The following is a 72,089-nucleotide window of genomic DNA, read 5'->3' as shown; positions in this document are numbered from 1 at the left end:
AGTTCGAAAAATATTCATTCACAGTTCTCATGCCAATGCCAATGACACGATCAATTCTCAAATTCAAAGCATATACAGCATGGAAATCATGATCAAGTGTTTATGCAATTTAAACATTAAATTATATACAATATAAGAGGACTAAGGGACCATATTAGAGCCCTGTTCTGATACCATTTGTTGTTGGTATAAAACCAATGGGCTAGAAATGCAGTGATTTAAAAATTTTCATTGTATAAAAACTCAACGGTTTAAATGCAGGAATATCTCAATACAAAACTATAATACATATATTTCAGCCTACAAACATGGTTTATACACATTTGAATAATAAAATTCAGCCCTATTATGTCCCTTACAAATTCCTCTCAAAAATTCAATTAAACTAAATACAATAGTCAAATATTCACATTGTACATCTCTACAACATATTGCATGAATTGCACTCGCAATTCCTCATTATATCAAAATTATATGATAATTTCATCTTCATTCTTCATCCTCATCATATATCATAATATCTCATACACATCATACACTTGATCATAATAATTCAATAAGATTTCAATTCGTATAAACAATAAATGCATAACATTAAACCTCATACCGCAAAATTAAAAAACAATCTCAATATTCACACAACATACTCAATTTAACCAATCATGAATCCATTTAATAACTATAAATACATCAAATTAACATGCAAACATACATAGAAAAATAATAGCTCGAACCCTTTGTGGCTAGGCCACGAAAGAGCCTTTGGAGGACTTAATTTTGTTTCATTGTCTAATGCACGGGTGATAATAATAACTCAAGGAGATCAATCCAATGGGAAGAAAATGATTACATTTATTTCACTTAATGGGGATCAAATCATGAGAGAGACATGCATCAAAATAGCCCTTCAAATTTTGAGAGAGATACTACACAAAATAAAGAAGTTAGGGTGAAACTACACCATGTGGTCCATAAGGGACACCACGAACTTTTCAACATTAAAAAGGGAACTCAATTGACTATTTCTTATGCTCAAATATGATGAAATAAACCTCTCATCAGTTGCATATTCTCAGTAAAAATTCAAGAAAAATAATATCAAGAAATCAAGTTGAAACTACTCAAGATCATGGAGTAAGCAAGCTAGTATACACATACTATGTGTATGGACTACACTATTGCTTTGAGACTCTTCAAATATCAAGTTTTCATGACCAAAAATGAAGAAAGCTACTGTAAATTAATAATTACAGCATGCTTTGATAATGGAAATGAGGTACGAATTAAAAATATGAGAAGAAAAATCAATACCTTAATGAAGCAACAGTATCGGCTTGATCACATAAATGATGAACTACTTCATAGATCAAATAAAAACTCAAGGAAGAAGATAGTCTCATGGTTTTGTTAAGGGCTCCCTCTCTTTGAAGTGAATACTCAAGTTAGGATTATAATTGATCTCATAAGTTACTTTTATACTTAGATCATAAAGATGTGATCCTTGGTGCCTTAAATCAAAGGCACATGAGAGGCTTTTATCCAAGTCATTCAGCCACATCTTATCACCAAGATCAATGGATGAGCTTTTGACACATTTCACTCCTTAAAACTTAAGTTTATAGTCATTTTACCTTGAAGCCCTTAGCTCCATGTTTTATTTCACATTAAGTCCAAATTCATGTTAACATTTGTGCCCATGGTTTTTGAATAATTTGTGAGAGTCAATAAAATACAAGGACATGGACATAAAGGTAATATGGGACATCCACACATGGGAATAAAATATCTTATGACACCACCAATAGGATTTTAACAACACTAAAATTTCATATGGGTCAAGCTCATAAGGTAGTGCCACATAAGATATACTCACATGCTACAAAATCATATATGGATAATAATATGAATTAAATTAATTATCAAAATTACATGACTTCACATATGCCAAAAATGGCACATATGAGCAAAAAAAAATATGTGACTTAAATCAAACTTAAGTCATAGCAATATATAACACTTTAAATAACAAGATAATATGTTATAACATAATACCAACAAAAGAATTAATGACAAATAGGTCCCCACATAGATATGACATCAGCATGATGTCATCCACGAGTAGGGAGGTGGGGGTGCTATGTAGCATCCCTATGACCACTTGGGATCCATGTGGCATCCCCATGAAATGTCCTTGTTTGGTATTTATGTAAAAGAAATTTTGAGAATCATATTTTATTATTTAAAGAAAAACTTAAAAAATCTCCAAAAATCTCAAAAATTCTCTAAATAATTTTTCAATATTATTATACAATTTTTCATTAATATAAAATATTTTCTCATCAATTTTAGATTAATATGGGGTCAAAGGTAAATGAGATCTCTAAACTTATAACACTAGTCGGAGTCTTCCATTGGGCTAACGTGAACGACGTTCCACCGGTATTTCAAGCCTACCCAATGGACCTATGCTCCACAGTTTATGGCAGGGGTATACTATTGGTAACATCAAAGTCGTTGAGCCAGAGCTTCCTCTCACCAGGGGTTCAATGGATTATTGGTGCAACCCTATGGGACATGTTCCTACGCAAATACATGAGTCATCTCAAAGCACATGCACACTAGCTCTTCTAAGTCAGATAATACTATAGAAGAGTAGCTTCCCCATATGAATGTGGGTGCACATGCCATGGAACGGTGTCGTGTCAGGATACGAGCTCATGTCCCATGAACCGACTATTCCATACAGGGCAAATACTCTTTTAAATACTCGGGTTCTATTATTCTCGATTGAATTCTCCAAGCCTTGGCTTATCACATCAACTATGAGGCATGCTAATCAATATAGTCCTAACTAAGAGGTGACCCTTACACCTCCCTGAGAGTTCACACTCTCAAAATGTATACTCTCATTGCCTCAAATACTCGGGATATATGAATCTGGGCCCCAGTGCGCTAAGCACCTAGATTCAGTCACCCTCTAACTCCTGTTGAACGTAAGACTATTGACTTTAAGGACTTGAAAGACCACATAGTGAACAGGTTATCCTTAGGTGTTTCTTACCCCTAATTGGTATCTGATATTTCCCTGACAACGGTTGTTGAATTTTTATAGTCTTTCCTCCTTGGATTGCTTCACTCGAGCATTGATCTTTATATTCAAAGTCACTCTGAGCTTCCTAATCCTTCAATCTCTTCTTGAGTTGGCTAAGCACATTTTTTTCCTCTTTTTTTTATTTTTCACTTTTCAACTCCTTAAGTTGTCAATACCACAGAGTAAGATGCCTAAGCAGAGCATGGATGCCCCACTTGGCTTATTTGAAAGGGAAGAGTAAGTGATCTCCCATGCCTTTTCGGTAATCTTTTTCATTTGCAACTTCATATTGCTCTTGGGAAGTACATTGCCTCATGGCATATTGGGAGTCGTCAGATAAGGGCATCAGCCTCACCGATTGACCCTACTTTTTTTTTTTCATCAAGTGAGGGTACTCTTATCAAGTGGTTTGACACGGCTGCCCCTGTAGGGTATTTTTCTTGAGATCCTTTCCCTTGAGGGAATAACATGATTTGATCTTTCATGTTTGGTTCTTCATCCTATATAAGCGGGTTATTAAGAAAATCCTATGAAAGTGGTCTAGGTGGTCCCCTTAGAAATAGGGGTTTGATTTCTTTTCTCTCCCGCAGAAGTATTGGATCTTCAGGAATGATAAAATTTGGATCCCTCACTTCTTCTGTGTTATTTGTTATATCAATCTTAGAGATTGACATAATTGAATACTCTAAGATCAGCTCTTTATCCCAAATAGGTGGGTCTACTAAGAATTCCAGTGAAGGTGGCCCAGGTGGGCCTCTTAGGATCTCCAGTTCAAGTTCTTTCATCCATTCTTCAGGGAATGTATCGTCTTTTGCTTTCTCCTTAGGGGATAGTTCAGTAGAATCCTCTAAGCTTTACTCTTTTGTTTCTTCGTGGACTGCATTGTCGAGATTAAGGAATTCCTTACAAATATAATCTTGGGAGTCCCCAGCTTCAGGATCTCGATTGAGCTCATTGATGACGTGGGCATCCTGTGGGCAATCTAGTTGAAAGATGATATCATTTTCTTTTGTGGTGACGTGTATCACAGGGATGTCCTGAAGTTTTTGTGCATTCATTTCTTCAACCGAAATAGAGTTTTTGTTGTACGTTCTTCATTTTCTTGAGTTTCAAAATTCTGGCTACAGATACTTTACTAAATTTGAATTGGATAATTTATCGCCTCAAGATTTGGATTATCTACCCCTACCCTGCTACCTAGGATAGGGGTGTCCTGAACCTTCTGCAAGTTTGTTCATTCCATTGCAATTGGAACTTCTTGTGGGGAAGTTTGCTCTTTCATTCTCTCTTGGATCATGGTCCTTGTGCTAAGGCAACCCTTGGCATTTTATTTATGAAATTCCCTAGCTACAGGGGTTTGAGTGTGCTCATGCTCATCTGGTATGTTTTTTATAGTGTGGATAATTTGGTCCCTTTGTGTCGTTATATTCTCAAATATTATTGAGGCAGCTGGAATTGCTCCCTCCTTTTGTAGGTTGGATTTCTCTAATTCTATAAAGCTCCCCATAGAATAGGCCCAAAGTTAAGACCATTCTCATCATTTGGTTCATGAAATTCCTTAGTAATATACGTCACTTTACCATTTTGGCCCACATTTTTAAGGCAGTTTCTTCCTATGACCCAAGGCTATATTGGATGATTTTTTGGCTTCAGCAATTATTTGACTCGTCCATTTTTATCAAGTTTATACGATCTTCATTTTTAGGGCAATTTCTTCCTGTGCCCCAATGCCATATTGGATGATTTGCAGGCTTGAGCAGGATTTCGACTCGTCGATCTTTATCAAGTTGATATCAGCTAGGACTTCTTCATCTTCATTAGTCCTATCATCTGATATTACTCGTTTTTGTTTTGAGTAAGCTCCATCTATGACCTTAAATGATTATGGTGATGGTTCTGATTTGGGATCGGCTTCAGATTCTTCAATTGTCATCTCTTCATAGCCATATTCAAATGAATCTTCACTATCATGGGATTTTTATTCCATCATGACTTCATTTGGCTCTTGCCTCAGCATCACTGGTGACCGATCTCGGGCCTTTCCTTTGCTCTCTCATAACATGAAACCATTTATAACATTGAGTCAAAAGAGAAAGGTTGAATGCTTTTATTGTAGTATATACTCCAGGGACGCGTTCTCTATGGCCATACTAATATTAGAGGCTTTAGAAAGCATGCAATTAATAACTTTAATGTAGCCTCTCTAACTCTTTGGAAAAAATTTGTGAACAACTTGTCATGATTTTGTCGGGTGGAAATCAGTTCTCCGAGGGTCATTGGTCATTCTTTGGACCCGCAATATTTCTCAACAAAACGTTGAAACAAGTCATAGAGAGTTCGATTCGCGTATTTTGAGACCACCTCTCAGAACCATAAGAAAGCTTGTCCAGAGAGTGTATTGAAACATGGCCTTGAGACAACGATATTTCTCTTCAAATGCAGGAACAATCAATGGGTAATGTAGACACCCCCCTCAAAATTCTGGCTAAGGGAACTCCTAAAACACCTCGATTCCGGTCCTAAAGGACCACACAAACCTCACCAGACCATAGGCAACTTAGACACAATTTAATTGTACCAAAACTACCCAAATCTTGTCTCAAATTGAAGTAGAGCTCAAGATCTTTCCAACGGTCTAACAAGCGTTTGAATCATACCTACATATAAAAAGATATAACAAATAACATTTTAGTCCCTGTGAGACCCAAGGCCTAGAATGGCCTAATGATGCAGTCAAACTCGTCTTGATGACACAGTTAATAACTTCTTTAATTGGATAATGATAAAAGCTTCAAGATAAATCCAAACAAATTAAGAAAAATAAAAAATTGAATCTTATAAATACCTCCTCTCCCTAACCCAAATGGAGACAGAAAAAGAGACCAAAAAACCTTAAAATTTCTCGAAATTAGGAAAATTACCCAAAAATAGGGAAAACCCCTTAGAAAATTCTTAAAGAATTAGGAAAATTCCCCATAAATCACATAAAATCCTAGAATACATATTCAACCCTAGGAGATCCCAAAACCGTTAGAAAACTAAGGAAATTATCCATCAATCCCAAAACAAACTAGGTAGACCCAACCAAAAATTCACAGCTTTTCCTTATACTTTAGGGACCCTTGATCTAGGTCAAAGAACTTGAGATCTACAAATCCAGCAAGCAAAAGACATCGAAAAAAAGGAGATGGTGGCGCACATCGGAAGAACGGCCAGATCCAAGCCCGGGTTTTGGGTCCCTAGAGGTAAGTATATTTTTTTTTGCTTGATTTATTTTGTTTTCTTTATTTAATTATCTGATTTATTTTATTTTTTCTGAAAATTAACTCATCATTATATTTAATTTTTGGTCAAAATACGGATTTGGAGCTGGCGTTGCCAGTGGACTCATAAAAAGACTGGATTTGTATAGATCTGGAATTTTTCTGAGCTCATAATTCAAACAACCCCACTCTCTTTACCTTTTTAAAAGTAACCAGGTTTTGTTAAGATTTGAGCAAATCTCATCCTAGAGATTGGTGCAGATCGGAGCATAAACAGTTTGGCGACCACCATGGGGCACCTTGAGCTTCAAATTCGTATTTTAAACTTAAAAAGACTTCTTCTTTTTTCTCATATTTATTTTTCCAGCAAATATATATATATATATAAAGAAGAAAAATGAGGTACATTAAAAAAAAAAAAAACTATTAGATTCGGTCTTTTCTTTCTAGATCTTATTTTTCTCTCTCCATACAAAATTTAGGATCGTTTTTCTCTTAATCTTTAAGATCTTTTGGATCTTTTAGATCATATTCTTCTAGATTCGTCTTTTAGATCAATCATTATTATTATTATTTAGATCTTCTTTTATATCCATCTTGATCATCTGTAGCTTAAGATCATCTTATCTTTTGATCATCTTTTAGGTCAATTTTTTAGATCATCTTTAGATCTATCTTTTAGATCATCTTCATCATCTAGAACATCTTTAGATTCATCTTGATATCATTTATATTATCATTATTATCTTTTTCATTCATGCTTATCTTCTTTGGATCACAATTATCTTATTTAAATACATCTTTATCTTTTTATAATACATCTTTTAGAAATAATATTGTTTTTTCTTTCCTAATGAAAATAATAATAATAATTTTTACCACTTTTGAAAAGTTACTTTTTAAAAGAAAAAGATAAAAAGAAAGAAAAAGAAGATAGATCTAGGCTTTCTCTACTTTATCTGTTAGATTAGAAATATATCTTTTTTTTTTATTATTGTATCTTTTGTTTTTAAGCCTTATCTGCATAACTTAGAATTTTTTTGACTTTATCTTCTTTAGAAACATCCTTTACTCTCTCTAAAAAAAATATATATATATTTTTTTTAGTCTCATCTGTATCTTGTTTTTTTTAGATAGCTAAAAAAAAAAGATTAAAAAAAAAAAGATGATTTTTGTTGCATAATTTTCTAATCATGTCTATAGTTCGTGATAACTTAGATACTAAGTCTACTTCCCAATTGGTCAAGGTGCTGCCAATTGTAACACAATGCTTGGAGTTTATATCCTACAACTTAACTTACCCAAAAAGAATGGCAACACAATGTCCTGAGTTTGAATTGTACGCCAAAAGGAAATGTGCACGCATTCATATGCATGTAAGCATATTTGTATAAGACTTTGCATGTGTGCATCATGCATGAAAACAAGTGAATGAAAGAACATAGCTACATATATATGCAAACTATATGTGAATGAAGAATATATTTAGGTGCATATATATAGCAAGTATCTATATTTGAAATATACATCGATATGTGCAAGTTTGAGAGTGAGTGCATGCACATACAGGTGTAGTAGGAATCAACAAATATATTGCAGCTGAGCCTACAATTAACGGACTACTTTTCAATGTTATGTGTCTTCCAGGGTGTGTGCAGGTTAGTAATGCTATATGTATATATGTATGTATACTAAGATAATTAAGTGCGTGAATGTGCCTTTTTTTGGTATTTTGTGCTGGTTACCTCTTTGATCCTTCGTGTCAAATTAGAAAGTCTTTTAGATGTCATACTCCTGAGTGTCCCTCCAAATGTCACTTTGTCAAGGATGATCGCAAGAGTATGGGCAGCAGTAATGAAGATAACAGACACCACCTTCAATTGGAAAACCATATTAGTCAGTTGAAAAGCATAGTTCGACCGAGTAGAAGATTGCCTTCTCATATTGTAGCTTCACTTCTCAAAACTGCATTAAAAAACCACTGGTTTTCTACCATAAGATAAACCTTGTAGCAGAACATGGGAGTATATAGGAATAAAGATTTTTATGTAAAACAAGATTCCTTTGGGATAAGGCACATCTATTACAGAGAAAACTCTTCTTATCTTGGATAAAAAAAAGTTCTTAGATAAATTTGTTTTTAAAGTTTAAAGAAGAAAATATATGAAAATTTCAATAAAAAATAATTGAATTTTTCAATAGAGATAGGCAAAGGTAGTTAAGGTGCAAAGTGTCACAAGATGATATCTAGAGTTCCATTTACGCTGTGTTCCAGGTTACCATTCAAAAAAAATGAAAGGATCCTACCATAGTTGTTAGAGGGGAGAGCGGGCTTGATAGCGGTATTAGTTTGGGGAACGCTGAACCACTATAGGTTGAAAGTGTGCTAGGGTTAGGATTAACATCCATACATCAACAAGTTAAGGAGCTAGATCCTAGAATGTCTGAGAGTGAGATCCCATGTCATTGAGATCAATGTTTAGACTTGGAGGGAGCAAAGCTCCACTATACATAAAACGACATCAATTATTAGCATATGATAAAATTAGGATCAAGCCAATGCCCGCTTAGTCCATTATCATACACCTTAGCTTAGTTTATCGAATACGTTAATGTTTGTATTCAGTGAAAATATGTACACGTCAACAAGGTCACAACCACCCAGCCATTAGATTTCAAGTTATCTGATTTGTCGTTTAATAGCTAAAGATGTCTATGAGTTCTTATTATATACGATCCTTAATACACCAAAACAAATAAGAATTGAAGTATTTTATGTCTAGCAGTTTATAAGTATGGGTTGGGTCCAACTGGATCCGGACCAGGACTCGAATAGTGTTTGGGTCAAGGTTTTGGACCGGGTCCAAATGTTGGACCCATATCTAGACCCGTATTGGGAATACCCGGCTGGTCTTGGGTCGGGTCCGGGTCCATTGCCACCCCTATTGAAAACTCACTCGTCCCTCAACTAGTTATTCGTATAGTAGTTAACGCTTTGTTGTACATATTTCTCATTAAGTTGAGATAGTATTTGGAGACTCCTTTCTTTTCCAACAACTACCAAATCAAATCTTGAGGTTCTCCATCCTAAACTTTCTCTAGATCAATAAAGACTATGTGAATGTCTTTTCCCTTTGCCCTAAACTTCTCAATCAGTTGCTTAAGTAGGAAAATAACATCAGTTGTTGACCGCCCTGGCATCAAACCAAATTGGTTTTATGATATACTCGTTTCATACCTTAGTCATTATTCAATCACTCTCCCCAAGGCTTCATAGTGTGGCTCATAAGTTTGATCACTCGATAGTTTGCACAATTATGTATTTCTCATTTGTTCTTGTAAATAGTACTACAATACTTTTCCTCCAATCATCTAATATTTTCTTTGTTCTCAAACCTTGTTGAACAATTTGGTCAGTCAGTCAATGCCAATCTCCCTCATGCACTTCCAAACAACTATCAGGATACCATCTGATTCTAAAACCTTTTCTATCTTCATCATATCTAAGCCTCTATTAGGATACCGTCTGGTACTAAAGCCTTCCATATCTTCATCATTTTCAAAGCGTCTTTCACTTCCAATTTTCTAATCCTACGATTCTATCTATGACTTTCTCCCTCACTTATGCTAATAGTTCCTTTTACCACTGTGTTCTTATAGTTTTTAACTTCTAATCATTTTTTAAAATAAGCTCTCCACCTTTTGTTGACTTCTTCATCTTTTACCAAGACTCTTTGATCATCACTCTTAATATATTTAATATGGTATAGAGCCCTACACTTTTTGTCTCTCATTTTTGCTAATTTGAATATATCTTTGTTACATTTTCTTATTCCTAGTTTACTGTGTAGATTATTTTATGCCTTAAATTTAGTTTTACTTACTATTTGTTTAACATTTTTATATTCTTCAAAGTTATGATTATTTTTATTTAATTGCCAATTTTTTTAACATGATCATTTTTTCGCTAATGGCCTTTTGAACCTCATCACTCCACCACCAGGTTTCCTTAGCTGAATTTATTTTCCCTTTAGATTCTCCTAAAACTTCTTTTGCCACTTTCTTAATACAATCAACCATCTCATTCTACATAATATTGACCTCATGTTTGGAGTTTTATTTTTCTTCTTCAACTAATTCATCCCTAAATATGTCTACTTTCTCATTTTTAAATTCCACTACCTTGTTCTTGAACACCTATTAATTTCACCCATTCTCTTTCATGTTTTTATATAGACGTCCTTAACCACGAGCCTATGTTGGGTAGTGAAACTCTCTCTTGGGATAATCTTGCAAACTTTAAATGATGTAGTTCACCTCGCTTTTTAAAGTTTTGTTTGCTATTACTAGGTCGTAGGCTATAACAAAAACTAGAATAGCCTCACTCATCTCATTTCTGTCCCCAATCCCATATCCTTCATGTATCCCTTCATATTGTCTATTATCCTTCCCTACATGACCATTTAAGTCCCCTTTTAAGAATGTCCTTTTTCCATTTGGTATGTTTTGAACCATTCCATCTATGCTCTCCTAAAATGTCTTAATTCTATCATTTAATCCTACCTATAGTACATGATCACTAATTATATTAACTATCTATTTCCCTAATACAAGTTTAATAAGAGGAGTCTTATCACTTATTAACTTAACATTAACTATTTTATCTTTTGAATATTTGTCTACGTCATTTATATTATTATCTTTTTCTATATGCCAAAATTTATACCCATCTATTTCTTTAGCGTTTTCTGTTTTCTATTTAGTTTCCATACAGGTAATATCTCTAATTTTTTATTAATTTTCTTTTAGCATGTAAAAACCATTAAATTTCACTCATTTTTATACAGTAAAATCTAGGTTTTACTACCTGAATCTCAACAAAATCTCTGGTGTTACTATCTCCATAAGTCTTTGATTTCACCAGCAAAATTTTAGATACTTTACATAGTAAACTCTTCGGATAACCTCTTTGAATTGTTTGTTTGTTTCCTTTTAATCTATAAAAACCATTAGGTTTTACTCATTTTTGCATGGTAAAATCCTTAAGTCGTAGTCTATAAATCTCAGTAAAATATTCAACTTCACTAAGTAAAATAAGATATTCTATAGAGTAAAATATCTAATTATATGGTAAAATCTCTCATGTTTCTTCCTTTTTTTGAATATGTAGAAGTTGGTAGTTTTGCTCATTTTTACATAGTAAAACCTTTAGATTCTCTTATGTAAAATCTTTTAATGTGCATAGTTGGTATAATAGATTGTGTATATAGTTGGTAAAATAGATTAAATGAGATCAAATTACTCTTACAATAGAATGCATGTATAGTTGGTAAAATATTTGATTGGGTAGTTTCCATGATTGATGGGATCACAAAGTTACTACTGAGGGAACCATATAATGGCATTTATATACGGACATGGTTTCTAGGTACGAGATGAGGGGGGTACTGTGAAATTTTTAGGGATTTCCTTATGTCGTTTGAAAGAAAAATGGAAAGAGAGTCTACCATGAAATAATATGAGAAATTAGAGTTCTATACGAAATCCCCACTCTTCTTGTTATTGGTTCTTTTTCTCCGCCCTCTACTGATATCTGGGATCTTAGCGATTGGGCTAAGAGAGCTTGGAATCTACCCTACTCTCCTGTGGTCCATTGTTTCGGGAGTAACATGATGTTTTCTCTCTTTCCTCTGTTGATGATGTTCGTAAAGTTCTCCTTATTCGCAACACCTGATGTGTCCGGGATAAACTTTTATCAGTGGATTCCCGGAAACCACGGGATCACGCTAATCTCACTTTTTGCTGCCCTTGCTGGGTTCGCTTCGGAGGTATCCCTATGGGAGTCTTTCAATGTCTAGCCAATCTGGTGGGGGTTTTTGTTGACGTTGATAGGGAATGTATGGTGGGTCATGATCTCTCTTTTATTAGAGTCAATATTCTTAGATATGCCAAGGCCCTGACTCCTCATCGATCAACCTTTTTATTGGTTCAAACCATTTTATCATTTATGTCACCATTAAAGGTTTGAAGGCTGCCAACCCTCTAGCTCTGGCACCTCTTGAAGTTTCTACTGATAAGGAAGATTGCTCTTGGGTTGAGGTTCTTAGAAAGCCTAAAGTTTCTCCCCCTGTTCGACTTGCTGGAGCCATTCTTGGACATGCTAGGGCTCGACCTCCATTGGCGAAATAGGGTCCTCTTCGGTTGAACCCCAGATTGGCAAGGCCACGTGGCAATAGATCTGAGATTGAATCGCTTGGATCTTCCTCTTCCTCCTCCAAAAAAGTTAAAATATGGAAGCCTACTGGCTGATTTTTTGCGGGGGATTTTTTGTGCTTTCTTTCCTTGAAACCGTCAGCTAATTTCGAAAATAAAGGAACAAAGCCTTTACTCTCTTATTTTGTTTCGGACCCATCTTTCCCTCCCTGTTTGGGTGCCGCACCTAAGCCTCCTCGTTATAGGCCTGCCTCTTCATCCAAAGCCCATCTTTCGAGCTCTTCTCCCCTATTTTCAGCTCAATCTCCTCCCTTTGTTCCATCTCCGCCTCTCCCTACCCATCCCACACCTCTCCCCAATTCTACCAATTCTGCCTCTTCCGCCCTTCTTACTCCTCCTATCTCGCCACTCCCTACCCATCCCGCTCCTTCTCTCAATACTTTCGCCGCCGTCCATCCTTCTATCACTTCTATTTCCACCACCTCTGTCTCTTCATCCTCTTCTCACCCTTTTTCTATCCAAGTGACTTCAGCCTCTCCCTTTAGACTCCTTAACCCTTTCAAGCCCTTTCAATCCTGGGACTTGCTTCTCTTCATTTGCTCCTTTTTCTCTCTTGGTCATCCTCTTTTTGCTCTTCTTTTCTCTTCACCATGTTCAATCAAAGGATTCTTCCTTTTTGTTTTTCTGCTCAGTGTTCTAGGGTCCTGGATTCGACATCGTCGCCTATTGCCAATTGGCCGGTTGCGGTTGTTATCGTTGATTTTGATGAAGATGAGGTTGTCTACACCAATCTCATTTATGATGTGGCTTCTGGAGCCATAATTGTGGCGGATATCCTTGAGTTTGTTGCGGTCCCTCTAGCTTTGGTTGAACTGAACGTACCACCACCTTTGGTGGATACTATTGGTGAGCCTTTGGCTGATGAAGCTATCCCAATGAAGATGGTTGTGGAACACATTGCAGAAGGTTTAGATTCATCGCCCTTTATCTCTTCAGACTCGGCTCCTGAATTTAAGTCAGGTGCTAGGACTGATTCCAAGCCTAGTCACGTGACTGAGCATCATTCAAAGACTATATCAAGCAACCCCAGCCATGTAATTTTCAACCGTATGTTCAAGGACATGGGCGCTACTTTTGTTGCTCCTCCAGAGGTGGTGCTTGTAGCATGGATGCAGCGGTTAAGGTGGTTTAAGAAATGTCAAAAAATTTGAAAGATGAAACTCGCACAGATCTAGCCAAGCGCCCTATGCACCATTTTTTTCGTTTGTCGAATGACCTGGAGGTCTTCTCACCAGCTTTTAAGTCGCTTCTGACTATTTAAAGGCGAACTCTAAATCCGTGCGCTCATTGGCTAGATTGGCTGCTCGTGGCTCTCGAGGCTCTTCAACTCCACCTTCAGATGAAGTGGTTTTCAGGACAAGCCATACGACTTCAAAGAACCGGTCCTCCTTTAGTTGCAGCGACAACACTTGCTCGTCCAGCTCTTTTCGTCCATATGAAGATGGTGGCTTCGTGGGACTCGGTGAACTTTCATCTCGCCCATGAAGATTATCAGTTGGAACGTGTGTGGTCTCTGTGCTGATCGACTCAAGAAGGAGGTCAATTTCTTGATTTCTAATTTTAAACCTTTTGCTTTTTTTATGCAAAAAACTAAGTGTACTTCTCCCTCTCTTTTGGATGTCAAGACTTTGTGAGGTAATGGTTCTGTGTGCTTTGAGGGTGTGGATGCCATTGGATTTTCTGGAGGTATGTGCATTCTTTGGAACCCAATAGCTTTGCTTTGCCTAGATGTTTTTAAATCTGACAGGTTCTTGGCTATTACTTTTGAAGGTCATGTCAGGGTTTCCGTTGGGTGCTTATTAATGTGTATGGGCTTAATATTGCTACCCTTAAATGTGCCTTTTTGGATGATTTGAAATCTTTTATTTCCTCTTTAGGACTTCCTGTTTGCATTGGAGGGAATTTAAACTTATTCAACACCCAGATGAAATTTCCACTTTTTCCCGGTTTAATTCTCATATGCATCTATTTAATGACTTCATTATGGAGAATGATTTATTAGATCTTCCTACTACTAGAGCTCACTTTACTTGGTCCTATAACTTTCATCCAATCTGATTATGTCCAAGATTGACCGCTTTCTTGTCTCAGAGCCTTGGGAAAGAGTATTCCCTTTGGTCAAGGTTGATGCTCTTACCAAACTTTCTTTTGATCATGTCCCTATCTGTCTTCCTACTGAGGAGGTCTTTTCTAGGCCTAGGCCTTTTCGTTTTGATGTTCACTGGCTGGATGAGCTTGAACTTGTAGACATCATCAATCATACTTGGGGTAGTAATTATGTTTTGGGCAGTTTTGACTTCCGTCTTCATAAGAAGCTAATCTACCTAAAGCAAAAACTCATCCCTTGGAAAAAAAGCAAACCAGTATCATCTTAAAGGCAAGATTGATTCCACTTTGATGGACTTAGAGATGATTGAAAATTCTATTCAGGAAAACCAAGTTTTATCTGATGAGATGATTGTCAATAAAAATTCTCTGCTTAATAAGCTACATGATCTCTTTAGGATGGAGGAGATTTATTGGAAACTGAGATCGAGAGTGAAATGGCTTAAGGAGGGTAACAAAAATACCAAAAGTTTGCATGCTATCGCGAATGCGCGTAGAAGGCAAAATGATATTTCTACTATTTCTCTACCGGGTGTATCAGAAGGCGACATTTCAGCTCGTGATGAGGCTATTGTTCAACATTTTAAGGCTGCTTTTTCTTGTGATTTTAACCTTGGTGTTATCTTAGATGGTGTTCCTTTTAAATCTCTGCCATCTTTCTTGGTTTCTGATATGGAAGAAGTTAGATTGGCAATTTTTGCTTTTGTTGGGGATAAAGCCCTTGACCCGAATGGTTTCCCTCTTATATTCTTTTAGCGTTTTTGGGATTTGTTACACAATGATGTTTATTTAATGGTTAAGGAATTTATGTCCACTGAGACTGTTCTCACGGGCATTAACTCTACTTATATTTCTTTAATTCTAAAAAAAAATATCATTGCTGATATTTGAGATATTAGGTCGATTAGTCTCTTGTCTAGACTTTATAAAATTATTGCAAAAGTTTTAGCAGATAGACTTAAGTTGGTTCTTCCTTTTGTGATCTCTGATGAACAATCAACCTTCATTAGAGACCGCATGATCACAAATAGCATTCTTATTACCCAAGAATGCATTCACTCTAGAAATCTTTCTAAACAACTGGGAGTGGTTATTAAATTGGATATGGAGAAGGCCTTTGATAGAGTTGAATGACAAGTGCTCGGTGAGATTATAAGAAGAATGGGTTTCGGTGTCAGATGGATTTCTTAGATTATGGGGTACATTTCCTCAACCCATTTCTCGGTTCTTATTAACGGATCTCCTAAGGGGTTCTTCCATTCTTCTAGGGGCATTAGACAAGGAGACCCTCTATCTCCTTTTCTTTTTACCTTAGTAGCAGAAGGTTTTAGCCTGATGTTAAAGAATGTTGTAAATGCATGTCTTCTTATAGGTTTTTAAGTTTCCTCATCTGGGCGAACTATTTCGCATTTGCATTATGCAGATGACACCCTAATTTTCTGTGAAGTCAGTGACGAGCAAATGTAGAATTTGAGCACATTCCTCCTGTGTTGCCAGCTAGCTTTGGGCCTCAAAGTAAATTTCCATAAGACTTCAATTGTGGGCATCTCTTGCTCTGACAGCCTTTTGGATTCTCTTGCTTCAATTTTGGGTTGCAGGGTTGAGAAGTTTCCCCTTAAATATTTAGGGGTTTCTATATTTGATCGTAAGCTCACTCGTGCAGCCTGAGGCCCTCTTATTCACAGGTATCAAGTTGAATTTGAACTTTGGAAGACTAAGACTTTATCTTTTGGCGGGCGTATCACTTTGGTTAAATCCACCTATTCACATCTTCATATTTATTTGCTGTCAATCCTACAAATACTTAGTGAAGTAATCAAGCTTATTGAAAAATATATGCGAAACTTCATTTTGGGTAATATGGAGGATAACCACAACAAGTTTCATTTGGTGAACTGGAACCAGGTTTGTATGCCGTCAAAGCTAGGGGGTTTGGGTATCAGAAAGCTTAAACTTGTTAACTAGGTGCTTTTTTCCAAATGGTGGTGGAGAATCTTTCAAAACTCTCTCATCTCTGGAAGAATGTGTTAATTGCTAAATATGGTTTCGATCATCTCACCCACTAGATTAAAAAAGGTAGAGGAGAAAAATTCACCTCACAGATTTGGAAGGATATTTATAGCTGCAAAAATATTGTTTTCAGCAACATCAGATGGCTTATTGGCAATGGAGATAACACCTTCTTTTGGTTCAACAAATAGCTTAGTGCTATATCTCTCTCTTCTACTTATCCTGACCTCTTTGCCAGAGTTGTTCAACCTGATGCAAAACTTTCAGAGTTGATTTCTCTTTCTCCCTCTAATTGTATGGTTTGGAACATCGGATGCGGCAACAATAGGCTACCAGACATGGTTATTTCGCAGCTTCATAATCTCCTCCAACAGCTTGAACAAGTTTACATCTCTTCTAATGCCAAAGACTTGGTCATATGGGAATCAGAAACTGGAGGACGTTTTTTTTGTCAAAACAGTGTATAGGCTCATTTTTATCGAACGGGTCTATATTGTTGATACCTCTTTGGGTTCTATTTGAGAATGGTCAGTTCCAGTTAAAACTCATTCCTTCCTATGGGTTGCATGTCAATGAAGATGTTTAACAATAGACAATCTGCAAAAGAGAGGTAAAACTCTTCCAAATATTTGATTGATGTGCAAAAATGATGAAGAATCTTGCTCTCATCTTTTCTTTCACTGTCCTTTTCCTCTAGCTTATGGCTATGTGCCTTCTCTTTATTGAGTTTTTCCCTCATGATACCTTTGAATCTCATCAACATTATTAATCATCTTTCTGCCATTGGATTATTAATCATCTTTCTGCCATTGGATTGGAAAATTTTCAGAAGTGCAATCTTATAGCAGACTTGGTTAGAACGTAATAGGAGAACTTTTGATGGGGTGTCTCAGAGTATTGAAAGGGTGAAAGATCTCATTTTACAATCTCTTTGAAATTGGCTTTCCTCGACGCCTGAAGTACGGGGTGCTCTTCGGCTTGATATTTATATGAATTTGAAATGTTTGGCTCATTCTTTTTCTCGCTCTAGCCGCCCCCTTAGAACTTGGATTGCACCTCTAGAAGATTGCCTCAAACTCAATTTTGATGGTAGCTCATTAGGAAATCTAGGGCCTGCATGCATTGGTGGGCTTCTTCGCAATAATTTTGGTTTGGTTCTTTTTTCTTATTCGGGTCCTTGTGGGTCTACAACAGTCAATCATGTTGATTGGCTGCTCTCCTTCAAGGCCTTCATATTATCATCAACATGGGTTTCATTGGTGATACTATAATTGAAGGGGATTCCCTGAATGTTATTAAGTGGTGTAGAAAAGAGCAAAGGATCCCCTGGTCCTTTTTTACTCTTTGGTTAAAAATTCAAGACCTATGTGCTTGGCCTAATTTGAGGATAAGCTTCGGCCAAACCATGTGCGAAGCCAAAGAAGATGCTGATGAGCTTGCTAAACATGGTGTTTCTCTTCCCCTTTTGCAAGTTTCTAACGATTTGATCCAATCTCTGTAATCTCATGCCCTTGAAGCATTGTTTTAATAGAAGTTCATAACATTAGTCAAAAAAAAAAAAAAGAGCATATCTTCTACATATGACAAGATAACTAGTGCATTACGTGGCAATCAAGATTATCACACACTTTTCTCACTCATTTAGCATGCAATGAATACATCCATATACTTTAAGGGGTGGTTTGGATATTTGGAAATACATTTTCAAAACTAGTTTTTAGAAATGGCACATTTCTGACATGGATCGAAATTTTGAGACTAGAAAGCATTTTCAGCCGCAATTATTTTCCTCATTTCAAGCCAAGAGTAAAAAAAACATGTATCATTATTTTTACCCTCCGAAATTGATTTCTAGCTATATTTCCTGGTTATGGAGACGTCCACCTTATAAAATACATTTAATTCCATAAAGATACCCCCACGAATTAGAGAGAAACTATATCAAATTTTATATTGTAGATAGAGAAAGTTTCTTGAAATTTTAGAGAGAAACTATTTATGATTTTAGACCAAGAAACTATTAAAAATTTGTAGAGAGAGAAATTATCTCAAAGTTTTTAATGGAAAGAAACTATTTCAAATTTTAAGTTTTAGAGAGAGAAAATATCTCAAATTTTAGAGGGAGAAACTATAAAAAATTTAGAAAGAGAAATTATCTAAATTTTTGAGAGAGAGAAACTAAATAAAATTTTAGAAAGAGAAACTATCTCAAATTTTTTTGAGGAAGAAAGTATCTCAAATTTTAAGGCCTATAATGAGAAAGTATCTGAAAATTTTTAGAGAGAGAAACTATCTCAAAATTTTTAGAGAGAGAAACTACCTCAAATTTTAAGTCTTAGAGAGAGAAATTAGATCAATTTTTAGAGAGATACTATATCAAAATATTTAAAGTGTGGAATTATCTCAAATTTTAAGTTTTAGAGAGAGAAAATATCTTAAAATTTTAGAGAGAAACTATTTCAAATTTTAAGTTTTAGAGGGAGCAAGTACCTGGAAATTTTTAGAGATAGAAAATATCTCAAAATTTTTAGAGAAAAACTATATCAAAAATTTTAAAGAGAGAAACTATCTCAACTTTCAAGTTTTAAAGAGAGAAATACTTGAAAATTTTTAGAGAGAGAACCTGTCTCTAAATTTTAGAGAGAGAAATTATATCAAATTTAAGTTTTATAGAGAAAGCATCTTAAAATTTTTAGAGAGAGAAAGTATCTCAAAATTTTTAAAGAGAGAAACTGTCTCATATTTTAAGTTTTAGACAGAAAAGTTTCTTAAAATGTTAGAGAGATAAATTATATCAAATTTTAGAGAGAGAAAGTACTTAAAATTTTTAGAGAGAGAAACTATCTCAAAAATTTTAGAGAGAGAAAGTACTTAGAATTTTTTAGAGAGAGAAACTACTTAAAATTTTTTGAGAGAAAAACTATCTCAAAATTTTTAGAGAGAGAGACTATCTCAAATTTAAGTTTTAGGGAGAGAAAATATCTTAAAATTTTAGATAGAGAAACAATATCAAATTTTAGACAGAGAAACTATTTGAAAATTTTTAGAAAAAACTATCTCAAATATTTAGAGAAATAACCTGTCTCAAATTTAATAAAAAAATAACATTCTAATCAATAATAGAATAAAAATATTTAATGAAAACAATTAAGAAAACAAACATGTAAATATTATGCATCTATGTAGCATCCGAACAGCCGAAATCTATTTTACAGAAAATATTTTTCTCAAAAAAGAAATAGATTTTTTCATATAATCTTTTTCCATGGATCCGACCGCTCCTTGAAGTAAGTCTTTGTGCTTTTGTCCGCCTTATGTTTTCATTCTACCATGTGCCTCACAATGCCCATGGGGTTGACTTGGATTGCAAAAGGAGAATGTTTGGTGTGGTTTTCTTTTCATTTGATGCTAGTCGTTGTTCTTGTATCTTTGGGATGCTACCTTCTGTGATCTTGTTTACTTCGTTGCAATTCAATGGTATCACTTTTGAAAAGGAAATTTTGTTCAATGGAACTACAGGCCTCGTGCTTATACTTTTTGAACAGAGTAATAGTTTATAGCTCTTCTGCGAATATGTGACAAATTATTGGGCAAACAATAGCACAATTCAATAGAATACACGAAACCATATCCATAATTGCCACGACCATTAAAAGATATGAGTGTGTGTGTTGGAGAGAGATAGAGAGAGAAAATTTCTATTTGGTTTAAGTTCTTTGGCTAAGTGCAGTGTACATATTTGGGAGAAAGGCATCGACTATCTACTTATGAGATTTAAACACCTATTCCACTTCATAATTGTTAAAGGATTCAAAATATTGTACCCCGACAAGAGTCAAGAAAACATATTGTGATCCATTTTAAGTTGGTGGATTAGGAAATTAATGTCTTGGTTTACCATTACAAGTTTTGAGACATTTTCAATGAAGTTAACATAATAATAATAATAATATCTAGAGACATTCCCAAGATAGAATGAAGATAAAGTATTTCATCATATTATTAAGAAATAATATTGATCCTTTGGTTCTGGTGATATATCAAACTATGAAACAAAGTTAATAATAATATTAATGTCAACTTTGGCATGCAATTAGAGATTAGAAATTTCATAATTATATGTCTATCTATTATATACTAAGTAAGAGCACCACCCTCTTTATTTTTGGGCCACGTGTCGCACTATATTAATAATTCTCTTTTCTCACATCTCTCTCATGCCTATGCATGCATCTCATGTCCATCCCTTTTGTTTCTCATCCAATTATCTCCCTTCCTCTCCCTATTCACGTAACTCCTCTCTGCCTCTCACGCCTCTCTCTCTCTTCTCTCTCTCTCTCTCTCCAAATGTTAAACTCTTGCATTAATTATCATGCATATGCTTGTCATCTCATGCCCATCCATTTTTTCTCTCATCCTATTCTCTTCCTTATTTTTGTTAGGTTTGGTGATAGCTAAATCACTATACCCATATTTTCTTCTAAAGATTAATGGTATTTTGGGAAAGAGAAAATAAATTTTCTTGGGAAGCAAGAAAGTGATATCTTTATAAGAGAGTGAAGGACGACATAATACCCATCCTTTGGGCGTCACCCTTTAGGGAGGTATGGGAATGGATCTCCAATATGGAGATAGGTCTCTAAGAGAGAGAGACATGACCTCTAAGAGGGAAGTGGTATTTTCATGAGTTTTACGTTGATTAACTTTCACTTTTAGAGAGAGAAAGTCTCTCGATTGCTCTCAAGGTTATTTTTCCAATAGCAGTATTACAGCAGAAAAAATGATGTTGATCGACGGTGTTGCTTGGTCGGGAGAGCGGGTTTAGAAGGGAAGATCGGTGATGGTCTTGCATCGATGTTTATAGATAGGTATTATCTATTATAATCCAAAATTGTAATCTTCATTGTGATAGTAGATTTCTAATTACCGAGGCCGTGGATGTAGCTTTACAAGGTGAACCACGTAAATCGTGTGTTGTGGTGGTGTGATTTTTATGTTTTCTTTATTTCTCACACTCGATTTATAGTTGTATTCATCTACTTTACGTTTATCTAATCATGTATACGATCTTGGATGGGATCCCGGTATTTGTGATTTCTGATTTAGCAAGCTAGGGGTTCCCGAGAACCCTACAATTGGTATAAGAGCATAAGGTGTGTACGAAGGGCTAAGGCTTGCATTAAGAAAATTATAAATGGTGGAGTTTGATGGATATATGGTTTGAGGTGGAGAATATAGAGGCAAAGTGCTTATGAAAATTATACAATAGAAGCAAGTGAGAAGAAATCAAGAAATCTATTCAATGAAGGCTGCCAAGGAAATTGTTGGATATAGTAATAGCCAAATCACTATACCCATATTTTCTTCTAAATATTAAAGGTATTATAAAAAATAGAAAATGAATTTTCTTGGGAAGCAAGAAAATAATATTTTTATAAGAGAGAGAAGGAGGATATAATACCCATCTTTTGAGGGTCACCCCTTCGGGGGTTATGGGAATGGATTTCCACTATGAAGATGGGTCTCTAAGAGAGAGAGAGACATGACTTCTAAGAGAGAGGCAGTATTCTCATGAGTTTTGGGTTGATTAACTTTCACTTTTAGAGAGAGAAAGTCTCTCGATTTCTCTCAAGGTTATCTTTCTAGTAACAGTATTGCAGTGGAAAAGATGATGTTGATCGGCGGTGTTGCTCGATTGGGAGAGCAGGTTTAAAATGAAAGATCGGTGATGGTCTTTTACCGATGTTTAGAGATAGGTATTATCTATTGTAATATAAAACTGTAATCTTCATTGTAATAGTGGATTTCTAGTTACTGAGGCCGTGAATGTAGCCTTGCAGGGTGAACCACATAAATCATGTGTTGTGGTGGTGTGATTTTTATGTTTTCTTTATTTCTCGCATTCGATTTATAGTTGTATTTATCTACTTTGCATTTAGCCAATCATATACATGATCTTGGGTGGGATCCCGATATTTGTGATTCCCGGTTCTGCAAGCTAGGGGTTCCCGAGAACCCTATACCTTTCCCCATTCACGTAACTCCTCTACCTTTCATGCCTCTCTCTCTCTCTTCCCCTAAATGTTAATAATTAATTGGCATTAATTATAGAAGATAACTTATCTACCCCCACGTCTCTCTCTCCCCTCACATTAATCTCACAAATTAATTATAGAAAATGACACATGTCCTTTCTTTTCTTATCTATCTTCTCTCTCTTCCCATTCATGTAACTCCTCTCTATCCTCTTCTCTCTCTCCCCCATTTAATCTCTCATATAGAATATAACTTATATCATTCTCTCTCAAAATAAATACAATCTCTCTCATTGAAAGTTTTTCATAAGTAATTATAGAAGATAATGCATATCTTCTTATAAATTGTTCTAGCTTTTCTCTCTTTATCTTCTTTCTCTTTCTTACCCTGCAAGGTCAATATTTTTAATATGTATTTTATATATTCACACAACTCCTCTCTACCCCCATCTCTCTCTCCCCATATGTTAATCTGTCGCATTAATTGTAGGCAGTAACTCATATCGTTCTTGCTTTCTTAAGATAAATGCAATCTCTCATTAAAAGTTTCCACAAGTAATTATAGAAGATAATGTATATTAGTGAATTAAAAATCTCACTAAAAGTTGCAGACTAAAAGGTGTATGTTCTACTTTTAGTAAAATCTCTCTTTCCTAAAATCTCACCTTTAGATTTAGTATATTTCTCTCTCACCCTATTTCATTTCTCCATTTATCTCAACTTCCTTCTTAAAATCCCTCTCCCATGTTGTCTCTCCCTACGGTATCTATATTTCTCACCGACCTTCTTTCCTAAAATCTCTCTTTCTTTCCAATGGCGTCTCTCTCTTTCTCTCCCTTTCCAATATACTCTCTCTCCTCACTCCCACACTCTCTTTCCTTTCCAATGACACATGTCCCTTTCTCTCTCCTTTCCATCGTATTCTCTCTCCTCTCTCCCACACTCTCCATTTCTATGGGTCAAAATTAGTTTTAGTATTTCTCTCTCTACTCTCTTTCCTAAAATCTCTCACCTTTAGTTTTAGTATATTTCTCTATCACCCTCTTTGATTTCCCTATTTCTCTCTCACATTCTTTCCTGAAATCTATTTTTCTTTCCAACAAACTCTCTCTCCCTCTTACCTAAAATCTCTCTCCCTCTTATTTATATCATATTAAATTTCTCTTTTCTCTCTATACGGTTTTTTGAAAACTCTCTCTCTCTCTCTCTACTGTTACTCTACCTATCTCTCTACGGTTTCTCTCTAAGGTGTTTCACTCTCAAAATAAAGAAGTATATTGTTCGGCTTGAATAATTTTTGGCATTGACAGTGGAGCATCACAACATATTATTTCTAACTTTGATTTAATTTAGTGTTTTTTTTATTCAATGATGATGAACTTCAATAGTATGAACTAGAATAGTTTCTCTATTTATTGTAGGCAAAGAAGCTTTTTGGTTGCTATTTCTGGCTCCTATGAGTTAAAGTTCCAATTGTGTAGGCTCTGACTTTGCTATATTGGAGCAAGTTAATTCCTTCTTAACTTCAATAATTTCTCTATTTCATTGCAGGCAACAAAGCTTTTTAGTTGCTCTCTCTAGCTCATGTGATTTAAATTTAGGAAATCAGTACAATCTTGACACCGGCAAATTTTGAGCTGCATTGAAAGGATAGCTACTGAGTTTTTTTTATGTCATTTGCCATTTAACTTAATAGTATTTTTATTTATTGAATTAATAAATTTTTACATGATTCAAAATGAAGAAGTATATTGTTGGGAATGAATAATTTGTGGCATTGACCTTTTATTTGGAAAAAAGGGCTCATTATATTTATTTTCTTTTTTTTTTGGATAGTATGAATAGTTGAGTAAATGTGGCTAATAATCGACATCAAAATCAATTTTTATCTTTTGCATATTGATATTTTAGCAATTTTAGATCCCTATATACTAGGGTATTAGATTTAGAAAATAAAAATTTAGGATTTTTCTTTGAATTATTATAGAAAAAAATCGAAAGTTTTGTTTTGATTTATTATGATATTTTTATTATTTGCTAATGTGATTTGCAGGGGAAACATCAGGTATGTTGCTATTTTTGTTTCACGTCCCATTTTTGTAAATTCACATGTAATATCTCTTCTCTATTCTTTCCTTCGAGTAGTCATTAAACTTTCTTTCCCACCTATCTCTCTCTCTCTCTCTCTCTCTCTCTCTCTCTCTCACACACACACACACACACACACAAACACACACACACACACACAAACACACACACACACACACACAAAATATCTCATCTCTTTTTAATTTAAAATATCCCTTCCCCTTTTAAAATATATATATCTCTCTATAATTTTTTAATGATTTTCTTTCACCAGGATTTGTCACTTCAAGCCAAGGAAATAAGTTAATCATAGCGATCTTGACACCGGCAAATTTTGAAAAGCATTGAAAGGAAAGGTACTGAGTTTTATTTTATGTCATTTGACATTTAACCTAATAGCACTTTTATTTATTGAATTAATAAATTTTTTTATGTGATTCAATATGAAGATGTAAATCGTTGGGCTTAAATATTTGTGACATTGACCTTTTATTTGGAAAATGGGGCTCATTATGTTTTTTCTTTTTTTTGGGTAGCATGAATAACTGGGTAAATGTGGGTAATAATCGACAGAGAAAGTCAATTTTTCCTTTTGCATGAGACATTTCAGCAATTTTAGATCCCTATACACTAGTGTATTAGATTTAGAATGAAAGTTCAGGATTTTTCTTTGAATTACTACAGTAAAAAATTGAAAGTTTTGGTTCGATTTGTTATGGTATTTCTATAATTTGCTAATGTGATTTACAGGGGGAAACACCAGGTATGTCGCTATTGTTTTTTGATATCCCATTTTTGTAAATTGACATGTAAGTATTAATACTTATTTATTTTATTTGATTCCTCTCATCAAATCATGAATTTGATAGGTTGGCTACATGAAGCTTGGTCCTCCATTATACTCTATTGCAAGTATAGTTATATAATGATAATTACATAAATTAATTGGGTAGTATCACTCATCAATAATAATAAATTATATAATTTATTGTTTTTAATAATTTATTATCAAATAATATCATAATATCATCCGTTAATTATCAATATTCAAATTAATTATTACTTATTTTATTTTGATTGTATAGTGATAAATATATAAAGTTAATGATAAAGAATGAAACTTTTATATTTTTATATTTCATATCAATTAATAGTATTTGTCAAAAATAGTTAACATGAATATAATTAATCATTTTTATTCAATTAAAAACAACTTAATTAATTGAATGATGTCGTTTGAAAATGTTATTTCAAAATAAAAATTTATTCAATTATAACTAAATCAGATCACGAGCAACGCACGTATATAACACTAGTTTCCTTTATACATGACATATCTTCCCCATATCAATAAAAAATGAACAAACGGTCCAAATTGGGTTGGCAGGTCTCCAGTTCAAAAGTTCTAGGGTGACTCAAACACGGGTACCCAAAACTTCTTCAACATTTCAACATGTAATCAAACACAAGCAGCCAGAAATTTAGCATTCCAACAAGTTGTCAAACACAAAGACCCAGAACTTATATAAACCTTCTAGAAGATAATATTTCGCTTTCTAGCAAAGAAGAACTTCTCTTTTCTAGAGAACGTTTATCTTCCAGCAAATAAACACAACCTTAGGAAATAAAACGATCCTTATGACTTGCTACAATTTGTCTAGGGTTCTCAGATAATTTAAAACAAATGTCTCCAAGAAAATCAAATAAATGAGAGAAACAAACATGAAACTCAATTGTTTGCAATTGAATATTGTACTGGCAAGCCAAGTCCAAATTTTTGCGAAGGTTCCTCACATTTGAAGATTTTTCCTACTCTGAAAATAAATCTAGAGCAAATTACATACGAACCATATTTTGGGTGGTCTATTACCATTTGGTATCCAATATGCCCAATAATACAAGCAGCACCCCTACCTATTTTTTTCCTTAAGTTGTCCCCCTATCCGGTAATAGAAACACTGGACATGGGGGCTATTCTTTTCTTGAAAATCTTGGGCACATAGGGTAGCTTTCACACTCATTAGTGAGTCTCTCTCTCTTTCACTCTCTATCTCTCTCTTTCTCTCTCTATTTCTCTCTCTCTCTTTCTCTCTCTCATTATTGCTTCCCTACATTCTCTGGCTAAATTACCTCTTGATTGATCATAATTTGGTCCAAAAATAACGATAAGTTACTAGGAGAAGTCATCAAAGACTCTAGAGAGGACCACTATAATAGAGAAAGAGGCGATATGAGACAATGAGAGGGAATGAACGGCAGGTTCCCAGATGACCCAGATGCCTCTTGAAGCTCCATTGGCCTCAAGTGCTAACCACTGACATGGAAGTCTGCCCCAAACTTGTCGAACAAAGCTGAGTGGAATTTTCTTAAGAGTTGTCGGGGGCCCTTGATGTTCTAGACAGGTAACTTCATTGTAGTGATTAAGCGAGGAGGAGATGCCTCAAGGATCGTCTGGGGGTAGGGTGGGCCACTAAGACTTTGGCCACCGATCGAGCACAAGAAGAGGAGGTAGTGCTTCTATTATAGTTCACCCCAAAGTTGAGGGTGGAGAGTTCCCTCTATCCTTTTTTCTTACTTGGAAGTGGGTCTGGGCAACAGGATGGAAAAACGCCTCTCATCCTTCTTTGGAGCCGTTGAACTTGAAATCCATAATCCTGAGGATGTGGTCGATGTCACCTTGTGCATTATCCATATTGTTGGCAAAGCTGGAACCCACAGAGGGAAGAGTGTTGACAGAGTCAAAAGCAAGAGACGCAGGGGGCAAGAGTTGATTGAGGTGGAAGGCATGATGGCTGGCTTAAGGGAGTTGTGGTTGTCCCAGGAAGCTGGGAAGTTGGGGGGATGGGTTAAGGGTGAGGGAGGAGTGGGTGAAGAGGGGCAAGAGGCTCAGGGTGGAGTGGTAATGGGAGGGTGAGGGGGAGGGGGAGGGAGAGAGCAGAGTAAAGGAGGAGGGGGGAAGGTAAGAGGTAAGGGGGGCCAGCATGAATAGGGTGGATTGAAGGAACATGGCGGGGGGAAGGCAAGAGGTGAGGGGCGAGGCCAGCATGAATAGGGTGGATTGAAGGAACGTGGCTGGGGGGGGGAAGAGAGTGGGAAGCGCAAGGGTTGGAGAAGTGGAAGGACAAGAAGAAGAGGGCATTGTCGAAGGGTTGGTGCGGTAAGGTAGGAAGGGGTGAGAAGAAGGGTGATGGAGCCATTCATGGGGTTCATAAGCAAAAAGGGGATGAGAACGGATAAGTGAGGGGGGAGAATGTAGGAGGAAGGGAGGCACCAGGGAGGGGCTAGGCCGGGGTTTTCAGGTACAAGTGGGAGGCCATCAGGATGGAGAGCATGGGAGGAGCTGAAGAAGGGGGAGGGGCGGAATGAGGGTAGAGGAATGATGAGGATACAAATAGAAATGAGGGGTTTATACTTTGGCAAGGAAGGTCGAGGAGATGTGGGGTTGAGGAGTTGGGGAGGGGCAACGGAGAGAGGTGGCAAGATTAAGTCAACAATAAGGGAGAGACAGAGCTTGGGATGCGAAGAGGAGGAGGGGTGTGGGAGTAAAAGTTACCATCAAGAGATAACCAGAGCTTGGAGGGAATGGATTTGGGGTCGAGGACCTCGATGAGAAATTCGATGAGAAGAGTACATAACACTCAAGGACAATGATATATATTTTGCTGTTTAATAGATATATTTGAGCAACAAGATCCTTGGAATGCTGAGAAAAATAATATGATGTGCAAGAAGACTACGCAATTGCAAGTCCTCAAAAGTAACAAAATGACACATGATGTTCAAAGGAAAATGATCCTCAAGATGCTGCACAGCATCATCATATCCTCAATACCATTGTAGTTATATTAATTCCAACTACACCACACCACCATTGTGAAAAGGAGATTTAATGGCGATTACCTTCATCCTTGAGGCAAATGTTCATAATCAACATTGTACAACAGAGCATTGCCCATAGCCAGTGGTAGCTAGCCAATGGTTCTACTATTAGTTCTCTTATAAATTACTTGTATCTATAGGTAGCCACATCCTCACACATGTTATTATCAAGCATGTCAAAACAAGAACAAGGAATGGCTTGATCATAAGGGGACCGGGATGGATTATGACTGGGGATGACCAGAATATCAGGACCTAAGATTACAACGACATATAGAGCAAGAGATGAGAGATCAATCAGGGACAAGAAAGGAATATTAACAAGGAAAAGAACTGCATATGCAGGGTGACAATGTGGCCAATCATCATCAATACCTCGTGTCAATATAGAAGAAGGAAATCAATGATTGTTAAAAGAATGCTCATGGTTTCAAAACACTTCAAACCACATGAAACGAAAATATATAAAAGGCATTAATATATGTAAACATGCTGATTGTTCACATCCAAACAACATGGTTAATAAGCAACTCCAAATAAATAGAAATATGAGAAAACAATCAAATGAGTTAGGAGGATTACACGGCTATCAACAGGATCAGTTTCTCGAGATACAAGCTGTTGTAGGCTGAGGATAGCATGGGATGCAGCAAGAACGGGGTCAATGGCTTTATGGGGTTTGGCTGCATGGCCACCTTTACCTTGGATTATGGCAACAAAACGACTGGATGCAGCCAAAAGTGGGCCCGGTTTTGACGCTAATGCGCCAGTTCTTAGTTGATTATCAACGTTTAACTCAAAAATGGCTTCTATGTTCTCTACAACACCCTCTTGTATCATATGGTACGTCCCACCACACTCTTCAGCTGGCTTGAAAACAAGCTTCACAATGCCACAAAACATCGCTATAATTAACATGTAATAAAAGGATCTTTTGTTTCACTAACATGTAATAAAAGCTTAGACTTGACAAATTCTCGGTACACAAATTGGAGATCTATTAGTATTACACGAATAAGGGATCAAAGTAAAGTGTCAAGAAACCCAAGTAATGAAAAGACCGACACTTTTTTTAATGCAAAAATATGATACTTCATCAAATAAGAGGAGATTTGCACTGGAAAACAGAAAGACTTTTTCAATCAAATCTTTGGGCGTTTCATTATAAAAGTCTAAATTTACTATCCTTCTCTCTTGTTTAATTATAGGGGACTGTTTGGATATATTTAAACATACATTTGAGATTATTATTTTTGACTGAACATACATTTGAGATATTGTTTGGATTTGTATGATTTGCTTAAGGTTATCATTCTACCTTCCCATAATGGGCTCCATTGTGTATCCAGGAGGTGACGAAATAAAAGTGACGATAGTTCCCTATTCTCACCTAAAACCTTGAGATGGTGTCAGAGAAAGGGGTGAATTGAAACTCCATGTAGTCGGAGCAGCTGAATCATCAACCTTCCAAAATCCATCATCAACCATCCACCAGGAAGATCGAAATCTCTACTTCTCTATCCATTTTATGGAAGTTTGAAACACGTTCACAAGAAGATTGAAATCCTCTACGAGCAAGAAGCAATAACCCCAAATTGTTTCATTTTAAAGAGTCATCCCTAAAAAGAAGAGATTTGGCAGTCCTGATGTGTAAAATTTTGGCAAGAAATGCAAAACCCAAGATTGGCTTTCAAAAGTTACAATCCCTCACTTCTAAGTTCATTCTTTCTCTCTCTAAATATCTTCTTTGTCTATTTGAAACCTTGAAACCTCTAACCAGAATTTCTCTTTATTCATTTTTGTACAAACCGCTAGAATTCTTGCCATCTTTGTGTTATCTGTCATAGTATCATCAAATGTGGCTGCCCTCCTATCCAATTGGACAACTCAAACTATTTTTCTATGACAAAACCAGCTTTACCGAGTTACACACAGCCAAGATATTGTTGGATTTCTTGATGGGGTTAGGGCCTTGTCATCCATCGTATCTCTTCGAAAAACCGACGATTGACCAAACCCATGAAGCACTCTAACTTAATCTAGAATATGAAACATGTCGCTGATCACTCAACTGCTCAAGGCATTTGGGTTGCTTTAGAAAACTATTTGCTGAAATATCAAAGGCCAGAGAAACGCAACCAGATATGGACTTACAAAACTATAAGTATGGGTCTTCATCTATTTCTTAAGGCCATTTGTGATGATCTAGCTATCGCATAGAAGGTTGTAACCAATAGCGACAAATTGATTGTTAGTTCACTTACCTAACAACATCCTTATCCTTTCTTTGAATATTTGATCCCTATCTTTCGTAATTACGAGAGGTATTTGCCAACTTTCCAAAATTAGAAAATGATATATTTCCACTTGCACTGCCTTCATAGTAAGAGCTTCAAGATCAACTTCTTAAATACGGAATGTTCCTGAAAATACAGAATGTTCTTGCAATTCCCAAAATTAAAAGGAATTTAATATTTGTATGTGGACTTACATCTGGCGTTAAATGCAAATTCGAATTCTTTCCAAATCTTTATGTTGTTAAGGATCAAGATATGGGAAGCTGATTGCTCAATGGGTGTAGAAAAAAGGCTTTAAGTTTTGGAGGATTAGCATGTTTTTACTCTTACAATGGCCACCCAATGTAATCTCTCAACTAAGTCTTCCATGGAATTTTGCCACCGATAACTTGGAATCCTTGCTTGAAGGTACAAGAACTTGGAAAATAAGGGCCCAATTTCATTTAGTACTACTTGGTTTACTTCATCATGTACTAGTTGTCAATTGGGCAAGCTTGCACAACTGCCCTTCTTTTGTGATGGGCATGATGAAAATATTACACATGATGCTTTTGACTTAATACATTCTCATGTTTTGGGACATTACATTGTGCTTCTATGTATGGGTATCATTTTTATGTCTCTTTTACTGATGACTATAGTAGATATAATTGGACCTTCTTTATTCGGCAAAAGTCCAAAGTTTTGGATTGTTTTAAAATATTTCAGCCCATGGTTGGAGATTACTTTAGGAAACACATTAAAGTTTTTAGATCTGACCATAGGGAAGAATATATGTTACATGACTTTTTGTCACCAGTTTCTGAATTATAATAGAATTCAGCATCAATTTTCATGGACATATTGTGGTTGAACGAAAAAATCGATACATTGTGGAGACTGCATTACCTATGATGTTTGATGCTCATATCTCTTCTTTCTTGTTGGGAGAGCCTTTCATAACAGCAGACTACCTTATTACTCACCATCCTTCACCAATACTTTCAAGAACCACTCCCTTATTATAAACTTTATGGAAACACTGTTGACTACTCTCGATTTATGCATTTGGTTGCACGCGTTTTGTGCATATCGATTCTTGCAATAAATTTTTATCCAAAGAATAGGAAGGAGTACTCAGTTGTTACAGTCATGACCATGAGGCTGATAGATGCTATATTCCCGCAACAAAGTTGAGTGATTACTTCTCACTATGTTACCTTTGGTGAGGCTAACCCATACTACTCTTCTTATAATATTCACATGATCGATTTCGAAGTATAGATTTGTCTGTGCAAGGGGGAGAACATGTAAAGATAAGTGCATGACCTCTTCAACTTCTTATGATTACAAGGATTGCAACCATTGTGTAATGAGGCAAGTGCATCTCCAATTGAGAGGTTTGATTTGGACGCCTTGACAGTCTCTCCCAGTGCAAGCCATGCACCAAGAAAGTGATCTCCTCGTTCTACTCCTATTTGATTTAAATATCAAAACAGACACATAGGTAGTCAATATCTTAGACAACATTGTATTATCTCCTCACATCTCCCCATCCTAGGAGATTAGACTATTCTTGAAATCCAAGCTCACGTTATTCAATGGATTAATATGCCTCCCTTGCTAATTTCTTGAATCAGCAGGGAATTTTAAGGACAAAGTAAAATAAACAACATCATACAAATAATCAATTAAAGATTAGCAATGGAAAAAAGTCATGCGGGAAGGAATTGGTGCTTTATATCGAAGTCAAACATGGTAGCTTTGTTGCTAACAAACTCCCTCAAAATATATGAACCTAGGAAAGCATTATAAGGATTGAAACAAGCTCCAAGTATGGTTTGGCAGATTCTTACAAGTCTTCAAAATGGAGGGGTTCGTTTAAAATTATGCAAATAACTCTCTTTCATCAACAAAGGGAGCTTAGGTATAACCCGCATACTCTTGTACATAGATGACAAGATCATTACTGGAAGCAACAAGTTGGATATTGAGTCACTGATTTACCCAAAAAAAAATGTTGGATATTGAGAATCTAAAAGCAAATTTGCATACATCCTTTGGATTAAAGGACCTTGGAAGGTCAAAACATTTCTTTGGCAAAGTACGTAGATTCTAAATAGGTTTGATTCTAGTTCAACAAAATATGCAATGGAATTACTTGAGAAATTCAGCATGTTGGACTGAAACCATTAGGAACCCCAGCCCAAGTGAATCTAAAATTACTAGTCAATGAAGGGGGGTTGTTTCCAAACACTACTCAAGGCTGAAAAGAGAATATTACTAGTCAAGGCTGAAAAGAGAATATTGAGGTATGTTACTGGAACACTAAACTTTGATCTTGTGTGTCCCACAAGGTGGCCTAAAACTAACACATTTCCCTGATGTCGACTAGCATGTTGTCCTAATGATAGAATATCAAATGCCGCCTTTGGATATTCTTACAAAGAATCTTGTATCATGGAGCAGCAAAAAGTAGAGAAGTGTAGACAAATTAAGCACTGGAACATGGTATAGATATGCCCCTTGCAGCTTCTTGAAGTTACATCCTTATCCAATCTATTATAAAAAATGTGCTTTCACCTGAAGATGCCAACAAAGATGGTGCACTGCTGGCATAACCAAAGTGTTATCAAGATCTCAAAAATCTCATACAGCATGGGAAGACCAAACATCTGGATCTGGGTGTGGATCACCACTATAAAAAAGATATGCTTCGTGATGATGAAACTATATATAGACCTCCAATTAAGTGGCAGATTATGACCAAGGCTATCCCCTGAAAGAAATCCTCTCATAACAAAGACAAGATTCCCATGTTACCATGTCACCATGTCAGCTTGACAGGGAGGGTTAGGATTACTTAACATACCTTTGATGTAAGTATATAAGTTATTATTTTTGGCATTGATGATTTGTTCAAGGGTGTCCTTGTATATTCAAAAAATGGGCTCCTTTACGTATCCAAAATGTGGGAAATGAAAGTGACAAGAGTTTACCATTCGTCCTCAAAACCTTGTGAGGGTCCTAATAACGTTTCCTGTGTGTTCACTAATCTTATCATGAGTATTGGAAAGATATAGATGTTCCATTCATTTATTACATCATGCATAAACAGGGTTAGCACACTAACCCCTTCGTATTCTATAGAAGATTATAGCGAAAGGCACACGACATATGATGTCCTAATCCCATTAAGAAACAACAGGAGAAATACCTGTAAGTTTCTAATTTTAAGTTTTGGGATTCATAAAAGAATCGAACAGAAAAGATACTAGTCTAACAACCTTTTTTGGCAAAAAAACCAAGTCTTGTATGGGCAATTGAAAAATAGTAATCAAACAATGTTGATTTGATTAACTTGTTCAAGATCAAATATAAGAAGAGGATTTTAACCTTTAATCGATCCTTTGCCTTATGAAGTAGTTTAGCTGCCTCAAGAACCATAGTTACATGAGCATCATGACCACATGCATGCATTTTTCCTTCCAATCTTCTCTTATACTCCCAGTCCACCAGCTCCTGACCATAACAATCAAAACCTAATCAGAAATCACAGCAGAAATGATTAAAACCTAAACATAAGGGGAAAAAAGAAAAAAGGTTTTTAAATATTACAGTAGGTTATAAAAGATAACTATTCAACAGGGTGCAGCTACATTGGTTTATTGAGAAACAGTATATGGTACTAAATCACAAAGGAAGCTATCAGTGAATTTATAGGAACCTGGTAAATTGAAAGAAAGAAGCCCAAACCTTAAAAAGTCAAAAAACTCCACCTCTTTGATCATAAACTATGTAAACTTTTAATTGTTAGTATTAGAGCAGATAAAAAATGCCATGGGTTTTATTTATTCATCTATTTATTTAAAAACTTTGGTGGTAAGCTGGGTTAGGCAGGAAACTTACCATTTCATCAATGGATATGAATCCGATTCTTTTTTTATCTTCTGTAATTATAAACCTAGGAATTCTAAAGAATGCTACACTCAAGTCCTCTCTAGAGTGGAGAAAACTCAACCCAAAGCCTCCATGTTTGTCAAAAAGCATTGGACAGAAACACTTTTCAAGAATAGTCAGCACTAATGATTACCCTTTATTTTGGAAAATTGACAGACAATTCTCTTTTCCAAAAATACCAAATCTTAATTTCTCAAGTGGACAAACGATTTACTGTTTTTACTAAAAGATCAGGGAAAAATAGCAAATGTAATTAATCAGCCTCCTAAAGATCATGGCCTAAGCTTTTCCAATGACAAATTACTTTGCCTATACGACAAAAAATCAGAAGAATCATCATAGGGATTTAATAATTTGATAATAAAAAAAGCCATTCTAGTTTTACTATCACTTACCACAACAAAATCACAGCACAACGTCAAGTTATACATACAAACCCCACAAATTCATTTTTCTTTTTGTAAAACGATGGGTAAAAAGCCCGAAACAAATAGTTTTACAACATAAATCCTTCAAAAATTCAGTTTATTATTCATATAAAGTATTTCTTGTCCAGAAAGTGATGGAGAGCACTTCGCTCAGAGGATTGCTCTCTCTCTCTCTTACTATTTCATTCATACACAAGAGTGTGTTATGATGTATACGAGAAAGAGGGCACCTGGATAGGAAGAGCATCCATGTCAGCTCTAAGTGCTAAACTGGGACGCCCCCCTGACCCAATAGTGGCAACTATCCCTGTCTTAGCATAAGGCCACGAATATTCGATTCCCATATCATCAAGCTCTTCTCTGATAAATTTACTGGTTTCGTACTTATTGAAGGCAAGCTCAGGGTTCATATGTATATGTCTCCTTATCCTCTTAATCCATTCAAACAACTCGTGTTCTCTAGCCCAATTCAGGAATCCCTGGTAATCAATGGCTGCTTCATTAGAAACTGAAAGGTGGGGAGTTGCAGAGCATAACGGGTAGGAAGAAGAGAGAAGGAACCAGAGAAACAAGAACAGGGGTGCGTTTAGGAACTCCATAGACCAATCAACACACTCTCACTCTCTCGTGTTCAGTCTCTCTCAGACATCAGATATCAAACCATGTGTGTTTCTCTCCATTAATTTTCTCAGAATTGTATTTTTTTTTTTTTTTTTTTAAGGTTTCATCTCCATCTCCGTCTCCATTTTAGTTTTATCTTTTGAACGTGACACATTGCATTCAATTTTTAAATCGTGCACAATTACGTCTTCAAAATGACCGCCAACGAGGTGGATGGAGCACCCCCATTGCTCACAAACTCAGGCTGGTCAAACTCGAATCACGCACTGCCTGAATTTGGTTTTGGCCGGATTTGGTGGTCCGGCAAGATACTTTCAAAAAGAAAATTCAAGAATGGCTTTATTCCGCCAAAACCTCTCTAACTTGGATATTCCAGTTAAACCAAACGGCACCCTTGGTGTTGTTCATGAATAAGTGACATCATGAACGCCGTTTAAAATAAATGTGACCAACTTGTCGGCTAAAAACCATCAATAGCAAAGGTTTTGCCCGTTTTTGTTGCAACTATCAATAAAATCTTGAATATTATTACATCACATTGACCCTTAAGCATTGCTTATCTTGTGTTTTTTTTTTAAAAAAAAAAAAAATTACGATCTTTTCATTGAGATGATAAAGGGAAGTATAAGGATTAAAGAAAAAATAAACAGAAGGAGAGAAAAAGAATTGGAAAAAAAGACAAGAAGACAAAAAGGGAGAAAAGCACTACGAGGAGGTGGCAAACTTAGCAAGAAGATCAGCATCTAAGTTGAAATCTTAACAAATGTCTTCTCAACCAATCAACAACAGGAGAATCTCATCCATAATGGAATTCAGCCTCCAAGGTGTGAGTCCAGCTGCAAACACCATTTGATTGCATTAGAAGAATCTTCCCCAATAATCACCTTATGAAAAGTGGGAGATAATCTCATATATTGTTTTAAAAAGCAGACTGCTCAATGCTTAGGCGGTGTAGAAAGCCTGGGTGTATCGCCTAGGCTTAGGTGGCTAAATTAGGCAAGCTATCCCTAGGAGCCCACCTAGGCTCTAGGGAACCCTTCTAGGCAGGTACCCAACACCCAGCCCTGGGCACCGCCCACAGGGGCGAAAATGCCCATCATGGAACGCATTTTTTGGTCTTTGTTTTTCTTTTAACGTAAATAGGGAAAAATCGTGGGTTTTAGCTTTATTTGAAATATAAACCCCATTAAAGCCTATTTTAGAAGGGGGAAAAAACCCAAAAGAACTAAATTTTGGTGATTTTCATAAGATCGAAAGATTTCTCAAAGTTACGAGAAATTAAACTAAGCATCACACATTGATATTAGATTAAGTTTTGGATGTCTTGTAAATCTACTATAGGGTTTTTTAGAATATTTTGAGTTATGAAAAACATCTTAGAGGTGAAAGTTTGGAGATCTAGCAATCAAAGTTAGTGAAAAAAAAATTTTGATTGCGTGTATTATTATGAGACGTTTGATCTAATCAAAATGGTGATCTGAGTTGGAAATATGGCTCCAATTGAAATCCTTTAGATAAAACTTGCATAAGACGCAAGTTTTGTGAAAAGCATACAAAATGGACATAAATCGGCTCAAGAAACATCTTGTGTACTGTATAGTTGATGTGTCCTAAGTCCTTAACTCTTATGTGTTATACAGTTATACTTATATTGTTAGACTATAAAAATATTTTTCTTTCTACTGGGCCGCCCATGTTCTGGACGCTCGCCTAGGTGCTGGGTAGCCTGGACCTACCCAATCGCCTAGGCCCACCTAGTGTTTTATAAAACATTGATCTTAAAACCCCCATCTTCAAAGCCCAAAGCTCAGCCTCATTGATTTCACACTCATGCATCCTACCATGGTAGGACCATAATGTCCCTCCACTGTGATCTCTCAACAGACCCCCATAGCTAGAAATCAACAAGTCTCCTCGAACACTGCCATCGAAATTTAGCTTGAACCATCCTATTGGCAGTTTCACCCACACACAATTCTCTACGGAAGTCACTCCTTAAAGAACAACTCTTAAGACTTGCTTATCTTCACTCATAAATCCCATGCTTTTGGTATTTTGGTTTGAAAAATACTTGGGTGGTGCTTGTAACCACCACCACAATACCACAATAAGTGTGCTACTTTCTTGTAGCCCTATAATAAGGGGCCTCCTACCCATACTTGCTTGACACTTAAACACACTTTTGAGCCTCTCAACACCACAACAAGTGTGCTACTTCCTTGTAACCCTTATAATAAGGCCCCTCCTACCAATACTAGCTTGACACTTAAACACACTTTTGAGCCTCTCAACAACACACCTTTCTCTGCAATGACAAGGAGCAAAACTAGTAGGCTAATTCCTCTTTATCTCTCTACTCATTTTTCTCACTTTCTCTCTCTAAAACATCAAGACTATGGTGTCTATTGTGTGGGTTCCAACCTCGGGTGCATAAAGCTTTGGAATATCAAAAGAAACATCTTTGTTTTTTTGTATCCTAAGAACGAATTGTCCTTCTTATGTACACCAAATACAATATCGGAGGGGGCAAATATTATTTTGAGATAGCGCTCCTATGTACCAAAAAATAAAAATAGATCAAACTTTGAATTTCTTAATTTGAAATTATATTTGTTTTTGCCCCTATTTTATGTTGAAAGGTGATGCCAAATCACCACCCCATGTGGTATTTCTCACTATGGTGAGGCGTATTTTTGTTACTAAAAGGAAGCCTTTTTGTGGAGGCTCATAAAAGGTTTTTCTAGAGAGAGAAACATGGAAAAAAAAAAAAGGGTGAACTCTTTTGTAGAGGAAAGGGAGCTTGTAGAGAAGATTGGGAGTTTTACAACAAAACCCTAGCACCACCATTTAGGGCTCATCTTCGGCCATTTTGTCGGCAGTTCTTCGCGGCATCTGTGAATCAAAAAAAAGAGTCGACTATAGGTAGTTTTATGGTAGGAAGTTTCTTCTTTGAGCATTCATTGAGATTGTATGAGGTAACTCTATATAACCCCAATCTTGTAAGTTTTCCTCTCGATAGTGAATATACCTTTGCCATCTTGTCCGTGGACGTAGACCATTTTGGGTGAACCACGTATATGCACGTGTCCCTCTCTATTTTCATTTGTGTTGTGCTTTGAAGATTTCCCATATTGTTTGTTTTATTGTTCTTATTTTTTTTCCAATTATATTGCATTTGTTACTGCATCTTGGGCATATTATTTGAGTGTTGAAATCATTGTAGTGGAGTGCTTGCCACATTTAGTGAGATTTGAGATATCCCGTTTTGCTCAAAATGGGTGATTGGGTTATCCCTATTTTACAACAAGTGGTATTAAAGCTCAAGGAATTCATGTAGTATTTTTGAGAAAATGGCATCATACAAGTTTGAGGTGGAGAAGTTTAATGGGAAAGATAAATTTGAAATTTTGAAATTAAAAATATAAGATTTATTGGTACATCAAGGGCAACACAAAGTATTACTTAGAAATGATAAGAAGCCGGTAAATATGACCAATGATGATTGGGACGAACTCGATATGAAGGCACTGGCCACAATTCGCTTGTGTTTAGTGAAATGGATTTTGTTTAATATTGTTGGTGAAAAAACGACAAAAGATTTTGTGGGAAAAATTTAGAAGTCTGTATCAAACAAAATCTCTCACAAACCGAATTTTCTTAAAGAGAAAATTGTATACCTTGAAAATGAAAAAACGTGCAAATGTGTCACAGCACTTGAATGAGTTTAATAACCTCATTTGTCAACTTGAGAGTATTGGTGTGAGAATGGACGATGAACATAAGGCGGTCACCTTACTTTGTTAATTGTCGGAATCCTATGGTAACCTTGTTACGACATTGAGTTGTAGTAAAGATGATTCTCTTGATTTGAGTTCGGTGTGTAGTGCCCTACTTGCTGATGAATTTCGAAAGAAAGCATCTTTCAAACGTTCGGTAGAATCGAATATGGAAGCTCTTGTGGCAAGAAGTCGATCAAATGAACGGGGTGATTCATCGAGGAATCATTCAAGAAGTAATTCAAGATTTCAATCAAAATCTAAATGGCCCAATAACAAAAATATGTGTTGGAATTGTGGAAAGCTTGGTCATATAAATAATAATTGTTTTAAAAGAAATGGAATGAATTCTTCCAAAGCTCCTAATGCGGGAGGTGAAAAGCCAAGTGAATCCAAGAATGAAATAAATCAAATTGAAGAGTCTACATTCTGGTTCATTGAAAATGAAGTATTGATGGTGGAATATAATTCAATATTTTATCAAAATTGGATACTTGATAGTAGAGTTACAGATCACATGTGCCCCCATAGATTATGGTTTGACTGATATGAGTCATGTGAAGGAGGATCGGTATCGATGGGAAATATTTCCACTAGCAAGGTGGTTGGAATGGGTTTGGTTCACCTAAGGACATTTGATGAGACTATTCAGGCAATTACGGATGTTAGGCATGTGCAGGAACAAAAAAAAACTTGATTTCTCTCTCTTCTCTAGATTCGGAAGGTTATAAGTTCACCGGTTAATGTGGAGTAATCAAAGTATCAAAAGGGGCTCTAATTGTGATGAAAGTGGAAGCTTGTACAAGTTACTGTGAAGTACAATAATAAATGATGAATGAATTCTGTGGTTGAAGGTGAAGAAGTTTCATTTCGCCTATGACATAGAAGATTGAAGCATATGAGTGATAAGGGTATGGAGGTCTTTATAAAAAAGAATTTTATTCCTACACTTAAAATTTATAGATCCAAATTTTGTGAGCATTGTGTCTATGGGAAACAACATAAATAACCTTTCAAGGTCGAGAACCATACAAGTAAGTGCAAACTTGATTACATTCACTCGGGTGTATGGGACCCTTCACCAACTACATCTTATGGAGGTGCATTATATTTTGTTTCATTTGTCGATGACTTTTCAAAAAAAATATGGATCAAAATGTTGAAATCCAAAAGTGATGTGTTTTGTGCATTCAAGAATTTTAAAGCCGAAGTTGAAAAATCTACGGGACATCATATCAAAGTTTTTCGTACCGATAATAGTGGAGAATTTGTATCAAAGGAGTTGAAAAATATTTGCAAGGCCGAGGGAATTACTAGGCATTACATAAATGCCTACAATCCTCTACCGAGAAGATGAATCGCACTTTCATGGAGCATGGTAGGTGTATGTTAAGCAATGTCAGCCTAGAACAAGAATTATGGGCAGAAGCCATATCAATGGCTTATTATCTTATCAACCGATCACCTTTGATCTCAATTGGGAAGCAAAACTCCTAATGAGGTATGGTATGGAACTCCGAGTGACTATTCCGATTTAAAAATATTTGGTTGACATGCATATGCACCTATTCCAAATTGCCAAAGGAACAAAATGGATCCAAGGTCAAAGAAGTGTATCTTTGTGAGTTATAGCAAGGGTGTGAAGGGGTACTGGTTATGAGATCCAAGTACTCAAAAAATAATTACTATTTGTGATGTGCATTTTGATGAATCCAAGGTATTGGCAAAAGAGACGATAATAAAAGACAATGGTCAAGAAGTGCAACAAGAGAGCCAAGAATTTCAAGGCAACCCCGAAACACTTCCACCAAGTACAATTATGCCTTATGAGAAAATACCCATTGATCATAGTGAAGAGCATGAAGAACTAGGAAGTCAAGACGAAGAACCACATGGCTATCATGATGAAGTTGTGCCTTTGGCACATAGGCGCTCTACTAGAGAAACTCGTGCACCCGGGTGGCACAAAGATTATGTGGATCCAAATACTTTACATCCTTTGATAAACAAAAATGAATAACTTGTTGGCTATGTGGCCTTTCAAGGCTTTAAAGCCAATAGTCTTACACTCAGTGGAAGTTAGAGAGAGACTGAATCTGGGTGTTTGGCGTACTAGGGCCCAAATTCATATACCCCGAGTATTTGAGGCATTGAGAGTATACGTTTTGAGAGTGTGAACTCTCAGGGAGGTGTGATGGTCACCTCCTAGTCATGCCTATATTGATTACAATGCCTCATAGTTGATGTGATAAGCCAAGGCTTGGAGAAGCCAATCGAGAATAATAGAACCCGAGTATTTAAAAGATTATTCACCCTGTATGGAATGGTCGGCTCATGGGACATGAGCCCGTATCCTGACACGAGACCGTTCCATGGCATGTGCACCTACAATCGTATGAGGAAGTCACTCTTCTATAGTATTATCCGAATTAGAAGAGCTAGTGGACATGTGCTTTGAGAGGACCCATGTATTTGAGTAGGAACATTGCCCACAGGGGTGCACTATTGAACCCTGGTGACGGGAAGCTTCGGCTCAGTAACTTTGATGAGACCAATTATGTGTCTCTGTCTTAGACTATGGAGCATAGGTCTATTGGGTCGGCTTGAGACACCAGTGGAACGTCATTCAGGTTAGCCCAATGGAAGACTCCGACTAGTGTTATAAGTCTAGATATCTCGTTTACCTTTGGCCCTTATTAATCTAAAATTGATGAGAAAATATTTTATATTGATGAAAAATTATATAATAATATTGAAAAATTATTTAGAGAATTTTTGAAATTTTTGGAGATTTTTTCAGTTTTTTTTAAAACAATAAAATATGATTTTTAAATTTGTTTGACATAAATACCAAACAAAAACATCCTATGAAGATGCCATATGGATCCCAAGTGGCCATAGGGATGCCACATGGCACCCCCACCTTCCCACTCATAGATGATATCATGTTGATGTCATATCTATGTGGGGACCTATTTATCATTAATTCTTTTGTTGGTATTATGTTATAACATGCTATCTTGTTATTTAAAGTGTTATATATTGTTATGACTTATGCTTGATTTAAGTCACATATTTTTTTTGCTCATATGTGCCATTTTTTGCATGTGTGAAGTCATGGAATTTCGAGAATTAATTTAATTCATATTATTATCCACATATGATTTTGTAACATGTAAGTATGTGGCACTACGTTATGGGCTTGACCCATATGAAACTTTAGTATTGTTAAAATCTTATTGGTAATATCATAAGATATTTTATTCATATGTATGGATGTCCTATATTACCTTTATGTCCATGCCTTTCTATTTTATTAACTCTCACAAATTATTCAAAAACCATAGGCATAAGTGTAAACATGAATTTGGACTTAATGGAAAATAAAACATGGAGCTAAGGGCGTCAAGGTAAAATGACTATAAACTTAGGTTTTAAGGAGTCAAATGTGTCAAAAGCTCATCCATTGATCTTGGTGATAAGATATGAATGAATGGCTTGGATAAAAGCCTCTCATGTGCCATTGATCTAAGGTATCAAGGATCAAGATCAAATCCATCTTTATGATCTAAGTATAAAAGTAACTTATGGAATCAATTATAACCCTAACTTGAGTATTCACTTCAAAAAGAGAGAGAGCCCTTGACAAAAAGGTGGTCACCCATGAGACTATCTTCTTCCTTGAGCTTTCATTTGAACACTTCCATGGAGTAGTCCATCATTTATATGATCGAGCCCATACTATTGCTTCATTAAGGTATTGATTTTTATTCTCATATTTTTAATTCCTACCATATTTCCATTATCAAAGCTTGTTGTAATTCTTAATTTACAGTAGCTTTCTTCATTTTTGGCCATGTAAACTTGATATTTGAAGAGTCCCAAAGCAATAGTGTGGTCCATACACATAGTATGTGTAGATTAGCTTGCTTACTCCATGATCTTGAGTAGTTTCAACTTGATTTCTTAATCTTATTTTTCTAGAATTTTTACTGAGAATATACAACTGATGAGAGGTTTATTTCATTATATGCATAAGACATAGTCCGGTGAGTTTCCTTTTTAATGTTGAAAAGTTCATGTGGTCCCTTATGGACTACATGGTGTAGTTTCACCATAACTTCCTTATTTTGTGTAGTATCTCTCTCAAACTTTGAAGGTTGTTTTGATACATGTCTCACTCACGATTTGATCCCCATTAAGTAAAATAAATGTGATCATTTTCTTCCCATTGGATTGATCTCTTTGAGTTATTATTATCACCCATGTCTTAGACAATAAGACAAAATTAAGTCCTCAACAGGCCCTTTCGTGGGTCGAGCACAAGGGGTTTCCCCATGTATGTTTGCATGTTAATTTGATGCATTTACAGTTATTAAATGGTATCATGATTAGTTAAATTGAGTATGTTGTGTGAATATTGAAATTATTTTTTAATCTTGCGGTATGATTAATGCTACGCATTATTGTTTATGCGAATTGAAATCTTATTGAATTATTATGATCAAGTGTATGATTTGTATGAGATATTATGATATATGATGAGAATGAAGAATGAAGATGGAATTATCATATAATTTTGATATAATGATGAATTGCGAGTGCAAGTCATGCAATATGTTGTAGAGATATACAATGTGAATATTTGAATGTTGTATTCATCTTAAGTGAATTTTTTAGTAAGGAATTTATAAGGGACCTATTAGGGTTGAATTTTATTATTCAAATGTAAATAAATCATGTTTGTAGACTGGAATATATGTATTATGGTTTTGTATTGAGATATTCATGCATTTAAACCATTGAGTTTTTATGCAATGGAAATTTTTTAAAAGATTGCATTTCGGTCTTATACCACCAACATAGCCAACATCATTCCAAGAAACCATTGATAACAACGGTACCGAGCATTAGAAAAGAGCTATGGAAGAAGAGATATTAGCCCTTCAAAGAAACAATACATGGGATTTGTTGGAGCTACCAAAAGGTAGAAAGGCCGTTAGTTGTAAATGGGTTTTCAAGATAAAGACGGGGTTGGATGGCAAGCTTGAAAGATATAGGGTAAGATTGATGGCAAAAGGTTTTTCGCAAAAAGAAAGGATTGAATTTGATGAAATTTTTGCACCGGTTGTCAAGTTGGTATCAATTCGCTTGGTGCTTGGTTTAGTTGCTAAGCACGATTTAGAGCTTGAGCAAATAGATGTAAAGACGGCTTTTATGCTTGAAGAACTTGAAGAGGAAGTGCACATGCAACAATCGGAAGGCTTCATAGAGAAGGGCAAAGAATGACTTGTATGCAAATTGAAGAAGTTCTTGTATGGTCTCAAGCAAGCATCGAGACAATGGTATGTAATATTTGATATGTTCATGTTGAGCCTTGAGTACACAAGAAGTAAGTATGACCATTACATCTATTTAAAGTACTTTGATGATGGTACATACTTGATTTTAGTCTTATATGTGGATGACATGTTTTTGGTGTGCAAAGATAAGGAAAAAATTGATGAGCTCAAGACTTCTTTGAGCAAAAGATTTGAGATGAAAGATCTCGGGCAGGCAAGGCAAATCCTTGGGATTGGAATTAAAAGGGATAGACAAAATGAAATTTCGTCATTATCTTAAAAGGGTTACATAGAAATGGTGCTTGAAAAGTTTGGCATGAAGATGCAAAGCCGATGAAGACACCCTTAGCACCTCACTTCAAATTGTCTTCAATGCAAAGTCTGAAGACGAAAGAAGAAAGAAAAAGCATGGTTAAGGTTCCTTATGTCAATGTGATTGGAAGTTTAATGTTTGTTATGGTATGCACAAGACCAGATATCGCGCATGCGGTTGGAGTTCTAAGTCGGTTTATGGCAAACCCCGAAAAGGTTCATTGGGAAGCAACAAAATGGGTGCTTCGGTACTTGAGAGGTACAACTAATTATGCAATCACATTTAACAAGTGCTTAATTCCAATGCAAGGTCTTATGGATTCAAATTTTGCCGGTAATCTTGATAGAGATAGGTCAACGACCGCATTAGTTTTTCCGTTTGCAAATGGACCGGTAAGTTCGATGTTATGGTTCCAAGACACGGTAGCATTGTCAACTACCGAAGTCGAGTACATGGCAGCAACAGGGGCATCAAAAGAAGTTGTGTAGCTTCAAGGATTGATGGGTAAAATGGGCATTGTATGTAAGCCCATAGAGCTATTTTGTGACAATATGAGTGTTATCCATTTGGCCAAAAACCTGGTTCACCACAAGAGGTCAAGGCACATATTGTTCCAATATTATTATATCCGTCAAGTTGTTGAAGATGGAAGAGTTTGATTGATCAAGATCAAGACCGGAGACAACCTTGCGGATATGCTTACAAAGCCCATCCAAATAAATAAGTTAGAAAGGAGTCTAACCTCTCTAGGTTTTAAGAAAGAAAGGAAAGCAAGAGTGTGATTTCACATCAAGGTGGATATTGTTGGGAGGTGATGCCAAATCACCACCCCATGTTGTATTTCTCACTATGATGAGGGGTATTTTTGTCACTAAAAGGAAGCCTTTTTAGTGGAGGCTCATAAAAGGTTTTTCTAGAGGGAGAAACGTGGCAAAAAAAAAAGGGTGAACTCTTTTGTAGAGGGAAGGGAGCTTGTAGAGAGTATTGGGGGATGGAAAATTAGGGTTTTGCAACAAAACCCTAGCACCACTATTTGGAGCTCACCTTGGGCCATTTTGTCGGTATTTCTTCGCTGCATCAGTGAATCGAATAAATGAGTCGACTGTAAGTGGTTTTATGGTATGAAGTTTTTTGTTTGAGCATTCATTGAGTTTATATGAGGTAACTCTGTATAACCCCAATCTTGTAAGTTTTCCACTTGATAGTAAATACACCTTTGTCGTCTTGCTCTTGGACATTGTTCATCTTGGGTGAACTACGTATATGTGTGCGTCCCTCTCTATTTTCATTTGTGTTGTGCTTTTAAGATTTTTCATATTACTTGTTTTATTGTTCTTATATTTTTCTCAATTATATTGTACTTGTTATTGCATCTTGGACATATTGTTTGAGTGTTGAAATCATTGTGGTGGAGTGCTCACCACATCTAATGGGATTTGAGAGATATCTCGATTTGCTCAAAATGGGTGATTGAATTATCCCGATTTTACAACATTTTCACCCACCAAACACATACAACCATCCATAAACGCAAAGTAAGGCTCGAGTATGGTGACCTGCAGGTCCAAACAGGCAGACAAGCCCCCAAGGTCGGGTAGGTTGGCCTTCCCACGAAAAGCATAAATTTTCCCAGTTTGATGGATGGCTCCATAGATAAAGACAACATGGTTCGAACAACAATACGATGTTGGCGGATATCGAATTTAGATCAGCAATAGGGTCAGGCGAATAGGCAATCAAGTAAAATCAAAAAGGCAAATGAAGATTAAAAAATAAATTGATTGGCATTTTGTAAAAGGGTGACGTTTATATGAGTGCCTACCTAATACTGCACCAATACACTGCGCCTATAAATTTTTCCGAAAGATCTAATTCCGGTGTTGTAAACCTTATTATGCTTAAAAATCTATTTTCAACCATAATTAGAAGGGAAAGGTTTTTATGCTTCACTTATAGCATAGAAGTTCTATCCTCCCCCTACCATCCAGTCGTCCAATTTTGATCAAGAAAGCCACTCACCGTTTGATCTTAGATCCGTCGTCTCAAAGTATTTTATTTTTCGTTTTTTTATACAAATTATATGAATATGAAATTTGGTTTGTGCCGTCTTCTCATTGGGGTGCACCTATAAAAAAAATATTAAAAATAATTTTTCAATAAAATATAATAACCAAAATACCCTTTAAAACTTTCAGAGGTATTTTGGTCATTTTATTTTATTGAAAATAATTTTTTTATATTTTTCGCTAGTGCGAGTTTAATAGAGGAATGGACGCCCAAAATTTGGAGTCAAAATAGTTTATAGAAAAAAATTAAAAATAAAATAGTGTAGAGACGTGATATTGTGATTGGAGCAATCTTAGCCGTCCAATCAGAATGGACGATTGGATAAAGGGGAGGATAGAACTTCTATGCTGTAGGGAAAGCATAGAAAGCTTGCCCTAATTAGAAATTCTAAAATTTCAAAAATAGTACAGATCAAACATATCTATAAATACTTGAAAATCTAGAAAACAAAGAGTCTAGACAACTTATTATAAGATGTACTATTTTTAAGACTTGAAACTCTCTTTCTTTATATCTATACATATCGAGGTCAAAATATCAATTGAAAGGTTTTCCAACTTTGGTAACACTTTGCATTAGAAATATACCTTATTCTATCATATAAAGTTGGAACTTATATAAACTTCTTTCCTCAGTTTGATAGCAATCAAATGTTTAGATATCTCAGGATATTATAGAATCTAATATGATTTTAATTCCAAAAGTCCGCGGACTTGTTTGGGAGGCTCATATCCTATTGAGATACATCCAAATAAACCACTCATATTGAATCCCCAAACATTCTAGTCCGACTTGAATTTTCGGCAATTGTCTCTAACTAATCTTCTCCAGAGATGGAGTGAGAAAAACCAAATATCTCCTCACACCATTCCTCTATGGTGAAATTAGGGTTGCAGAGACTTTGTCGCCGAAGTCAATCTGCTATCATCAAATTAAATCAAGGTTTTTTATTTGTTGTTTCCGAAACTTTACATTCTTGGTGAAGCTTTGGTCATGAAATTCCATTAAGATGCCTAGCAGCTCAGTGAAATTGGAGCTTCCAGAAGTACGGCGTGTGGTAGACTTTGGGTTTCTGAAACCTTAAAAGACATGGAGAAGAATTTGATTCAACTGTGAATCACATGTTCCGTTAAGACATTTGGATGTATAGTTTATTATCTTTGCCCAAATTCTTGAAGGTGGGTTGGATTCTTTGTTGTAAACGTAGTGAAAAAGAATTCAAAACCTTCATAGGATTCATGTCCATAAATGAATGGAGCTATAGGCTTGATAATCTGTGAAGACAGAGATGGGGGCAGGCATTAGGGCAGAAGTAGATGAGAATTAGCTCACCGTAATTAAAAATAGACACGGTTCCAATCTCGACTGACCCTTTCTCCTGCTTTTTTGTGACATAGTTTGATCATTATTCTTTCTGGAGCTATCAGTAGTCCAAGAGAGCCAAACATGCACTGAAAAACACATATAAAGATGCTTTATAATTCATAGATAGCAATCGCTTTGTTCAGATTTTTAGAGATATCAATACTCGCATTCTATATTGTCAAATATAGCCCAAATTAATAAAAAAAAAAAACTCGATCGATACCAAAAACAAAACATAAATAGAGACTTTTTCAAAGGGGCAACTGAATATAAAAAGGTATTCAGTAGAGCAATGACTGAACACGTATTAAATGCAGCGCCACAAACCATGCACATCATTTTTCACTTGGATGATCATGTATCAAAAAGAACCAAAAGAAAAAACATTTCAGAGTCTACGGCTCTTCATCTTGCAAATTGAACTAAATCCTTCTACGGACTTATTCTCACCGGTAGTTAGGGGTGGCAGTGACCTAGACCTGCTGGGTAAAGAACTTCCGAAACAAATAGGACTGAACAGGAAAAAGAGAGATCAACCAAAGAAGGCCCTTCCTTTTTTTGTTTGGAATAACAGAGAGATCCAAACAAAATAGATAAAAGAGAAGGAGTGAATCGAAAAGAAAAAATAAATGATCAATTCAACCTCAAATAAAGATGTTATAACAATAAGTTTGTATACCGGGATCAGAAATATAATACTGCATATAGAGATGGGAATCAAGAAGATTAGGAGTTGAAAACACTTAAACTTAAAGAAGACGAAAAATTATTCTGATTTGAAAAACCCTTTATTACTTTTCTTTGGAATTGACCATTTCGATATACCCGAATGGGTCCGAGTATAGGTCCAACATTTGGACCCAACGGGTTGGACTCGAGTCCAAAACTTAGACCCGAATACTATTCGGGGCTAGGTTCGGTTGAACCCAACCCCTACCCGTAAATTGTTGGAGATAAAATACTTCAAGTCATATTCATTTGGGTGTAGTAAGAATCGTATACAATAAGAATTCATAATCATCTTTAGCTATTTAACGATAAATAAGGCGGCTTAAAATCTAATGGTGATTGTGTAGGGTTCTCGTGAACCCCTTAGCTTACGGAACCGGGAATCCCAAACATCGGGATCCCACCTAAGATCGCGTACATGTGTGACTAAATGCGAAGTAGATGAATACAACTATAAATTGAGCGCGGGAGATAAAGTAAACATAAAAAACACATCACAACAACACACTATATATGTGGTTCATCCAGTAGAGCTACATCTACGGCCTCGGTAACTAAAAATCCACTATCATAATGAAGATTACATTTTTGATTTACAAGAGATAATACATGTCTCTAAACATCGGTAAAAAATTATCACCGATCTTCCCTTCTAAACCCGTTCTCCCGACCGAGCAACATCGTTGATCAACCTCTTTCCCACCGCAATGCCACTACTAGAAAGATAACCTTGAGAGCAATGTAGAGATTTTCTTTTTAACAAACTCAAAACTCATAGGAATGTCGCCTCTCTCTCGGTGGCGATGTCTCTCTCTCTTAGAGACCCATCTCCATATTGGAGATCCATTCCCATAACTCCCAAGGTGACCCTCAAAAGGACGGGTATTATGTCTTCATTCACTCTCTTATAAAAATATCACTTTCTTATTTTCCAAGAAAATCAAAATTCTATTTCCCATAGTACCCTAATCTTTAAAAAAAAAATATGGGTATGGTGATTTAGCTATCACCAAACCCGACAAGTTGTGACCTAGTTGTCAATAATTTGGGTGTATGATGATAAATAAATGCTCAAAAAAAAAAAAAAACTCATAGTGAGGGTAGCAGTGAACCCGACCAGACCCAAGACCTGACGGCTATCAATATGGGTAAAACTTTTGGACCCGAGCCGTTGCCACCCCTACCATGAGTAGGTCCAATAGCATTAAAAGTAAATTGACAAATTAAAATTCATATGAAAACCAGTTCATAGCATAAATAAATGAATATAGTCAATATCCTGAATAATACTAAAAAGTAATGAAAATCACAAAAGATAGCAAGACCAAGGGCAGACATCGTGGTTTGACATGGCACCACCCCTGAAAGCATACCAACCATTCCCTGCATAGGGAAGAGTGAATAACGTTAAAGATGCTATGGAAACAACGATTGGTACGAGCCGGATAAAATAGGGGAAAATTGCAAAGTACTGAAAAGGAGCTTAACTCATACTTGAGAAGAGAAACAGTTCCCAACCAATGCTTTAGGCGGTAATAATTAATCGGGTCATTGTTTAAAAATTACCGATAAATGATCGAAGTCGTCCAATCCAAATCAAAAGAAGTCTTGAGCGATTTGATTCCCAAAATACATCAGGAATTGGCCGTGTCCTCCTTTAGCCGGCCAATTCGAGCCTCTGAACCGGTTCTGTTGGCCCCACTAACTCATTTTCACGTCTATGGGCACCACCCACTCCACGCATAACAATCTTAAAGAGTCACTTATGCTTTTGCTGTGTAGCAACCCTTATATAAAATCGATGGCCTCTCCACATCGCCATTTTCTTCTTTTCTCAACTATAGACTATAACATATTTAATAAAATACCAAAGATAGCTATTGTATGTATTTAATATCAATTTTTTTTCACAAAGGCTATATAAATGTCCTATTTTACCTTGTTGTGTTCATATTTTGTACTCATTTTTTTTCATTTAACTATAATCCAGTGATTTATTTATTACTGGTGAAAATGTTGAAAGCTTTTTTTTTTTCTAATGACATTGATATTATTGACAACATTTTCAGGGTGTTAAATTTTATAAGAGTGCAGTTGGCATAAGGATGCATCCGTGCATCCGTAGCTGTAGGGGTAAAGGTAAGGTGCACCTTCAAATAATTTTGATATAAAATGTTTAGTATTCTTTCAAAATCTATTTTTATATCTAATTATAAAATTTAAAATTTCAAAACTAGTTAAAATCAAGTAGATCTATAAATATATGAAAATCTTAAAAATAGATGGTGTAGATAGTATGTTGTAAGATGTACTATTTCTGATACTCAAAATCTTTTTATTTTTCATAGTCATACATCTCTATGTCAAGATGATCAATCAAATGGTTTTTCAACATTTAAACAACTTTTTCCATTGGATTTTTTAGGCACATCCGTAGTTCTACATTATAAGGTTGCAACCTTATATAAACTTTTTCCAAATTTTTTTTACCATTTCTTTTGTTCTCAAAAGGAGTCAACTATGTTAACACTAAATCATATGCTTTTACAAATACACTATTTCAGGGTGTTAATAGACTGATAAAATGTGGATCAACAATGACTATGTAATTGGTATGGCTAAAAATGAAACACAATTATTGCATCAAATAAAAAACTACATGAAATTAAAATAAATAATACATAAGCATATTACCAAAAACCTCCAGGCATTAAAACTTCGAAAACTACATAAAGTTTTCAACCGAACTAAAATCATTTTCACCCTCTTACTTGGATCGTTTTCTCACCATCACCAAAATTGATAACGAGAGAAGTTATCTTCAATAGGAATTTTAGAGTTTAGAAACCCAAAATAATATTCAATAATCAACATACCTCCAGACAAGAAAATATCTTAATATACATTAATTTTTGTAAAATAATGAAAGTCCATTTTGTACAGCCCCAATTTTTTTTGAACTCAAAAACACCATTTTTTAAGGATATTTAGTGATTTTTTAAGGCCTAACCCGCTCGATCCGGCCGATTCTCCAATCGGGATAGCTGATCCACAGATCCAACCCAATTTTTGGGGTGGCCAATCTAGTCACCAATCTTGATTCGAGGTAGAAAACAAAGCGTTGGACATCATAGAAAATGCAGCAAAGAGTGGGAAAACGAGTGTTTTGCTGATAAGCATATTCATCAAGGAGACCAAAATAACAAACAAGCCTTTGATCCTTTGCAACGGTAAGTCTAAGCCAGTTGAAAGTACACCTTTGAGAACCATTAATAAACTATAATCTTACTAAGCCAGTTGAAAGTACACCTTTGAGAACCATTAATAAACTATAATCTAACACAGATCCACATGGCAGGACCTAAAGCAAAATTGCACAAGATCGACTGCATTTACACAGAAGTGAATATTAGAAAGATATCTCCAAATGGGATAATCAAATTTTCTAAGTAAATCATTCTGGAAACGAAAGGTAGGAAGGATATTGAGAAGCCTAAGAATTGGCTTTCAAAAGTGAAGAAGACCCATACCCTCGGATGAATGCTAGACCATTCTCTGAAGTCTTACATTTGGATGCAAGTCCATTAGTCTTCTCATCTACTTATTCCTCTCCACAGAAGTATCCTTACTGGCAAGTAGGAGAGAGGGAAGGCCAGGTCAATGTCAATTGAGGCCACATCCCTAAATCCCCATTGTTACAACTACTAAGTCTTCTGCCAATTCCGAATGCTTTGACCTGGGGCCTACTTTTTGACTTTGACTCCGAATATGGGGTTCTCAAGATTTGCTTTTTATGCATTGAAAGGCAAAATCACATTACTCCAAGACAAAGAAGAGGTTCAACACACAATGGATGAATTCAGGAACTGTTTGAAGGAATGCTTCTTGGAGAGATGTACACATTGACATCATCCTTAAATGAAATTCTCACATTCTTTTCAAGTTCTCAAACAGGGACAAACCTATAAAAGTGACAAGTGGGGGGGCCTGGCGTTGCAGCCATTACCTGCTCTTCCAGAGATGGAATGGAGGTAAACTTGCTCAAATTCTTGAACTCAAATCCAGCCCAATATGGGTTTGCTTACCAGATCTATCATACTACAGTTGATCTTCTCAATATTTGGGTTGTATTGCTGCTGCTATGGGAAAGCGAATCTCCATGGACTGAGGAAACAATAGGATTGTCTGAAATCCAGCCTGGCTCCATCTCAACAAATCCTTACCAATTCTGGTAATGGTGGACTGATCTATTCCAAAGTTATCTAGGTGGGCTGGATTAACGAACAACCAAATGGAATAACGAACAACCAATACCAAGTGTTTATCAGAATCAACTAGAAAAATAAACTTACTTGGAGGCTCCAATCCTACCGTCCAAGACTGATTCTATCAGAACTAATATACAAGAGAATCTCAAAGGTGTGTTATTTATTTCTCTAGGGGTCACTAACAAGATTTCTGCCCAACTAATGCCAAGGACCAAAAAGGAGTTGCAACAAGCACAGAAGCCAAGCAGGGCAAAGATGCATAAGAAATGAAGAACATAAGAAAACCTAATCAATATGCAATGAGAAAGAGTCGAAATAAAGACAAGAACCAATCAAGATTTCCTGCACAAAACCAGGATCAACGATGTGTCAAAGAAATGCTGGCCCCCTAACCGTCTTCCCCATTTCTAGCTCCAGCTTTCAAGCCTCCGAGGAGGCACCTGAACCATTACCACGAAAAAGTGAGCTAGACAGGAACCCGAAACCTTAAACCTCTGGCACCACATTGGCTGGATCAAGCCTTAATCCAGATCCACAAAACCCTTGGTTCATTCAAACCTGAGGTGTAATAGTAGATCCACACCTCATTGGTGGATTCAAAGTTTCAAGGAAATTCAAAACTCACTATTTCTGTGGGTTTGAAAACTCATCAATTTGAAAATCCCAAGCCAAACTTGTAAAATTCCAACACAGTCCTAATTGAATCAAAGGAACAGTATGCTGGCACAATAATGTTACAAATTGATTCGGGTAGCAGCATCACAGATGACGAAGAACAATGCAATACACAGACTGTAGCAAAGCAACAAAATGCTACCATACCCGTAACTGCACAAGTTCAATCTGTATGCTATCAAACCCAAGTTGCATTCGTGGATGCACGAGCTCGTATGTGACCGTGATTAAGATGTATACTACCTAAAGGATACATGTAGCATAGAAACAACAAAGTAGGTTTCAATAAAAGCACACAACACTAAAAATTTCAAAAAAATTTTAGAAACAGAAACTGAAAGCCATGGGCACAACAAAGGGAGAATAAAACAGGAAAAAGAAAAGACAGCAAAAAAATAGTTTCAATGAAAGTTTTCATGCAGACAGCACAACAGGCTCCTCTTTAATGAGATTTTTCATCTTCCAGGCAATTAAATGAATGAGCTTTTATTCATTAATGACTGATGCATTAATGCACACAAAGTCAAATACTATCACCAAAGAGTAATAAAAGAAATAGAAATAGCAAAAACTAAAACAAAACTCAAGCAAAATAAATAAAAGAACATGAAAAAAAAACTACGGGACAGAAATAAACAACACAGAGGAATGGACAGAACCAAAGAATAAAGAACTGTGAAACATAATTGCCCTGATGACAAAAGGAGAGTAAATAAAACCAATATTCAAGAATGAAAATAAATAAAATGACAAAAACATAACCACAAATAGAATAGAACATAACAATGAAAAGCAACAAAGAAATAACCAAAGGCAAATTGTAAGAAAGAGAACAGGAGACAGATTTGGAGAAAGAGAACAGGAGACAGATTTGGAACATGGAATACAAAGAAATGAAACAAGGACATAATAAATTACAGCAAAAACAATCAAAAGGAAAATTACAAAAAAATAAAAAACACATAGAGATAGGGAAAGTAAATAAAGGCATCTTGCTTTAGGGGGAAAAAATAAAGGGAAAAAAAAAGCAATAACACTAGGTCAAAAGAGACACAAGTCAATGAAAGGACAACCAATACACAAAGAGAACGTATAAAAACATCAATACCAAAATATGCCACAAAAGAAGCAAAGCAAAAACTCATAGAGCAGACTTACACCAAAAAAGCTAATAACGCAATTCAATATATGTCTAGAAACAATCAGGTAGGTGAACCTTCGTTTTGTTTTATGTTGTACCAGATTTCCCTCTCCAACCCTGGGATTAGCAACTTAGCTGGTCAGGAGGACGGTATGACCTAAAGCAATACAATCCACCATTAAACCCCCAAACACAGTGACACTCAATCCACAACCAGTCACAATGTCAAATCCAATGGTTGAGGAGGAAATTCCAACATATCCATATATACCTTGATCATTCTCCAACAAAACAAACAAGCACACACATGGAAATGCATAGTGAGATATGATGAAAACATCAAAGTTAAAAAGAGAAAATACAAAAGGATGAATTGTAAAACAAAAATTATCAACACACAAAAAAAAAAAAAAAAAAAAAAAAAAGAAGAAGAAAGAAGTTTGAGGTGCTCTAATTGAGGAACCAAGAGGTTTCTTCTTCTTCCTTAAACCCAAAGCAAAATATAGGCCCAAATTTATTGTTGGTCCTTTAAATGCCAGACACGACATCCTTTCAATTCTCAAAACGAAAAACCCAAAAAATCAAGTAAGAAATTAACTATTCTAAAATGAATGTTAAGTGCCTGCTTGGATGATATTTAATCTTGTCAGAAGAAGACCATATTATCTGAAATTAACATACCCTACATAAAATTATTTTGTTAGTTGTTTCATACATACCTTGCATAGTGTAGTTTTATTTATTTATTTATTTTTGCATTTTTAGCTATTTTTAGTTATTTATAGCTAAAAACCTGAAATTTTCAGCAAATTACTCTGAATGAAGTAAAACAACTATTCAAAGAGATAAACTTATATGTAAAACTGCCTAAGTTAATCTCATATAATTTTATGGACATTTCCAAACAACAGATAATTCATTATAAATAACAACTTTATTGAATCAGTGAATTATCAGTAATAATGACTACATGGAAAAAGCCATAAGAATTTACCAGTAAATAGAACAAATAGATTTAGAGAGTAAGATACACAAGGATACATATTGCATGATAACCCATATGTTACAATTTTTTAGCATCACCTCTCACGGCTATGGCAATGCTCAAAAAACTGAATAAAATGTGAATTAATAGAATACAAACCCTAAACAAACAAATGTAGGAAAAATTATAGAAATAAGAGAAAACAAAGAGGGGGGGGTGGGTTAGATGACTGATTCAAGGGTATGAAAGAGAAACAAAGAAAGTGAAACCGAGGAGTTCGATAGAATAACTACTGCCTAGGCAGACTTCACCCAGGCGATTTAGACCACTCAAATCAGCCCCACCCAGAAGCCTAGGCAGCAACATTCTACAGCAAAGGTTTTTAGGTTCATGGGGAAGACAGGTGCCTCCCTACTCAAATGAAATGGTGTGCCTCCCTACCCAAATGAAGTGGCCAATGAAGGCTTAAAACAGCAAAACATGTTTCAATTTTTTACAAAGTCCAAAATTGCAGAGTTCATATGTTCAAACACTCCAGTCCTATTAAAACTCATGCTGAGTCCTATTATATACTCATAGAAACTCTTTGCTTGTTTAATTGTTCAAACTTGCAGAATTCAGCGTGTCATGAGGACTCAAAATGAGTCTTGATCACTTAGTTGAGTCCTCACGCCAAGATTTGGGTGCTATGAATAGACAATGAGGTTAGAATTACAAATTTGGTAAAAAATCTGGCTTCCAAAGCACTGTTATGAAATGCAGCCACATAATGTGTTATGCAGCCCTAGGCGTATCAACTCCACCCGCATATGCAGGAATTTGCAATGCAGTCGCATATGCAGTACATGAACCGCGTATGGAGCCATATTGACCACATATGCTTTTTCATCGCATTAGGGCAATGTGCCCACTTTCTGCAGCCCTGCTCATGGGGGCAAATTTGTAATTTTTCATATGAAAAGAAAGAAAAGGGGGAAGAAAAGGGAAAGGGGGGGGCGAGGGGGGGGGGGTGGGCGGGGTGTTGGTGGGGGTAGCAGGGAGGATGGGATTTGAAGAAATTGGGTTTTGTTCTCTAATCTTTGGTGGATTGTTTGATATTGTTTTGGGGTTCATTTTGCAGGTTTTGTGGTGAAGATTCAACAAGCATTCGAAGGTTTCCAGAACCTAGGTGATAAACTTATTCCATAGAATATTATTGGTCGACTTCGAAAATCTAAACTAACAAACGCTACTCATTTTAAAATTTAAGAAAAATTAATCATTACCTCAATATATGCCTAACTGCCAGTTAGGTTTTTAAAACAAAAAATACAAATAGATAAACAAGGAAAACAATGGAACGAGAGGAAGTCGCTTAACTAAAAAAAGAAACCAAGAACTCCAGAGTTTACAAAAACCTCTAAACCTTGAATTGTAAACCAAAAAAATAAGAGATTGATAATCCATAACCAAATTGTTTGCTAGACAAGAAAGAAACACTTGACTTGGCTACATATCCAATGACTGAATACATCCGTGAATAGAAATGAAGCAATAGAAAATCAAAAACAAAGATAATTGAGTAAGGATGCAATAAAAAGTCAGAAACCAAGATAATTGAGTAAAATGGAATGCATATATTACATAAAATGGTTTGGAATTCATCTTAAAATTTACCTTGAAATGCTTACAAGCAGATGATAAAAGAAAAACCAAAAAAACCACTAGACCACAACATTAACGCTTAGACAGTAACATACTAGAATAGCCTCCCAAATCCATAAGAAAAAATCAAAATGAAACAAATGAGAAATAAATTAAAAAAAAAAAAAGATAAAACAAAAGCAAACCCTAGAGCCTACACAACAAAATTTAACCCCAAACTACTGAAATTTAAATATAAATTTTTTGATAAACTTCCCCCTAGGAAAATTAGGAATCCAGACCAAAACACCTTTTCTTGGGGAAAGTATAAAATAAGACCATTTACCTCTGGTACAAGGTCACTATCACGCCTTTAATGGAGCAAAGGTTACAATCACCCTAAGCCATTACATATAAAATTGGACAGCTGGGCGTACGCTATTGACCAAAATCGAACCATAAAAAACTTTCTCAAAGTTTATGAAACGACCCTAGACGATTGATTCCACAACTCATGGCTAGAAGTATTTGTGTAATGGTTATATAGTATGCAACCCTTTTTCTATATAGTTGGAAAGAAAACTGTTTTCACAACTATAATTCACGAATTTCTATAGATCACCATCCCTAAACAATAATTTATGATTAATATTTCTCATACAAAAAAAGCTTATATAAGGTGTCAACCTTATACAATAGAAGGAACACATCCAAAACCCACTATAAATGTTGTTTTGGCGCCGAAAAACCCTCTATGTGATCATATTGACATCTAGATGTAGGGATATGGAAAAGAAAACAAAGGATTTCAAGTCCTAAAGTAGTACATTTTGTAACACATTATTTGGCCCATTCATTTTGTAGATTTTCAAGTGTCTCTAGATCTCCTCGATCTACACCATTTTTAGAGCTGTAAATTTCATATTTACGGGTCGAAACATGTCATCATAAAGGTTTCTGGCACCAAAATGGCATTCTTTGGCAAGGTCTAGAGGCGCGCCTTACTTCAATTGTTTAAAGTTGACACCTCTTTCTCATGTAATTTAAATTTCAATCATTCTACTAACTACAAGCATTGACAAGTAAACTTAAATGAAAAGAAAACTACAAAACCAACTAACAAAGTTCAGATTAATTACATAGATAATAGCATTCTCAATATTCTCAAATTCAACCTATACTTCTCATCAGTAAACAAAAGAGGACCAAATCCCCCTTGATCACCAGCAAACCCTGATTCCCTACCACCCCAAAAACGCAAACACTACACAAGTCCACTCCACATTTAATATCTCCATCAAATAAGCTTCAAATCCTAACTAAGTAAAATCCTTACACTACCAGCAGTCCAGCACAAAAATACAAAAAAATTAAAATAAAATAAAAAAACAATAGACATAGAGAAAGAGCAAGTGAGACGAAAATCCAGGAAGAGTGAGAAAAAGAAAGAGGAAGAAAGAGAGAGTGAGAGAGAGAGAAGAGCGAGAAAGGAAGGAGAAAAAGAAAGAGATGAAAAGTGAAAAAGAGAGGAAAACTAAGAGAGATGACAATACATAAAGAGAGGAAAAGTATAGATAAAGAGAGAGTAATAGAACTTGTATTTTAATTGTCCCCTACAAAGAGAGCATTAAGAAAATAACAATTATAGCATAAAAAGCCAAAAGAACAACAAAAAATACAATAAAACAACATGAAAGTGGCAAGCGATAAATAGTAATTAAAGAAAAGTTATAAAACAAGAAACATCGATATAAATACTTAGAAAATGGTATATGAACAAATAAAACAACACAAAAAATCGCAACAGAAAGAATACAATAAAAAAATACAAGATCTACAAAAATAGAATAGAAATTAAATAAAGACATATTTATTTTCTTTTCAAAAGGCAAGAACGATAGTTTAAAACCAACATAAACAAAAGTGACACAAAATTGAATAAAAAACATGTAAGAGATCCTTTCTATAAAGTTTTCTGTGTCCTCTCCACCTCCGACCCTGAAAAAAAAAAATCCAACCCTTAGATTAGAGATTTCAGAGATGTGAGGGTAGGGATGGCGAAAAGGACTCCACCATGACCATCAAGCCTTCTAGCCTTCACCCGACAACCATTCAAACGTCAAAACTGATGATTAGGGAGGTAACTCAATCCATACATGTACAAGGCTGCCCCTGATCATTCAAAAATAATACACACTACACTCAATACACACATACACAAACAGGGATTGCACACAGAGAAAAGATGGAAAATCAGACCTCAAAAAACATAAAACATAAAAACATGAACTCTACGAAAAAAAACAAAAACAAAAAAAAAGCAAACATAGAAAACATTTAAGGATCTCTTGCTGAAAAATCAAAAGGTTGCCTACAGGATATTCCTTTTCTCCTTTAACCAAGCCAAACTAATAGCCTAAATTCATTATTTCATTGATCCACTAAACACAAATCCCTTCAAATTGCCAGAATAAAAAATGAATCAAAAAGAATTTAATACATTTTCTAGTAAATAAACTGCACAAATTCAGTAACGAGAAATAATGACCACGCAGAAATGAATTGCATGATTTGCTTCATTCAGCTTTCGAGCATCACCTCCACCATCCCAGTTGACATCTGATAGCCAGGTTAATGCTCAAAAACTGAGCTAACCCAACAAAAGAAGAAAATGTAGACAAAAGATACACAAAAATAAATAAATCTTGTATTTGTGGATATCAGATCTAGGTTCTGATCCCTCAAAGGTGGGGGAGAGAGAGAAGGGAGAGGGGGGAGAGGGGCCTAGGTTGACAATACATTTAAGGCTATGCCAGAATGCCAATGAATACGAAATGAGAAGCGTGATAAAATTCATGCCTAAGAAAACTTTTGCCACATGGATTGGATTTTAAACACTTGAATCAGCTCAGGTGGCAACTTTCCACTGCAAAGGTTTTAGGTTAGAGAAAGGACGAATGCCTCTCTACCCCAAAAACAGGCCAAGATAAGTCAAAAGGGGTGCCCAATGGGAAGCAGGGGGGATGACTTCCAATTTTCGATTGAAAGAGCCCTAAAAATTGCAGAGAGTCCATGCATCTAAGGACTTACTAAGTCCTATTAAAACTCATGTTGAGTACTACAGTGACTTTTGAATCTCTACATGACTCCCTCAATTATTCAAACTAAGTTTCGAGTTCAGGAGGCCAAAAACTCTTGAGATAAGCCGTGCTACCTTGTAGGAGGCCCAAGTTCAAGTCTGGGGTTCTATGCACAAATGCGAGGTTGCTAGGAAATTATAATTTTCGCAAACACTTATCTTCTAAAGAAAGCAATAACTCAAATTCAAGCATCCAGAACAAACAAAATCTTCTCATCTAAAAGTTAGACCAAATTAACCATTACTTCAAAATAGAAGTTGAGGACAAAAATATGCAAAAATAAAAAATTTGAGGAAAAATATGCAAAATTACAAATAGATAACAAAGAAAACCTATGAAATCTGATAAAGAAGTTAATCCACTATTCCAAAAACCTTAAAAGTTAAAAAAATGCACAAGCATACATAACCAAGAGAGAGAATAACCTTAAACAGAGCTCTTATAATGCATTTGAAGTTTTAAAGTGACATATGACGTCCATAACCGAGTAAATATCCAAAACCAGCGGTTTAAAAAACGGTTCGCTGACCTGGATTGGGCATCTCAAAAACTCACCCAGATCGGTGAATCGCCGATCCGGATCGGGAAACAGTCGGATTAAACCTTAAAAAAATCCGAAAAATTTATTAAAATTTATTATAAATGTTTTTAAGAATTCAATAAGAAATAGGGGTACTACATTATCATTTCATTTTTTTTCATCAATTTGCGAATATCGAGATGTTCTTTCCCTATTTGAACTTATGTTAACCATTAAATTTGCATTACAGAAAAGAAAAATCATAGAATCATCATTGATAAAATATATAATCATACATGAACTACAATAAAAAATGGATTAAATCGATGAAAGAATAGCCACTAAAATCTCGAATTAATATATTATCTTTTATTTTATTTTTTCCTTTTATTTTTTTGATGTCATTATTTTCTTCTTTTTATTTCCTTTAGAAGATAAATTGTTTTTTGACCAGAAATGCTTGTTGTATTATCTTTTATTTCAATTTTTTCTTTTTATTTTTTTGATGATGTTATTATTTTCCTTTTATTTTTTTTGGTAGATAAAAATAAAACGCTCTTTTTTCTTTTTTTTTTATGACATTATTTTCTTCTTCTTTATTTTTTTTCATGACATTATTTTCTTCATTTATATTATTTTTTTTCCTTTTATTTTTTTGATGATAATAGTTTTTGCCTTATATTTTTTTTAGAAGATAAAAATAGAACGCTTTTTTTCCTTTTTTTTATGACATTATTTTCTTCCACTTTATTTTTTTTTTATGACATTATTTTCTTCCTTGATATTATTTTTTATGATATTATTTAAGACAAAAATAAAACACAAGAGTAAAACACATTTTTTTTGTGAAAAAGAAAAACCATTTTTTATGACATTTGACAAAAAGAAAAAAGTTAACATCATGGAGGTTCAAACCGCAGACCTCTCGTGTAGAAATCCAACATGATAACCAACTCCCCGCTGCATCACATTTAGCATATTATGCTATGATAAATCAATATATTGATTTAACATCTCAACGTTGGGCATTGAGAATTGCCCCACATTGAAGAGAGGTGGGACAAACCTTGGGTATATAAACAATTGAACCATCAGCTCTTCCAAACGATATGCTGGGATGGGAACCACATGCGGTGCACATAAGATTTTTGCACATGCGCAATGCACACGAGATGTATTCACACGTGCGACACATGTGAGACGTATTCACATGCGCGGAGCATGGTGACGTCAGCCACAACAGATCTTGTGACGTCATACTGGCGAGAACCGCTGGTTTATGACGTCATGAGGGCGGTTCACTGCTCAGAACCGGCGATTCTACTCTAGAACCGGGCAATTTCCAACCGGGCAATTCCCGGTTTTACACAAAAATCGGCACGGGCTCACCGATTCCCGTACCGACTCAGGCGAGTCCGTTGCGACTCACCGATTTTTAAATCACTGTCCAAAACTATGCAAATCACAACAATCACGAAATTTGCAAACATCAACAAAGCAAATCACAACAATCACAAAATTTGCAAACATCAACAAAAACAGGAAAATTGAATTCATAAAACAGTATTTCAAAACCAAATTATAAACTTTGAATGCACTTATTCTCCATGATGAAAAAGAATCACACATCAAACCATATATATAACATAAGAGCTCCCTTTCACTCTGATAAAGTGATAATATCAGAACAAACATAGGAACCTCAAACCATGCAATCAGATAAATACGCTGCCAGGCAAGAGAAGCAAGCAAGTTCACAACTACATTACACAATTTTTAAATTGTGGCTGCATTTTCCGAATATTAATTCATCACCATCCCTAATCAGTAAAATTCATGAATAAAGTAACAAAATCCCCATTTAATTTAAATCTCCATCTTTCAAGTCACTGTAAAAACTCACCAGCATGAAGAAAGAAAGTAAAAACAATAAACACCACAAAACCAACAAAAGAAATCTAGCTTAATTATGTAACACTTTAAACTAACTAAAGAAATCTAGGTTCATAATGTAATACTTTCAAAATTCTGGAGTTCAAAACAAACTTCTCACAGATAACCCACAATTCTTGAGTCAAACAAACTTTTCATAAGTAACGAAGTAAGTCCAAACCCTCCATCATCAACAAAGCCCTTAGTCCCCCTCATCCCCCCAAAAGTGTAAATTACATTAAAAAACGTAACATTTAGCATACGGCATCTCAAGTCCAATCCAAATCCACATGTAATCTATCTCCATCAAATACGCTCCAAACTTTAAACTTAGCAAAATCCCTACATAGCCAAATGCAAAAAAAAAAAAAATCAGAAGATACAGATTAGAGAAAGAGTGTAAAAGCAAGGAACAGGAAGAGATAGAAAAAGAGGGACAGGCTAAGGAAGAGAGGGGCTGAAAAGAGGAATAGTAAGAAAGGGAGGAACAGAGCGAAGAGAAGAATGACAAGGAAGTATAGATATAGAATGTGAGAAAAAACAGAGAAAGAGGAGGGCAATACCTCAATATGACTACAATTCGAATCCCTAGTACCTGCGACCACCACCAAATCCACCTGCACCAACGGGCTTGGCATAGGGGGCAGACAGGGCAGGCTCAGACTGCTTCACCACACCAGGCAGATCAGGCATCCCAAGAGCGGCAAGCATGTCCATAGTCTCCTTGTCGACCTCAATAACATCGGTTTTAATGGCCGACTCATCTGGCACAAAGTCCATGCGCCTCTCTCTCTCCTCCTCCTGGAGTTTGAGGGAGATGCCGCGAACTGGGCCCCTCTGGATGCGCTTCATGAGATGGGTGGAGAAGCCGGCGATCTTGTTGCGCAGGCGCTTGGAGGGGATAATGGCAACCTCTTCCAGTATTTTCTTGTTTGTATGGAAGTCCAAGGTCATGCGGGAGTAATAACGCTCGATCACCAGCCGAGAGGACTTCTTTACTGTCTTGGTGCGCACGCGGCCCATGGCTGGTGAAGGTGGTGGTCCGAGAGAGGCAGGAGATGGGAGATTGGAGGTAAAGCGAGAGAGAGAGAGGAAGGATTGGGATTGTTTGTTTATGCTGGTTTGCAGGATGGGGGAAATTGACAGTGATGAGCATAGGGTTTATATTTGGCTGTTCGGATGAGATTTGGAGGTTGAAGTCCGTTTGGAATTAGGGTTTAGAGGCGTTTAGGGTTTCGGAAAGGGCGCGCATTACATGCCCCCGCGCGATCGCTGTGTACACTTACTCCCTCGCGTGGAAGACCTAATGGGGATAATTTTAGGGAAAATCATAGATACTTCTTAATCAACTGTCTACACATCCTATCCTCTCATTATCTTTTTGTATTATACTATAAAACCCTAGTATCACCTTTTTTTGTATTTAATCCCAGCCAAATATAGTCAATACATTTTGGGACCAAAATATCGTTCTTAATATTTTCCCTTATCTTGTGAATTACTGCACTTAATTCATGTTTCCTTTATTTGGTTTTGCTTCTTAGTTTTTCTTTTTTTTCCCGTTTCTTTTTATTTCAGTTTTCTAGCCCTGTGGTACTCTAATTTATTGTTTTATTTTATCAGTTTTTTTTCACATAGCAATTGATAGAGTAATTCATACCTTCCTTGCCTTAGTGGTATTTCAGTAATTTCTTTTTACATAGCAACTAATAAATTAGTTCAGACCTTTCTTGCGTTAGTGGTATTTCAGTTCTATATACCTTGGATCTCACTGTAACATGCTTAATGCTTAGCCCCCCCAAACCCCCCCCCCCCCTCCCTTTGATTTTTTTTTTTTGGAAAATCATGCTTAGGTATAATCTTGACTCAGGGACCCTACCTTATTTATTCTGATGAACTCTTAATATGAAGAGCAACACTAGCAAATTATTGTGCCAAGAAAGTACAGATTAATAATACTTATACTTTTATTTTGCTGGAGTTGTTGGGATTAATCATGGATTTTTGGTTCTTAGACTCTTAGTGATGTTTGTATGTGATCCATAGTGTTTAAACTTGAAATCTAAATGTTAGGGAAGGCATAGAAGTATGCCACTTGTACAAGAATTCATTATGTGTTTTAATCTAAACCTGGTACGAAGTGTGACCAAAAATCTTAATCTTATTGGTATTGTTAACCATTCTCTATATTTTATTGTTGTTAATTGGTGATATATAGAACATTTTGTTGGGCTTCATGGTATTTCAATGAGATAAGATTCCTTTAATCAAAGAATTGGACTTTAGTCAATTCAAAGAATCCGAAGTGTAGTTCGAAATTAAACAATATAGAATTGGAGCTTGCATTTGACTTGAGCTTCAACCACAAAGCTTTAACACAAGCCAAGCTTACCAAGCCTAGGCACTACCAAGCTTGTCTTCTTAGATGTTCGAGGCCGTGTTGCAATGTTATATATGTAAAGTGTGGAATCGAAGTTGTTACGAATTTTTTACAGGAGGGAAAAAATGGGTGATGACCGATTGATTTATTGCATCCAGGGTGGAGAATTTTGGAAAATGGGCAAGGGCACTTTAGATTACATTAGTGGTGATGCTTGTACTTATTTTGCTAATAGTAAAACTTGGTTAGATGACATGCACCAATATTGTGCAAAGCGTTTCTTAATTGATGTGTACAAGATAACATGTATGTATTTTGTCTCGGGGAATAAGAGAATTGTTGTGAACTTTTTTATTGATGTTGATATTGAGAGGATGTTGAATACACATGAAGGTAGCAATGATGTACTTATTTATGTATGTGATGGAAGTGAATGTAGGGATTGTAAGTACTTCACATAATCCTAACACAAGGTACATATAGGTTTTTGTTTCATTCAATTTATTTAGTTACATATATTTGCTTTAGTTACATTGAATTTCTCATTTGTGCATTTATAAATATATTAGGGTAATTCAAGAGGACACAAACCTCCAATCATCTAATGTTCCAGATTATAGTGCTAAACAAAGTATTGCACCAAGGTTACTGAGTTAATGGGAGGATGCACTAATTGAGATAGGGCACGAGTTTCAATCACTTGATGCCTTTGGTGAATCTCTTGGCAAATACGTTATAGCACACCGCTTTGCATACCGTTTCATTAAAAATGAAGGGTATCGTGTAAGAGCAAAATGTAAGAGTGATCACTGCTAATGGAGATATATAGATACAAGGTTGGCAGGACAAATATGTTGAAAATGAAGTCATGGACAAAAGAGCACTCGTGTAATATTGGGACAAGCAATAACGTGCAGAAAGAGCTTCGAGAACTTTATTGCTTCTCTAATCAACGATAAATTAAGTGACACTAAACATTACAAGGTTAAAAAAATGATGAATGATTTGGCTCAAGACTATAGATTAGATGTGTTGTATCATAGGGTGTGGAGAGGGAAGGAAGTAGCCATCAAAGAAATACATGGTTCAGAGGAACATGCATACAATTAGCTACATGCATGTATAAAGCATGTGTTGGAGACAAATCCTAAAAGTTATACATCCAGAGAGGTATTTGAAGATGGTAGATTTTATCATCTTTTATTAAGCTTTTATGCCTCAATATGTGGCTTAATGGATATCGTCCACTTCTTTTTATTCATGGGACGTACTTGAAGGTGGGATATCGAGGTAATCTACTTGCTACCACCTCAGTTGATGGGCAAGGCCAAATGTTTTCAGTTGCTTTTATTGTTGTGGATGCCAAAAATGGTGATAATTGGTTGTGGTTTTTGGAATGTCTAAAGCTTGCTATTGGAATAGATTGATCAATCGCTTTTGAATCAAATAGACATCATGGTATGGTTGAAAATGTCTGTCGAGTTTTTGAGAATGCCGATCATGACTTCTGTGAGCATCATTTGTGTGAGAATTTCACGAGGGAAGTAAAAGACATACTTAATGTGATAAAGAAGGCAATTGTAGGGGTCAGGGTTTGAAAACTCAGCGAGTCGAACCGGACTCGCCTGGTTCGACTCGGGAATCGGCAGACCCCGTACCGGTTCCACTACAATACCGGGAATCGCCCATGTCTAGAGAGAACCGGGAGATTCCTAATAGTGAATCGCCGAGTCTCAACAGTGACCCGTCCAAGAACGCGGGCTGCACAGTGTTTCTTCACGATTTTCATAGTTTTTTGTCATTTTCTTATCATTTTTCATCTTTATAATCGAATCTTGCAGGCTTTATTTTTAATTTTTCAGTCATTTCAGTCGATAAAAGGTAGTAAAAATCACCGATTTTGATCAAAAAAATTTGGATCTGAGAAGAACCCTAAAAAAGTTTTAGGGTTCCGCCATTTCTTTGATTTCAAGCAAAAGAAGGCATTACTTTTTATAAAATATGAGGGTTATTGATCGTAAGAGCGTTGTTCAGAAGTTTTTGTTCATAATTTGTGAGTATTTTGGACGAATATATATCAAATTTGAATTTGAAACCACTGCTGCACGAAAAACAGGTAAGAACTGCGTTTTTTTTTTCTTTTTCCGCCATTCTATCAAATTCACTCAATGTTTTGCAAATAATACGTTAAATTTATAGGCTTTTGATTGGTTATAGATTTGTTTATCCTCACATAATTAATTTGATTTTATTTATTCAATTTGAGCTTGATTTTTTAGAAAAAAAGACTGAAGTCTGTGATGAAAAAATGGACTGCATTTTTTTTTTTTTTTTCCGCCATTCTATCAATTTCACTCAATATTTTACAAATAATGTGTAAAATTTATAGGGTTTTGATTCGTTATAGTTGTTTATCATCACATGTATTCAATTTTATTTTATTTATTCAGTTTGAGCTTGATTTTTGAGAAAAAAAGACTGATGTCTGTGAAGAAAAAATGGACTGCGGTTTTTTTTTTTTTTTCCGCCATTCTATCAATTTTACTCAATATTTTGCAAATAATGTGTTAAATTTATAGGGTTTTGATTTGTTATAGTGTTGTTTATCATCGCATGTATTCAATTTGATCTGATTTATTCAATTTGAGCTTGATTTTTTAGATTGAATGACTGATGTCTGTGAAGAACTGCGTTTTTTTTTTTTTCCCCTCACTTCAATCGATTTTATTTAATATTTTGATAATAATGTGTTAATATTATAGGGCTTTGATTCCTTATAGTGTTGTTTATCAAAAAATGTATTCAATTTGATGCAATTTATTCGATTTGAGGTGGATTTTTGAGTTGGAATGACTGATGTTAGGTGGGTCTGTTAAGAACTGCATTTTTTTTTTTTAATTCATGATCAATTTTTTGGAAAATTCGTGACTTTTCAAAAAATTGTGTCCTGTTTTTTATTATCATGAGGAATTAAACGATATTTTTAATTTTTATTGTTAAATTTTTAGTTCAAAAAATTGCATGTTGATAGATTATTTATGCAAAAAAATACATGTTATTATATTTTTAATTCAAAAGTCTCTTTTTTAATTGTTGTTAATGCAAAAAAATACATTAACAAATACATGTTGTTAAACTGTATTATATTTTTAATGCAGTTTTGCATTAAAAATGTATTTTTAATTTTTTAAATTTTTAATGCAAAAAATACATGTTGTTAAACTATATTATCATGAGGAATTAAAGTAAATATCATTGTAAAAATATTGTGGCATGTATGATAATTATATTATCTTGCATTTTTTAAGTTTATTATTAAATTTTTAATGCAAAAAATGTATTTTCTTGATAATTGAGTAGTAGCCATGTTTGGAGCTTGCATTTTTTATTATATTATCTTGCATATTTATAATTGAGATGTACTACTATTTGTGATCATTTCAATTGAGTTGGGATTGTGCCCACTATATCATTGTAAATTTTATTTGTGGCATTGTGAATGACTATATCATTGTAAATGTTTTTTGTGTCAAATATACGTGTAGTGGCAATATGGATGACTATATTATTGTAATTTTTTTCTTGATTCTAAGTGTGACTTATACAGACTTTTATTTATCTATAATGTTGCATAAATATTTTTTTTTTCGCAGTAGGAATTAATTCATGTTTGTCGAAATGAAGATTTGTGACAAGTCCATATTTATTGGCTTTGTGAATTACTATACCATTGTAAATATATTTTTTATTGATACTATATCAATGTAAATTTTTTGTTCTATATGTAGTGGCTGATATAGGCTATTTTTATCTATAATGTTGCATAAATAAATTATTTTTCTCAGTGGGAACTAAAATATTTTTGTCAATAGAAATATTTTGCATTAACAACAAATATAACTTCATGAACTACCCCTACATATTATCACTACACATAGTAATTATTTTCATGTTGAGCTGTCAGGTTAATTTTTAACTTTTTACATATTAAAACAATTGAACCATGACAAGATCTGCGGAAGACCTTGCATGGCAACATGGGGTCAGACTTGATCCTAACAAAAAAAACAAACTTATTTGTAATTACTGCCAAAGAGTGATAAGTAGTGGGGTACATAGGTTCAAGCAACACTTGGCAGGGGTTAAAGGAGATGTTTCTGCGTGCAATAGTGTCTTTAATAATGTAATAAAGCAGATGATGGTATTTCTCTAGGCTACCAAAGGTAAAAAAATTGCAAAGTAGAGGATGTATGAGGAGATAGCTAGTTTATATATGCCATCAAGCGGGAATGATTCAGAAGAGCAATATAATAATAACTTGGAGATTGCCACAATAATGAGTTTACAGGAAACATACCAGAGGGAATGCGGGTTTAGAATGCCTGGTGGTTATGACATGGGCATGCATGATGGGCCTAGCTCAGACATGCATGGCGGGCCCAGCTCGAGCATGAATGGCAGGCCCAGCTCAAATATGTATGGAGGGGTTGGTGATAATATGTATCAAGAGGAATCACACGTTAAAGAACTTGTTTCTAGCTTATCTAGGAGTGCCAGTAATGTGAGTCATGGTCGTATAGACCCATTTCTCTCAAAGCCTAAGTCAAAACAGATGACCCTCAAAGACATGGTGAAATGTACGAGAAACATGTTAGACAGATATGTTAGTAAATGGTTCTACGATAAATGGATCCCCTTTGATGCAGCCAATAGTCTATATTTTCCACCTATGGTCAACGTAATCCAGAGAGCCGGGCCCGGGGTAAAACCCCTGACGACATATGAGTCGTCGGGGGCCAATCTTGGAGGAAGTTAGAAAGTGGATTGAAGAATATAAATAGAGTTGGCCAAGAACAGGCATTACTTGGATGAGTGATAGTTGGTTGAATAAAGTTAGCAAAAATGAGTTTTTTAACTTCTTGGCCTATTCTCCAAAAGGTACAGCTTTTTTGTCTGGCAAAGACATATCAAGGATAAAGAATGATGCAAACTTCTGAGTACGACTATATGATCATATAGGGGAGGAGGTGGGAGATGAGCATGTAGTCTAGTTTATTATGGATAATACGCGTGCATATGTTTCTGTGGGCAGCAAGTTGATGGATAAGAGGAAGCATCTAGCATGGAACTCATGTGCTGCACACAGCATCGATCTTATGTTAGAGGAGATCGGTGAGATTAAAATTGTGAAGGAGACTCTACAGGAAGCTAGGTTGGTGTCAAGATTTATATATAACCACTCTAAAAATTTATTTTGTTCAGAGAACAGTCTAAGAAAAATAAGATAATCAGGCCAGCCGTAACTTGCTTTATGACAGATTACTTGGTTGTGGACTCCATTGGGTAATCTAAAGGTGTATTAAATAGATTGTTTACCAGTGAAGAGTGGTTAAATGACCGCCTCTCGAAGTCCAGTATCGGGCTAAAAGTGGACAGCATAGTCTCAAATAGGAGGTTTTGGTCTCGATGTTCCAGTATCGTAGAGGCTACTGCCCCTTTGGTCATAGTGTTAAGAATGATGGATGCTGATAAGAAAGCTACCATGGGCATCCTTTATAAAGGTATCGAGAGGGCCAAATCAGCTATTAGGGAGAAGTGTAGTTTTGCTAATAAAGTGATCGAGATTATAGAAAGAAGGTGGAACACCAAATTTGGACGTTCAATTCATTATGCCGGTACATATATATTTATATTATTAGAATGTTACATTTTAAATTATTTTTTTATGAAATTTTAAATGACATTTCTCTATCTATATATTTTCTAGGTTACTACTTCAACCCAAAGTTTTTCTATTTGGCAC

At 35.6% G+C, this 72,089-nt stretch overlaps 2 protein-coding genes and 1 long non-coding RNA gene across 5 annotated transcripts; all 3 read right to left on the bottom strand.

The window, feature by feature from the left end:
* Positions 1–29,028: 29,028 nt before the first annotated feature.
* LOC18436368 (IAA-amino acid hydrolase ILR1-like 9) lies at positions 29,029–38,035 on the bottom strand. Of its 3 annotated transcripts, none has more exons than XM_088846725.1 (3): positions 35,640–36,560; positions 34,418–34,543; positions 29,029–29,627 (listed from the first exon to the last, which is right to left on the bottom strand). In XM_088846725.1, exons 1-3 carry the CDS (start codon positions 36,006–36,008, stop codon positions 29,265–29,267), a joined length of 858 nt encoding a protein of 285 aa, XP_088702851.1. In that variant the 5' UTR covers positions 36,009–36,560; the 3' UTR covers positions 29,029–29,264. The 3 variants fall into 3 exon arrangements, 1 of the variants encoding a protein (XP_088702851.1); XR_016040739.1 differs by lacking the exons at positions 29,029–29,627; positions 35,640–36,560 and adding exons at positions 36,740–36,866; positions 37,872–38,035 and having other exon boundaries at positions 34,465–34,543; XR_016040740.1 differs by lacking the exons at positions 29,029–29,627; positions 35,640–36,560 and adding exons at positions 36,740–36,866; positions 37,767–37,852 and having other exon boundaries at positions 34,465–34,543.
* A 12,791-nt stretch (positions 38,036–50,826) lies between these two features.
* LOC148780438 (uncharacterized) lies at positions 50,827–56,136 on the bottom strand. Its single transcript, XR_016040738.1, has 2 exons — positions 51,189–56,136; positions 50,827–51,005 (listed from the first exon to the last, which is right to left on the bottom strand). It is a non-coding gene; the product is annotated as an uncharacterized LOC148780438 (long non-coding RNA).
* A 7,823-nt stretch (positions 56,137–63,959) lies between these two features.
* LOC18436367 (small ribosomal subunit protein eS17) lies at positions 63,960–65,005 on the bottom strand. The gene is made up of 2 exons (XM_006846388.4): positions 64,470–65,005; positions 63,960–64,248 (listed from the first exon to the last, which is right to left on the bottom strand). The coding sequence occupies exon 1, from the start codon at positions 64,927–64,929 to the stop codon at positions 64,495–64,497; it is 435 nt and encodes a 144-aa protein (XP_006846451.1). The 5' UTR covers positions 64,930–65,005; the 3' UTR covers positions 63,960–64,248; positions 64,470–64,494.
* Between the last annotated feature and the right edge of the window lie 7,084 nt (positions 65,006–72,089).

Source organism: Amborella trichopoda, chromosome 9 (assembly GCF_054954075.1).
Source record: "Amborella trichopoda isolate Santa Cruz 75 chromosome 9, AtrichopodaSantaCruz75HAP2 v2.0, whole genome shotgun sequence".
Classification (NCBI taxonomy): Eukaryota; Viridiplantae; Streptophyta; class Magnoliopsida; order Amborellales; family Amborellaceae; genus Amborella; species Amborella trichopoda.
This window is presented reverse-complemented; position numbering and strand designations above follow the sequence as displayed.

Bases quoted from the DNA above. Each gene is read 5' to 3' on its own strand.
- LOC18436368 (XM_088846725.1), bottom strand. From the start codon at position 36,008: ATGGAGTTCCTAAACGCACCCCTGTTCTTGTTTCTCTGGTTCCTTCTC. The intron at 34,544-35,639 runs GTGCCCTCTTTC...TGTTATGGTCAG, and splicing joins TGGATGCTCTTCCTATCCAG to GAGCTGGTGGACTGGGAGTA. The intron at 29,628-34,417 runs GTTAAAATCCTC...GGCATTGTGAAG, and splicing joins AGGCAAAGGATCGATTAAAG to CTTGTTTTCAAGCCAGCTGA.
- LOC18436367 (XM_006846388.4), bottom strand. From the start codon at position 64,929: ATGGGCCGCGTGCGCACCAAGACAGTAAAGAAGTCCTCTCGGCTGGTG.